The 72,089-nt window shown below is 34.7% G+C and overlaps 4 protein-coding genes, 1 long non-coding RNA gene and 1 pseudogene across 5 annotated transcripts; 4 read left to right on the top strand and 2 right to left on the bottom strand.

Moving 5' to 3' along the window:
* Nucleotides 1-14,480: 14,480 nt before the first annotated feature.
* On the bottom strand, nt 14,481-33,523 carry LOC120209890. Its single transcript, XR_005524449.1, has 3 exons — nt 33,378-33,523; nt 30,026-30,033; nt 14,481-14,490 (listed from the first exon to the last, which is right to left on the bottom strand). It is a non-coding gene; the product is annotated as an uncharacterized LOC120209890 (long non-coding RNA).
* Nucleotides 21,446-22,802, top strand: LOC120209889. The gene is made up of 3 exons (XM_039208773.1): nt 21,446-21,758; nt 22,246-22,315; nt 22,413-22,802. The coding sequence occupies exons 1-3, from the start codon at nt 21,609-21,611 to the stop codon at nt 22,763-22,765; spliced, it is 573 nt and encodes a 190-aa protein (XP_039064704.1). The 5' UTR covers nt 21,446-21,608; the 3' UTR covers nt 22,766-22,802.
* Nucleotides 23,464-36,924, top strand: LOC120209887 (annotated as a pseudogene).
* Nucleotides 36,925-43,377: 6,453 nt separating this feature from the next.
* LOC120209888 (NAC transcription factor 56-like) lies at nt 43,378-44,660 on the bottom strand. Its single transcript, XM_039208772.1, has 3 exons — nt 44,398-44,660; nt 44,015-44,322; nt 43,378-43,949 (listed from the first exon to the last, which is right to left on the bottom strand). Exons 1-3 carry the CDS (start codon nt 44,579-44,581, stop codon nt 43,425-43,427), a joined length of 1,017 nt encoding a protein of 338 aa, XP_039064703.1. The 5' UTR covers nt 44,582-44,660; the 3' UTR covers nt 43,378-43,424.
* Nucleotides 44,661-56,556: 11,896 nt separating this feature from the next.
* Nucleotides 56,557-58,141, top strand: LOC120209870 (COP1-interacting protein 7-like). Its single transcript, XM_039208757.1, has 4 exons — nt 56,557-56,732; nt 57,054-57,245; nt 57,329-57,974; nt 58,065-58,141. The coding sequence occupies exons 1-4, from the start codon at nt 56,557-56,559 to the stop codon at nt 58,110-58,112; spliced, it is 1,062 nt and encodes a 353-aa protein (XP_039064688.1). The 3' UTR covers nt 58,113-58,141.
* A 1,348-nt stretch (nt 58,142-59,489) lies between these two features.
* LOC120209869 (probable beta-1,3-galactosyltransferase 8) lies at nt 59,490-69,254 on the top strand. The gene is made up of 8 exons (XM_039208756.1): nt 59,490-59,690; nt 59,802-59,866; nt 59,952-60,162; nt 60,208-60,353; nt 60,850-61,041; nt 61,113-61,238; nt 61,324-61,433; nt 68,833-69,254. The coding sequence occupies exons 1-8, from the start codon at nt 59,541-59,543 to the stop codon at nt 69,252-69,254; spliced, it is 1,422 nt and encodes a 473-aa protein (XP_039064687.1). The 5' UTR covers nt 59,490-59,540.
* Nucleotides 69,255-72,089: the final 2,835 nt, after the last annotated feature.

Raw genomic sequence — 72,089 nt, 5'->3', positions numbered from 1 at the left:
AAAAAAAGTATCTAGGGTTTAATAAAATATTATAAAATCAAAACAATCCAAAAAGCAGTCCACAAGCCAGACTGTTATAGCCAAAAATCATCTTTATTCAAATTTTGCCAAAAATAGCAAAATCCCGAAAATCACTCTAAATTGAAATTCGAAATAAAATAAGCAATCTCCCAAAAATCCGGCCTAAATCGGATTTAAATTGACTTCCTAATTAACAATCGAAATATTACCATAAATAGTAAAAAATAACTAAATCTAGTGATCCGGAGGGGAAAACGGCAGAATTTGAGGTTGAAAAAAAGGTCACATGGAGCATAACTCAATGTGGAGAGCGTGCGCGTCGAAAAGAGCTTTCCGGATTGGGGTCTTATGCGTGATTCTGACACCTGTAGCCAAAGTTATGGCCAAAAGACTGAAACATACTCAAAACGACACCAATGAGGAACATGTCACAATCAATTCCCGCCTTTGCGCTGATCTGCCAACTCATGGTATCTCAGCGCCATCAACGTGCAATCTGATAGCTCAGCATCATCTGTCTCGGATCCCCCTGCATCAGAAAGGTAGGGATTGATTTAAGGATGCTAAACTTATCTCTCAGGTAGATTTAAGCTATCTAAACTTTACTTGCTCGACAGGGTTTGCCAAAAGTGTTCCCGCTATCTCTAGTCAAAGGAACCTAATAGAATAGAATGCCATGGGATCTTCTCTCACTCTATGATGTGGCAGTCTACACTATTGATAAAAATACCCTTTTTAGTCATTGAAATCCTATCCTAGTCTTTCTCGAGTACTAAGGGATTAGGATATAGTATTTCTAGGCCGGTTTAAAGCCTCTTGAAAACACTATGGCCCAATTGCTTATGAGGATCTTGTCTTGTGTTTCTCTCGAATGCCAAAAGTATTTTTAGCTTAGGTTTCTCTTGAACATCTAACCTTCATCTAAGAAATTGACACTCTTATGTCTCTTACAAGCCTAGATGATAAAGCATTCATAATCAAAGTAAACAAATACCCAAGATAAACATAAATGTACCATTAAAATAAAGTTTAAACAACCATTAAAATAACCACCACCAAATAAGGTTAGTTCATGGTGGGGTTCGAAATATCCATAGAACAAGCCATGAAAATATTTGTTCCAATAACCCAAAAATAAATAGACAAATAGCAGCAAAGAGAAGTGAGAAGAAGCCTTCAACGCGTGCCACCGGAGGTCTCCTCGGCCACCACGAAACACCTTAGCTCGCTAGCTTCTCACGGATGCCTAGCTCGCCACTCCTTGGAGCTTTAATGGAGGAACACCCAAGGAAGAAGAAAGGGAAAAAGAAAATAAAATAAAGCTGGAATTTTTCTGCTCTGCCCGTATGATAATACGTGTCTCCCTCTCCCTTATAAGGTGTTATATATAATAAAAATATCTAGGGGTAATGATCAGGTTGTTAGGTGATTGTTACGTGAAAAATACCCCTAGAATCACACCTTGTGCGTGAACCTTATCCTCCAGGTGGAAGTGGTCCTATGGCAGGCGGTTACAACCATCATTTCACTTGCAAAGTCAACTGTCCTCGTACAACTGTATCTTTTTGTCATTTTCTGTACCAGAAATGCCAAGGCATTTCAATCTGCTTCAGCAACGTGTGATGTCACGGAATTACTTATCAAAGAATCCTTTTTCTTGCTATTCCCTGCACACCACAAACAATTGTACATTTCTCTCATACAACACCCTTAAGAGATAAAATAACAATACCACCATAAATACAACTATATGCAACTACATGATACTAAAATGAGCTTTTAAACAAACAATAACATAAGTGAAAAAATCCTTAAAAGTAGCCTTTTTAGGAAGTTAACACCCGACCTTTGGAGGCACTGGTCAGCATAGTACCAGCCACAGAAGCCTAGCACAAGGTCATCTCAGTCTTGAATTTCTCGATCTATTTCTTTAGGTTCTTAACCTCGGTTTCGGAGCCCTGGTTTTTAAGTTCTTCAACCTTTCGTGTTAAGCACAAAATTTGGGCTTCTAATGCTTCATCTTGTTTGGAACTCTTCGCTTCTAATCCGTTGAGTACAACATGCACATCCTCTTGGATATTCTCCAAGGCTTCAAGCTTCTCAAGATTTAGGGAACTTAGCTTTTCTAGGTCGATGGATTCCAATTGATCCAACACCTCCTTAGTCTTCTTTACGGAGACTTCAAGTTTGGTGATCTTACCTTGGAGCGATGCGATCATGTCTTTCGATGTTCTTCGCTTCTTCTTTGTGTTACGAGTCTCGACCCCCTTGGGTGTTACTGTCTCACCACGTTGTGGAGCCATCTAGTCTAGTCATGAACATGGCTCTGATACCACTTGTTATGGGGCTAGACTATCTGCTAGTTGGTCCGTGTGACCCTTAAATGCCTTGCTCGGTCACTCAACTTCTAAGTCAGCGGTTAATGTTATTAATGCGATAAGTATAATGGGAAAACATTGAAAAATGTAAGTAAACGTATATAATGGAATTTTTTTGCTTGAATGCCTGAGTTTTTCACACACAAAACTCTTCATATCCAACTGAGGTGGGGATGTCTCCTTTTACAGTGAAATCCCCTTACATTTAATGACTACTCCTAGTTTAACTACAAGTAAGACTCTTACTTTAGTTAACACTCTAATATTTAAGTCCTATTCAACTAATGACTATGCTACTTGTCTTATTTGCCATGTAATGGTCGGCCTTACTAAATGGACAGGCCCTAAGTCGATGCTGGCCTCAACCCTTAGTGCACCCATAATCTACACGGGTCTCGACCCTGTATACCCCCGATATGCACTATCCTCGCCCTTAAGCGACCCCCTTTGTGCTCTCATCTCAGTTCTAGGTGCACACCAGTGTGCGTTGGCCCCAACCCCTAGTGTGTCCCATTGTGTACTGGCTAGAGCCCTTGGTAGACCTTATATGCATATGTCGTGCTTGTAGGTAGTTTGGACGCACGTATCTTGACCCTGTGTGTGCCTTGGTCCCAGCGTGGTCTTCGTGTACCGCCTAGGTTGCGTATGTCGCACCTTGATGGGTGTTGGTCTTGGCACTACGATGGGAGCAGCCTACCTTGAGCTGGTATCTGCTCCACGAGTAATCTGGTGTGGGCCTACCTTGCCCATATGTTCGCAGCCCGTGACACTATGATGAGACGTCGGAGTAATTATCTTACATTTTAACAGTGTGGAAATTAAGGTTTTCCCGCAGCTAGAGATGATGAAAGCTTCCTAGTAATTCGCACCCTAACCTATTGGAACATAGGCGACTCAAAAGAAAAAGAATGGGCAGCCTGAGTCTTGTGCCCTGTCAAACATGATTTCACCAAAGTCCTTTTCATTAGAGATGCTCGCAGCCAGTCACCTCATGTCGTGCGGCTTGAGGACCCCTCACTAGACATTGTAGAGTCACATGCCAGTTCAATATGACCCAAAATTCCACAAGTATAACAAAAGTTGGGAAGTTTTTCATAGTGAACCATTACTTTAAGAACATGACCATCAGGGGTACGGTAGGTAAGGAACCAAAGCAGTGGCTGGGTAACTGCTAATTCAATACGGATTCAAAGATATTGCTCCAACCAATTCCAAGAAGAGCATCATCCACTACCAGAAGTGTCCCTAGTCTTGCCCCAATCGATTAAGCAAAAGCACAATTGCAACAATTCAGTGAAACGCCATAGACTCGGACCCACACTTAAACAATACCAAACTTGTAGTCCGTTGGACGTAAATTGGTGTCAAACGCAGCAAATAACACCATATGTTTATCAAACGACCAAGGACCCCCTTCCATTACACAAGCACGTTTACGAGCGAATCAAAATTTGATAACGTAAAGGTTATCATCCAATGGAACAATAGAAATGAACTTTGTCAATTTCCAAATATTGGTAAGGGTATGGATCATATCATTCCGATTCACTGGACGAGGCGATAGGAGACGCATAACTAGCCATTATCTGGACTCGGACTGATTGGGAACATGACATGTCGAAACATCAAGAATCACTGCTTCCGCCTCTGTCAGGGATATATTATGCCACTCTTCCACAATATCATCAGCCATTGTCAGCCCAAACCAACAAAAATTAGCACAAACAAACCCAGACACTAGAGGATAAACTTGCACTCAGATATATAGGCAAAACCAAGGGGAGGGGAAGGGGACTATTGGCCTCCACCAATTATATTTTTAATTATTAATTAATATAGAAAAATATATTTTTTTAAAAAAATAAAGAAAATTTTATCAAGCCCCCTTAATTAAAAAAATTGTATATATAGAAAATAAAAAAATTATTTTAATCCGGCTATAATAAATTCCTTGTTCCGCCCTATTAAGATGCAAGAGAGAACTTCCATAGGAACCGTCGGAAACTGATAGGAAGATTTCTTATTATATTGTCTTAGTTGTGATTTTTTTTATATCATTTTGGGTATTTTCAATTTTTTTAATCGATAGTGTAATAACTATAAAAATGTATTTATTTAACATTTTAAAAATATAAGTAATATTCCTTTTAAAGTTTAAACAAACAAAATAAGGAAGTGTGTTGCAACAACCATATTGGGGTCGAAAGTCAGAAGGGTACTTAGTTATAACTTGCTCCTCCTTTGTTTTATCTTCTTTTATTTAAAAAAAATTAACATGAATTAAGTGATCTATGTGAAAAAAAAATTATTATTTTTTGAAAATTTAAGTTCGAGAACTATAGATGTCATCAGGGATGTGAGCATTTAACTTAAAAGGTTGAAAATTGTTTTTGAATAGATTTTACCATGTAATTACCCTAAATTAATATAAAAAAACAAGTAAAATAGTGAATGTTCCTACATCAAAAACTAAACCAATATAAAACAAAAGTAAATTGTTTAGATTACTATTAGAAAAGAGCGCAATGTTTTCAACATGCTACGGATGAAGTTTCTTACTAGACTTTAAAATTTTTATTTTAATTCTTTAGTTGGAAATCTGGGGAGATTTTCCTTCTCAAAATGAAAAATATTCCTTAGAGGATGATGTGGCATGCGTATATGGTTGCTTTTAAATGAGAATCTTGGCGAATTTTTCAAAAAAATCACTCTTATAATCATTATTTTTCTGTCACACACTGTTATAAGCACCATATTTTATTCATCACCAAGCCCATGCCTCCCACATGTTGTTGTCACCCACCAAGCAAAACCATACTCGTACCATAGTTTTCCACCATCGAGCTGCCCATGTGAAGCACTACAACACCCACGTGAAGCACTACAACGCCCACGTGAAAACATGGATCAGCTGCCCATGCCTTTCTAGTATCCTGAGCAAGACTGGCTCCACAGAATACCCATACTCTGGCACCACAAGGCGTGAAGGGGAACACATCTTTTACTATTTTATATTCCTGTAAATGGGATATAAATGAGGGGGAACCGATCAGCAAAAGTGAGAGCATTAACATGATGTAAAAGAGTTTTTTTTCTCTCCCATTCGAAACAATGTAATAGAGGGGTTTCTCCTTCGGATTTACTAAGAAAGTAATACAAAGCACGAAAAAAGATTCTAGTTTTCAATTCTTTACATTTCCAATAACTCATTTCTGATATTTCGAAGAAAATACAAAACTAAAATAAAAGAAAAGGTCATTCGAATTTACCTAAGCCATTGGAGTCTCCTCATCGAGGATCATCACTGGAGTTGAGCGCCGAGGATAGGAGAAGCCAAAGGGTGAGTTTCTTAAGGCCTTTACATATTTGCATGTGGGTTTTGATGTGGGGTTGGGTTTAGAGCCGTTTGGTTTGTATTTATTCAATGTTTAGGGGACGATTTAATGAGCTTTAACCTTGGGTTTATGGTCTAGAGAGAAAACTGAGGCGTGAAGGTTAATTTAGGTTTGGTTTTGGATTCTCTGGCCACCGTTGAACGGTGGCGATGACAGCTTTCCACAGTGGCTGTTTGCTTTGGAGAGGGGCGTCGTTCATGGAGAAGAAGATTTTGGGTGCATGAAACTGCTCTTTTTAAAGTTTTGATTTCCATCATCAAACTCTACGCGCATTATAATTTAGTCCTAGAATCGAGTCTTGTATATTTTCAATCTGGTCTCTTTATTTTTTGCACATTTAAATTTATGTCGTTTACTTTTCGTTATTTAATTTCAGTCCATACCTTTTATGTGTTTTAAGTTTATGATCTTGTATTTTTACCCTTCATTTTTTCAGTACTTTAATTTTAGTCATTTTTACATATTTTAATTACTTTTAATATTATCATTCTTTATTCTTTTAATTTAATCCTTGATAGATCATTTTTCAGATTTAGTCCATAACCTTTTAATTATTTGAATCTTAAAATTAATTTAGGCTAATAATATAGCCTTCGTTTTAGCTTAGATTTCAAATAGTCTTTTAATTTAGGGGGTAATTCGAGTAGGCCCTCGCGTAAACGTCCGAGGGACCTTCTCGATTATTCGATTCAATAATTAATTAAAATTAAATAGGATTAATATTAGAGCCTGCGTTTTAGGCTTGAGCCCCTAGGTTCTTTAATTTTCATAATTTAACACTTTAATCTAGAAAAAGTCTTAATTTATTTTTAGTATAATTAGGAATAAATAAAATTTTGCTTGATTGCATTGTTTTTAAAATGTAAGGCATTGTTCACTTATTAAGGAGTTAATAGTATATCCTCCGCGATCGTGACTACTGGTAATTCCCTAAATAAGTCGACATCCTTTTCAAAACCACATCATGTTTTCTAAAAATGAGGCAATGTTCGGTTATTAAACACAATAGTTGATCTCCCGCATTTACTCTCGGGGGCGAATGTTATCGGTCTCAATAAACGAATATCCTTTTCAACTTTGAATCCGTAACGATTTTTAAATTAAATAAAGATTAAACTCAAAATTTCCAATTTTAAATATAGGGTAATCAACTAGGTACCAATTTTTGGGTGCTAATCCTTTCACACGCGTAACTGACTTCCGAACCTAGTTTCTAGATTTTCACAGACCCCAAAACTCGAAATTTTATTAAAATAAAATGTTTTATTAAAAACACCCAGTTTTTATGGTGTTCCAATCTCACCTTAAATGATTGGTGGCGACTCCTCACATTTTGAAAATATTTTCAAAGAGAAAACCCCCGAGTCGGTATCGGTCTTCCCTCGCCCGGGTAAAAAACGGTGTCGACAACTTGACAACTCCGCTGAAGACTTTTGTTTTTAAAACAATTTGAGAGTCGAGCCACGAGTTGGTTACCCTATATTTATTATTTTGGAAATTATGAGTTCGATCTTATTTAATTTATAGTTCATTATGTTATTTCAAAAAAGAAAAAAACAGATTTCTTTATGGTTAATGCTTACATTTTTTTGAATATTTAGGATTGTTGCGTATCATACCTTTGAACCCGAGCTCTAACCCGATTTACCTAAGTAGAGAGAAACGCCACACCTCACGAGGAGCATTGGGTTTCCTTGTGTGGGTCTGACAAAATATCTCTGGAAAGCACCCTAAGTTGCCTATCCGGATATTGAATCTGAGGTACGCTTTTACTGGTGTGATCCCCTGAGCCAAACTTGATTCACAAGTCTGTAATGGGCTAGAATCGGGGGCAACCTTAGCAGGTTATAAAATGGCTTGGGAACCCTTTGCTAGAACCCAACCTCATATAGAGAATTTAGTAAGCCTACCTCGCTATAGCCATGTGAATAGCCTAGGAGAACTAGAACGCATGCGGTTAGGATTATTAATTTTCTTTGTATGCCTTTTTTCAGTCTCAACTTTGAGTCATATTTATTTATTTTTGCTAAGACTACATTTCTGGACTAATCTTTTCAACTAACTTGATTCTTGTTGTTTTGTTTCTACTAACATTGATTTCTTTTTGTCTGCTCTTATTGCATTTTTGCATGAACATGACATATCATTCAAAGGTATTGATCCTTAAATAACTGATCATTTAGAAGGTTCTTAAAAAACAATACCACAACAATGCCTTTCTTTGGGATCGATAGGATTTTGAAGATGCTTCTTGTAGATCGAGTAGCTAGAAGGAGTCTACCTATCAAGAAGACAAGCCAGACACTTGCCGGTTGAGGTAACAATTTGGACTCGAGACGATTCGATGTTGAAGCTAACAATTGAAGATCGCAAACTAGCTCGAAAGATTTCTGAAAGTAGGAGATGAAGTAGAAATTTTGAAGACGATACAGAACCATGATGCTCGCAGGAGCTAGGCGACTTACAGATGGACCAGATCTTCACTTTCCCAGTGTACTGAGATATTGTCAGTTTTTCGAGAATTGTTCTAGGAACAGTTATTTTGGGATCAATTCCTTGTTTCATTTGCATCTCGTATTTTTGCACTCCTATTTTTACATTTTTGCAATTGCATGTATATATTTGTATCTTTTGCATTAGTATATACATATTGTGCATTACATGGTATATATTGCATCTCAACATTTGCATTAATCATAGATCTCGAGAGTAATTTGCAGAGAATCTTGGGATAAAGGTTTTGAGGTGAGATGAAGTCACCCCATTTAAACCAAAAGAGGGTTTGAGAGCTATGGATGTGACACTATCACCATCTAAAGATCAAGGCACCTCATTAAGAATGGTGGGGCGTTGAAGTGCAAGGTTCAGAATTTAATCAATTTAAGGGCATGGGAATTCGATGAATGATGGGGAATTCTGATGTAAACCGAGAAAAATCATTGCAGCCACTAGAAACTTTTGATGCACTCGCATATTGTCTTGTTTGAATTTCTTTTCTTTCTCTTTTCGTTAAAAAGTTTGTAAGTTACTTGACAATCAAATATTTTAAGTAAAACACTACCTTCTGAGGTTATGAGCAATGAATAATTTTCAGACTTGAAATTCTTTAAATATCCACTAGATTAAAAGCTCTTTTAAGAATCGAGGTTATAGATCTTTGACAAATTGACAATATTGAAAACTGATAAAACAAGGACCCTTGACCTTACCACAGATGATACACTCAAACCCAATACCTTTCTCTTGTAGGGACCACTATAAGCCTTCTCTTCTCATGTGGAAACGACTAAAGGCTTGTCATTCAGGTATGAATAGGAGTGGACTACATGGGGTATCTCTTGTGTATGACATTGCAAAACTGCCAAGACTACACTTCTCTTGAAGACGTTCGGTAATGATACTAATCTTCGCAAATGGAATGGTAGAGTAGATGAATTTAGTTTAGGTCAGTTGTTTGGAAACTGAGCTCTAAATGTGGAATTTCCTGATTATCAAAGACACCTAGACTATAACAGGTTCTTCTCGATGAGCTTAAGAAATTCTAAATCTGAATGCTCGAAAGGCTAATAAATTATTACTATATATTATACAATAAAGCTGAGCTATTCCGCTAAAGTAATTGGTTATAGATGAACCTCAAAAGCTCTAGCTTTATGAATAGATTACATTCGAACCATGACATTATTCGGATACTCGACAATTCAGTGTTTGATCCACTGTAATTGTCAAGTCAAAGATCTTGTGATGAGACAAACCCTTCAGCTAACCCAATGAGGGCGATTATAAGGTATATACAATAAAGCTTAATTCAACTAGCCGACAATGGCAAATTAAATCAAATTGATCTAATAATGAGTTTCGATGAAAATAGACTAAGGGAATCAAGGAACACTTGTTATAGTCAACCTCATACAAGCACGCATAAATTTTATGTTTAGATTGATGTCCCTACACTACCTTTGTTAAAGGAAGCCTATGAAGCTTGAACAAATGAAAGATTTCAGAGAATTGAAACATAAGGGTTCTAGAAAGTCTAGTGATTGATTATGCTGGTTGTGTCATTTTGTCCGCATCTGATTAAAATGTCAAGCCAAAGAAGAAGGGCATGTCGTAAGGTTCACAGGGACCGAAAGAGAAATAACATTTCGATGACTGAAACCTTATAAACTTTAAGGAGCTAACCTGAAACCAACCTATCAATTTTGACACTTGTCAAATAGGTATAACTTTGAAAGATTAAAAGAGTTGTTGATCCTCTTGATATTTACCAAACTCATGTTATGTGATTTGTTTCAATTGTGAGCATAAAGGAATGACGTTTTCTTAAATGAACTTTCCACATTTTCAAAATAAAAAGAACGAAAATATTTTTAAACAGGATAATCTCTCTGGAGAATTTAGCTTAGAAATTGACTGAGGTCCCTCAGACCTAGAACCTCAGAATCAGAAATTGGGGCAAGAATATGAATGTTAGGGAGTCAGGAAAGTAGATTTTTGCAAAGAAATGCGATGGTACACCTTGGTGTAAGAGAAAAATGAAGACGAACAGATCAAGAAGAGAACCAAGATTTCTTGAGCACCTTTTCACTGTTATTAATCAAGAAAAACATGCATTACACACACATAATTTGTATCTTTGCATCAAACATCCATCATCAGGATAGTTGAATTTAGCTAAATTTTACAGATATTTCAAGAAAAAATGAGAGTAAAAGACAACAAGACATCCTCTGCAAGAGGGAGCAATCATCTTCAGATTCAACATTTCCAAATAAATTTTGTCTCACTAGAGATAGTCTCACTGAATACGAAGGATTTATTTCACTTGTGATTGTTTTTTTTAAAACAAACTTTGTCTCACTATAAAGAAGATAGTTCATTTAACTCAAGATTTGTCTCGTTTGAGACAGTTTTTACAAGACTTTTCATTTTACTCAAGATTCTTTTTAAAGAATATTTTATCTCACTTGAGATGGTTTCTCTCGAAACGGAAGATTTTATCTCGCTTGAGATAATTTCACTTAAAACAAGAGTTGTTTCGCTTGAAACATAAGATTTTGTCTCGTTTGAGATAGTTTCCCTTGAAACATAAGATTTTGTCTCGCTTGAGATAGTTTTTACTCGAAACAAGAAGATTTATTTCACTCAAGATTATTTTTCTTAAAACAAGATTTGTCTCGCTTAAGACGATTTTTACTCGAAAGAAGACATTTCATTTGACTTAAGATTGTTTTTCTTAAAATAAGATTTGTCTCGCTTGAGACGATTTTTACTCGAAAGAAAACATTTCATTTCACTCAAGATTATTTTTAAAGAAGATTTTATCTAGCTTGAGATAGTTTCAATCGAAACAGAAGATTTTATCTCGCTTGAGATAGTTTCACTCGAAACAGAAGATTTTATCTCGCTTGAGATAGTTTCACTTGAAACAGAAGATTTTATCTCGCTTGAGGTAGTTTCCCTTGAAACAGAAGATTTTATCTCGCTTGAGGTAGTTTCCCTTGAAACAGAAGATTTTATCTCGCTTGAGATAGTTTCCCTTGAAACAAATTTTGTCTCTCTTGAGGTTGTTTCCCTTTAAACAAATTTTGTCTCTCTTGAGACAGTTTCCCTTGAAACAAATTTTGTCTCTATCGAGATAGTTTCCCTTGAAACAAATTTTATCTCTATCGAGACAGTTTCACTTGAAACAACTTTTGTCTCTCTTGAGACAGTTTCCCTTGAAACAAATTTTATCTCTCTTGAGACAGTTTCCCTTGAAACAAATTTTGTCTCTCTTGAGACAGTTTCCCTTGAAACAAATTTTATCTCTCTTGAGACAGTTTCCCTTGAAACAAATTTTGTCTTTCTTGATACAGTTTCCCTTGAAACAAATTTTGTCTCTCTTGAGACTGTTTCCCTTGAAACAAAATCTTTGAATCTGTTTCCCTTGAAAAAATATTATCTCTCTTGAGATAGTTTCCCTTGAAACAAGTTTTGTCTCCCTTTAGACAGTTTCTCTTGAAACACAAACCTTTGAGATCGTTTCCCTTGAAACGAATTTTGTCTCTCTTGAGACAGTTTCCCTTGAAACAAAATCTATCTCACTTGAGATGGTTTTTTTAAAAAACCAACTTCGTTTAGCTTGAGACATTTTCCCTCGAAACAAGAAAAATTATCTCACTCAAGAGAGCTTATCTTAAAACAGGTTTCTTATTCATTTTCATCCAGATGGTTAATATTTGATAGGAATTCCAAAGTTAGCAGATGTTTCATTTCACAATTCCATGTTGAAGAAGAAGATTTCAGCAAAGAATCAATTCACATCTTCATTGTTGGAAGAAGTGGATCTCAACAAAGATTCGAGGACCTTTGGATCAATACATTCAGATACTTCAAACACAATTATTACTGACACATGATAATCTTTTGCAGGTTGAAAACTTCAAAGAGAAGATAAACCGATCAACATTTCCAATGGAGAGTTCATAATGAGAAGAACTCATCCGACAGAGGGAGAAAAAGTTTATAATGAGAAGAGCTTGTTTGACCTATCACTTGATTCACGACATTTCGAATCAGTGATGCCTAGCTTGAGGGATTGAAATTTCAAATGGAGAGTTCATAATGAGAAGAACTCATCCAACGAGGGAGAAGAAGTTATAATGAGAAGAACTTGTTCAACCTTGGCTCAGCATTTCCAGTGGAGAGTTCATAATGAGAAGAACTCATCCAATGAGGGAGAAGAAGTTCGTAAAGAGAAGAACTTGTTCAACCTTAGCTCATCATTTCTAACGGAGAGTTCATAATGATAAGAACACATCCAACAAGGGAGAAGAAATTCATAATGAGAAGAACTTGTTCAACCTTAGTTCAAGATTTCTAGTGGAGAGTTCATAATGAGAAGAACTCATCCAACAAGGGAGAAGAAGTTCATAATGAGAAGAACTTTTTCAACCTTAGTTCAAGATTTCCAGTGGAGAGTTCATAATGAGAAGAACTCATCCAACGAGGGAGAAAAAGTTCATAATGAGAAGAACTTGTTCAACCTTGCATCAACATTTCCAGCAGGGAGTTCATAGTGAGAAGAACTCGTTCAACTTTGGTGATTCCATCATAGAAGGAGATGGATCGACATTTTTATTTTCGCTCAAATCCATCACAGATGGAGTTGGATTAGCATCGTCAACATTGTCATTCTTTCTCGATTCATCACATATGGAGTTGAATCAGCAACACTTCTCTTGAGGGATCAACATTTCTGGAAGAAAGATTACGATGTGAAAAACCAACGACTTGAAGAAAAAAGATTGAGTCAAAGATGGCGCTCTTTTATCTTTGCTTCATTCCCGTTTCACAGCAATGAGAAAGAGGGGCAGCTGTGAGCACCAAATTTTATTCATCACCAAGCCCATGTCTCCCACATGTTGTTGTCACCCACCAAGCAAGACCATACTCGTACCATAGTTTTCCACCATCGAGCTACCCATGTGAAGCACTACAACGCCCACGTGAAGCACTATAACGCCCACGTGAAAACATGGATCTGCTGCCCATGCCTTTCCAATATCCTTAGCAAGACTAGCTCCACAGAATACCCATACTCTGGCACCACAAGACGTGAAGGGGAACCCATCTTTTACTATTTTATATTCCTGTAAATGGGATATAAATGAGGGGGAACCGATCAGCAATAGTGAGAGCATCAACAGGGTGTAAAAGAGTTTTTTTTCTCTCATATTCGAAACAATGTAATAGAGGGTTTCTCCTTCGGATTTACTAAGAAAGCAATACAAAGCACGAAAAAAGATTCCAGTTTTCAATTCTTTACATTTCCAATAACTCATTTCTGATATTTCGAAGCAAATACAAAACTAAAATAAAAGAAAAGGTCATTCGAATTTACCTAAGCCATTGGAGTCTCTTCATCGAGGATCATCACCGGAGTTGAGCGTCGAGGATAGGAGAAGCCGAAGGGTGAGTTTATTTAGGCCTTTATATATTTGCATGTGGGTTTTGATGTGGGGTTGGGTTTAGAGCCGTTTGGTTCGTATTTATTCGATGTTTAGGGGACGATTTAATGAGTTTTAACCTCGGGTTTGTGGTCTAGAGGGAAAACTGAGGCGTGAAGGTTAGTTTAGGTTTGGTTTTGGATTCTCTAGCCACCGTTAAACGGTGGCGATGACAGCTTTCCACGGTGGTTTTTTGCTTTGGAGAGGGGCGTCGTTCGTGGAGAAGAAGAAGGAGAGAGAGGCTGAAGAAGTTTGGTTTGAGTGTTAGGCTTAGGTTATAACTAGGGTTTTGTTTTTAGCCTAAGAGATTTTAAACTGAAGCCTTAAATGAAGACGTTTTGGGTGCATGAAACTGCTCTTTTTAAAGTTTCGATTTCCATCATCAAACTCTACACGCTTTACAATTTAGTCCTAGAACCGAGTCTTGTATATTTTTAATCTGGTCTCTTTATTTTTTGCACATTTAAATTTATGTCATTTACTTTTCGTTATTTAATTTCAGTCCTTACCTTTTATGTGTTTTAAGTTTATGATCTTGTATATTTACCCTTCATTTTTTCAGTACTTTAATTGTAGTCATTTTTACATATTTTAATTACCTTTAAAAATTTTCATTCTTTATTCTTTTAATTTAATCCTTGATAGATCATTTTTCAGATTTAGTCTATAACCTTTTAATTATTTGAATCTTAAAATTAATTTAGGCTAATAATAGAGCCTCCGTTTTAGCTTAGATTTCAACTAGTCTTTTAATTTAGGGGGTAATTCGAGTCGGCCCTCACGTAAACGCCCGAGGGACCTTCTCGATTATTCGATTCAATAATTAATTAAAATTAAATAGGATTAATATTAGAGCCTACGTTTTAAGCTTGATCCCCTAGGTTCTTTAATTTTCATAATTTAACACTTTAAGCTAGAAAAAGCCTTAATTTCTTTTTAGTATAATTAGGAATAAATAAAATTTTGCTTGATTGCATTGTTTTTAAAACGTAAGACACTGTTCACTTATTAAGGAGTTAATAATATATCCTCCGCGATCGTGCACAGGGGGTGACTACTGGTAATTCCCTAAGTAAGTCGACATCCTTTTCAAAACCACATCATGTTTTCTAAAAACGAGGCAATGTTCGATTATTAGACACAATAGTTGATCTCCCGCATTTACTCTCGGGGGCGAATGCTATCGGTTTCAATAAACGAATATCTTTTTCAACTTTGCATCCATAATGATTTTCAAATTAAATAAAGATTAAACTCAAAATTTACAATTTTAAATATAGGGTAATCAACTAGGTACCAATTTTTGGGCGCTTGTGGGGTGCTAATCCTTCCCCAAGCGTAACTGACTTCCGAACCTAATTTTTGGATTTTTGTAGACCCCAAAACTCGATATTTTATTAAAATAAAATATTTTATTAAAATCACTCAGTTTTTACGGTGTTCCAATCTCACCTTAAATGATTGGTGGCGACTCCTCACATTTCGAAAATATTTTCAAAGAAAAAACCCCCGAGTCAGTATCGGTCTTCTCCCGCCCGGGCGAAAAATAGTGTCGACAACTGTTTCCACTTTATTTTCCGATCTAACACCCTTTGCAGGAAGGCGCGGCCCATGCACCGCGCCTTACTCCACGTGGCAGAAGGCGCAGCCCATGCGTCGCGCCTTACAAAAGGTGTAAAAAAAGGGTGCTAATTTTGCAACTATTTTTAAAATGGTATCTAATATGTAATTAATTTATGTTAGTGTGTTATTTGTGTAAAAACGCCTACTTTATTTATTTATTTTTTGTGTCATATTATTTTTTTAACAAAATTAATTATTTAAAATATAAAAATATTAAAATAAACTTTTAATTACAATTGATGGATTAAATGAATTATTATTCACTTTTTTTAAAAATCAATAAAAATGCAATAAAAAGAATTGAAAGTGAATAAAATTCAATAAAAAAATAATGTAAACCTACAAATATTAAAATTCAATAAAAAAAGAATGTAAAGCTAAAGAATATCACCTCTTTATTTAAAATATTATTTCTAATATTAATTTTAAAAAACATAAAATAAATATTAAATTATAATTTTATTAAAAATGAATAAATATTATTAATTGTTGTTAAAAAATAATAATTAATGAATAATAATTTATTTGATCACTCAATTGTAATTAAAAGTTTATTTTAATATTTTTTATATTTTTAAACAATTAATTTTAAAAGTCAATAAATTTTTCAAAAATATATGAAATTTATAATTTTTAAAATTATAAAATATTTATCATCATCATCATTTTGTGAAATAAATACTAGTTATAAAAATTTTACAAAATTATTAATATTTTAAAATACTTACCCTCAAAGTTTTCATATACTAGATTATACGTATTGTGTAATTTCATGCAAAAATCAAAATAATTTTATTAAAAATGAACAAACATTATTAACTATTGTTAAAAAATAATAATTAATGAATAATACTTTATTTGATCCCTCAAATGTAATTAAAAGTTAATTTTAATATTTTTTATATTTTTAAACACTTTTATAAAATTATTCATATTTTAAAATACTTACTCTCAAAGTTTTTCTATATTAGATTATATGTATTGTGTAATTTCATGCAAAAATCAAAATTTGTCGAGTTATAAAATAATTTGCAAAAGAAAATTTAAAGATTTTAACGTAGAAATTTTTTTCACAAAAAATAAAAAAATAAAGTTGACAATTTTACATAAATATCATCTTAATGGAAATTAATTACATATTAGGTACTATATTAAAAATATTTACAAAAATAACACCCATATTTTTTACATCTTTTGCAAGGCGTGTTTCAGGGGGGGCGCCTTATCTCACATGACGTCACATCACCTACAAATTGTTATGAAACGGAAGCCAAAGGCACAGTGAACAGAGAGTTAGTTGACGATTTAGTTTGGTTGCTTGATTGCTTATTTCTTTTAATATTTTAATGTTTTTGTACATTTAGGTGGTGTTTGTTTTTGTAGAGGTAAAATGTATGCAGTCTGCGGACCACATTTGCAGGCATCTGCAGTAGAAGAGGTGAACCAAAAGTCTACAGTCTGCAAGAAAAAGACTGCTTATTTTTTAACGTCTACATACTGCTAAAATAAACTGAAATATAAATAAACTGATTTTTTAAAGATAAAATAACTTCAGTGACCGAAAATATATTATAATATACGATTTTAACTAACTTTTTTTGGATTTACGAAAATGACCAACAAATTCGCAACGCGAACTCCAATTTCGCAACACATGTTCCAAAATCGCAACGCGAATAGGTAAATCGCAAAGCGGATATGTAAATCGAAACGATAATATATAAATCGCAACGCTAATTACCGATATAGGTCAACAGTGTTATTGTAACGTGATTTTCTAAATTCGCAACGCGATTTTCCAAATTCGCAACGCTAATTACCGATATAGGTTAATAGTACTATCGCAACACGATTTACAAATTCGCAACACTAATTACCGATATAGGTAAACAGTGTTATCGCAACCCGATTTTCCAAATTCGCAACGCGAATAGTGTTATCGCAACGCGATTTTCAAATTCGCAAGCTAATTACCAACATAGGTAAACATTGTTATCGCAACGCGATATTCCAAATTCGCAACGCGAATAGTGTTATCGCAACACGATTTTCCAAATTCGCAAAGAGATTTTCAAATTCGCAACGCTAATTACCGATATAGGTAAACAGTACAACCGCAAAGCGATTTTCAAATTCGCATCATGAATTATCGATGTAGGTAAACAGTACTATCGCAACGCAATTTTGGAAACTGTGTTGTGATTTACAAATTCGCGTTGCGATTTTGGAAACTGTGTTGCGATTTACATATTCGCGTTGCATATTTGGAAACTGTGTTGCGAAATTGGAATTCGCGTTGCGAATTTGTTGGTCATTTTCACAAATCCAAAAAAAGTTAGTTAAAATCGTATATTATAAGGTATTTTCGGTCACTGAAGTTATTTTCTCTTTTTTAAACTATACTCAAATAACCATTTTTGCTATTAATTTTTTAAAAATTATAAAATGTCATTAAATTTAATGAATTATTACAAAATAGTCACTATAATGTTGTAATAAATTATAAAAGTTCGATAATATAATAATTATTTTATAGTATTTAGATAAATTTATTAATAATTTTATAATATTTTAATAAATTTAATAAGTATTTTATAATTTTTTAAACTTTATTGACGAAAATGATCATTTGTATATAACTCAACGATATCTAATATACTTTATTTGAAAAAAATATTAAATAAATATTATAAGAATTTTATTATTATAAATTATTACATCTACGGACTATTAGATTTTGGTTTTAATATTATATATCATTTTAAAAATTATTATTAAATCAATCGATAATGAAATCAATTTGATTTTAATTCAATTTGTTTGTTTCGGTTTAAGTAATTGTTAAAAAAAATTATATTTTAATTATCAATTATTATCGATTCACAAATATATCAATACTCGATTTTATAATATCATTTAAATCATCTTAATTTATTCGAGTGGTACAATCCGATTCTAGTAACATCAAAAAATATATATAATATATACTCCATATAATATACATCAATTATTATTTTTCTATTTAGAAAACATATATTATTTGTTTTTTATTTATTTATTCTATATAAAGGGACTTTCGTACTTTACCAGAATTAAATGATAAGAATCAGATTTTTCAATAGTGTGAATAATTTTTTATTAAAACATTTATTTTATCTTTTAATGCTAATAATTGTATGTCCCCGTGATTTTCTAAGTTTTTATATATAAAAAAATTTACTAAGTTTAATTGTATAATATTTTTTACTAAGTTTAATATATTTTTTCAAATAAAGTATATTAGATATCGTTGAGTTATATACAAATAATCATTTTCGTCAATAAAGTTTAAAAAATTTAAATTACTTATTAAATTTATTAAAAGATTATAAAATTATTAATAAATTTATCTAAATACTATAAAATAATTATTATATTATCAAACTTTTATAATTTATTACAACATTATAGCGACTATTTTGTAATAATTTATTAAATTTAATGACATTTTATAATTTTTAAAATATTAATAGCAAAAATGGTTCTTTGAAGAGGTTAGAAGAACTTTGAAGACATAAGTTCACGTCTGCGTCAAGAAGAGAACGTACAGACGTTAGAAGAGCTTCTGTCTTCTAAAAAATAAACGATCTGAAAAACTCAATGTCTACGCGTGGTCTGCGCAGCGCAGACATAAGAGCTTTGAAGACCTTAAAAAGTGAAAACAAACACTACCTTAATAGTAGGAAATGATGGTCGGATCAGACACGCAAAGATTCATGCAGGTCGTTTGCCTGTTTTAGTGTTTTTTGGTCCCCTCTCTAGCTCGTCGGAATCAGAATCTTAACTTTAATTGTGTGTAATGGGCTCATTTTTCTTTTGAAACAATTACTTCTGATTTATTATTAAATTTTTTTATTTTATCAATTATGATATTGAATTTTAATTTTATATTCAATTATATTACTATATTGTTAAGTTAAAAATAAAACAATGACATAATTAATGGTTACTCTCCAGATACACTCAATTATCATTGGAAGTTTCCTCCTCATTTTCCTCGAAAGTCACTCTCTTTCGGTGGCGCGTGCATGGGGCTCCATTTTTTATGATGAAAGTTTTTTTTTTTTGCTATCGATTTGCGTCAATTACTTGCGTAATTCCATATTAAGCAACAATAGAACAATAGTTACATTACTCTCACCTTGATTTTTTTTTCATGTGTTTGTTCCAAACCCATTCATATTGCAAATTTAGTGGGTAATTTTTGTATCAGTCTTTATAACATTTATAGATCATAGATGCAATTTAATTTTATTAATTTCAATTTTTATATTTTAATTTTAGTTCAATTTTAGTTCAAACAATGTATATAGGATGTAACTAAATTACAGTTATCATTATTGATCAGATTGAAGAATATAAATTAAATATATAATTTACATATAGTACATGAACTAATAACATTATTTGATTCAATAAATCAAGATAAAACAATTTTTGGTCACCAATTTTTAATTTAAAATTTTCTATTAAAAAATAAAATTGATGGTTATAACTTGAGTCACTATTAATCTTTTTAAATAGAAAGTAATGAAACTAAAATATAATAATTGAATTTATAATTTACACATAATATTAAAACAAATACAAAATTTAACCGATTTAACAAATTAACAGAAAATAAAATTACTCTCCAGAATTCTAACCCCTATAAAACGCAAATGATTATCTGCGTTGGGTAATTCATGTCTTCCTAAAAAATAAAATTTTAAATATATACTTAATTATTTGTCGTTTATCTGTCTTGGACATGTACTTCAACATATATTTATTTATATATACAACTTTTTTTATACAAAAAATTGAGTGTATTCATTTATATTTATTTTCAAATTCAAATAACCCATCATTTCGTATGCAGGGGTGTTCATAATTCGGTTAAAATCGAAATAACATATCAAATTAAGATTTTGGTCGGTTGATTTTGAGTTTGATCAATTAACAGTTAATGTTTTTTCAGACTCTGGTTATCGGTTAATTCGGTTCAAAATCGATTAATTAATCGAATAATTAAATTAACTGAAATTATTAAATATTTAGTATATTATAAATATTATTTAAATTTAAGGTGTTTAAACTTCGGTTTTAACCGAATAAACATAAAATATTTTATATATATATATATATATATATATCATTTATAAATTTCGGTTAATTCGGTTAATCGGCCAATTAATCAAACCTAGTTCGGATCGATTAATTTTAAAAAAAAAATTCAAATTGATTAACTATTAAAGAAAATATTTTAATTAATGAATTTTGCTATTGTTATGGAAAAAAGAGAAAGAAATTCAATATCTTGATTTATCCCAAAAAAAAAAGTTATGAACACATATGTTAATTTGAAACACAAAACGCATACTAAGTTTTTATGATAATGTAAATGTATACGTATTAAAAATTATTTATTGATTATCCTCAAAATAATAAAGGGAGAGTCGAATCTTTAAACACATTTTTATTCGTAACAAATGATTAATAAATAAGTCTCAAATATATTAATTAATAAATAATGAAGAAAGTTCAAGAAAAAGACCCGCTATATCAGTTACTTATCGTAAGAATATTATATGACAAAAATATTATATAGAATTTAATTTTCAGTTATTTATCGTTGTGCATCTACATGCAGAGCAAAAATCAGGAAACTCGCGTGTTATTTGCACCTACTCACTGAACTCGGCCACCGTCCTAGTCTTTTGAAAGAAAGCCAAACCCCAAAACCGAATGTGAAAACTACAAGACAGCGTAAAATGTAATGGCCGAAGTTTTTCACTTTCCCTCCCCGCTTATTCAACCCAAGGGACTGACTACATTTTAAAGACATTGAAAAAATCGTTATATTTCCTTAATAAAAACAACGGAAATTCATATGCCGAAAAGTCATTTTACAAAACCAATCCCTATTTAAAGTTTTTTTTTAAAGAAGTTTTTAACACCGAAAGGCCCGAGGGCTACCACATTCTTCACGACTCTCTTCTCATCTTTGTTTTTATCATTTTGATTTTCTTCTGAATTTCTATCTGTTATCTTCGTTTTAGTGATGCCATTCAGATCCATGACTTTTTTATTTCCGGTGAATTGACCGGGATTTACGATAACTTTTGGCTAGGGTTGCACAGAACAATTTGAGGTTTTTGGTCGTTGTTCCTTTTTGTCTGATGTTGATGATGGGGGAGGGGAATAGCTATAATGATAGCCCCGGTTACTTGACAACTGGGGATCCCTCGGCCGATTTCGACTTTGATGCTCTAAGCATCGATCTCGATGAAATCAATCGCATCCTTGAAGAGAATTCTGGTTCTTTGCAGGTAGTTGTTTTCTCGTGGTTAATTTCAGTGCCAATTTAGGGTTTCAAACGTCGAGATTCTGGCGGACTTCTACTCTCAAGCATGCAATTGTTTTCACGGAGTTTGTTGTATAAATCACGTAATTCTAGTATCCGCACCTAGCAAATTGACTTACCTCAATATCTTTTGTTATAAGCAACGAGTTCGTGACAACTTAATTTTAGCCATCTTATGAAGCTGATGATTTTTATAGCTAGATTGAGATCGAATGGAATTTATTTTATTTACCATGGAAGTTGTCTTGTGAATTCGTGATCCTGAAGTTTAAAATAGTGGCATTTAAGTTACTGTAATTGCAACTGGATTTGCCGTACTTTCAGTCTTAAACTTATGCTAGATTGAGCTGATTTTCTGGAACGTTTTCTTATATATTTTATATGTATTGCCTTGTTAGTATTGTTTTCTTTTCCATTCCTTAGTATATCAACGTATCTTTTCCAAATCGCAGAGCAAGGCAGAAGACCCATCATTTAGAACTCAAGGGGGCTCAGCCCTTGAATCCAACCAGTTTCAGAGTGGTAAAATTTTTATCCACAAACTTCTTTTACATATATTTACATAATGATTTTTTTCTTAACTTGCTTTCATTGGGGTTTGCTTTTGGAGATCTTGTAGGGTATTCTTCCGAGACTTCAGGTGCTAGGGCAGGGTCTGTTGGTGGTTCATTTGATTATCAACGGAAATTGGAACCTCATTCCCATGATTGTTCTGTGGTCCAGACATCCTCTGCAAGTTTTGAAGACTGGTTTTCAATCGCTCAACTGACAACCTATACAGAGAGGGTTAACATGTCTCTGCCTGAGATGCCTAGCTGTAGTACAGCATCTAGTTTTGTGGAGATAGATAACAACCATGTGCTAGATTGTGGAGATAATTTAAATTTTGATCTTGTGGATAACAGAAATGGTACAGAACCCAAAGATACTGCAGCAGACTTCCACAAAGAAAGTATGTTAGTTATTCCCTAATAAACCTCAACAATGTTGCTCAGTATGCATTTTGAAATTTTTGTATATGATTGCTTGAATGTCATGTGATGTGCTGAAAATATTTAGTGGAAATGCTGATTCAGTATTACTGAATACTGCAGATTCTTCGCTCGGCCCTGCCATTGAGAATATAAACTTAGTATTTGATCAATGTGGTGGTATTCTAACTAATACCTTGGAAACCCCAGAAGCTCCTGAAAATGAGGTACCTATGCCTATGGAGTATTCCACCGTTGACGCTAATACGACTGCACATAAAACCATTTCTAATGAGTCTACCTTCTGTCACGGTTCTGATATTGTTAGTGGTGTTAGTGATATTTCTTCAGTTGTACCTAATTGCATGAATGGAGATGATGGATGTTTTACTGATTCCCCAATGCAATACTTGTATAATTCCCCAAGTTTTATGTTTAAAGAAAGAAAGGAGGGTGAAGCAATTGAGGATCCAACTGAGAGTGCATGTTCTAGTATTAGGATGATTTTTCATGATCAGGGAAGGATGGATAATAGGCCTGTGACACAACTCTCAACAACTGATTTCGTAGATGTAAAGAAACATCAATTTGAAGTCGAAGGGAATGGACATAATTTACCAGCATTTAGAAAGTTGTCATATATTACAAATGATGGGCATTCTGATGACAAAGGATCCTTGCAACCAGTTGATCGCTTTGCTGTTTGCATAGACAATGAACATGAAAAAATTGGTTACACCGGACAACATTTTCTGTCAGTCTGCTGGATGGAGAAAGTCTATTAACCGGGTCGATTCACTTGATGAATACTCTAAGCAGTTCTTTTATGATGTTTCACCTTTTTTATCAAAGCAGCTATTTGTGGTTAATGGCAAGGATGTTCATCATTATCATCAAGATATAAATCTAACTGTTAGTAGTCAAAGTTCCCTTGGAGGTGGATATTCGGAGCAATGTTTTCCCAGCGCTCATCCAATTATTTCATCCATGGTGCATTTTGGTTGTTATGGGGATGAAAAACAGAGCACATTGTTGCCTTCCAGTAGTATCGATCTTTCAAAAGTTAGCCCTGAATCTATTCACAGCAATTCATCATACTGCAGATCTCATGTTGATGATGACCCTGATATATGTATTCTTGAAGACATTAGTCAGCCTGCCCGCTCAAATCAGTCTATTGTGCTTGTAAAGAAGACTCCTAGTTTGCCAAATGCTGCATTTAGTAATCCGCATCATTATTCTGGAACGGGGAGTATCAGGTTCAAGGGAAATGATGAACGGCAAATTTTTCGGGTTGCATTGCAGGTTGTGCTATTTATTTCAGTTTGCATTGTTTCTTACTTTTAGCATTTATAGATTGTAAATATTTTGGTATTATTGCTTATGTATTCATCTCAAATTTCTTTAAAATTTAGAATGATGTTTGATCTTGAGAACCTTTAAGTTTTATATACAGAGAACATATTTAAATTAAAAATTGATCTCATGGAAAAATTTCAGCAACCTGATTCTGTTGAATTAATAGAATTTGGATGAATTCCAGGGGATTTTTTGCATTAGAGTGCACCTATGGTTTAAGTGGCTAGAAAGAAACAATCTTCCACTCCCTTTTAATCCATGTTTATTTTATCATGCATATATATATCTTTAGGGAGTGGTTGAATGAAATTTTGTCCCTCAATGCACTAATCTCTTTGAAAGATCTCTATTTAAAAGTTGATAGTTTATATTTTTTTTGATAAAAGATAGTCCTCATTAAAACCCCCCTTCATATCCTTCATGTTATATTAGTAACATGAAGGACATAGGAAGGAGGAAAAGAGCACCTCTGAATGTTATTACTCTTAATCATAACATACAACCAATACCTAGTCATAGACTGCTTGACATAAGACTTAAAATCATAAAGTATACTGCAGCAGTAAAACCAAAACCTAAAAAACTGACTAAGCACACCAACTTAATAACCTCAACACAATACCACTCAATTAACCAATACCAACCTTTGCTAATTCATCCGCTTCCCAATTGGCAGCTCTCATAATATGTCTTGAAATGATGCCCTGTCCTTCCACATTATTAGCTACACCTCTAACCAATGTCTGAAATAAAGGGGTACATAGATCAGGATTTTTAATCCACTTCAGAGTTGTGATGGAGTCTGTTTCCAAAATAACCCCCTTTCTTAGAGAATAACCTACTTCTTCGATGAGAGTCAAACCTCTTTTGATCGCCATTAACTCCACAAGAATAGGAGGTCCACCTCCAATTTTTTCTGAGAATGAACCAAGTAACAAACCCCTATCATCCCTAATCAAACCACCTATACCACCTTTGCCCCATCCCTTAGCCGTTGTCCCATCAACATTAAGTTTAAGGAAACCTTCTGGAGGAGGTACCCACCTAGTAGGAGGAGAAGACACTGTTTTCTGTCTACCATACGAATATGCCAGTTTTCGATCCCCAACTAGGGAATCGAAAGGGACTTTAACATCCTTAAATCTCACCCCAAACCAAGTAGCAGTTCTGTACCTAGCAAGAAAGAACAACATAGCAGAATCCACCTTCTTTTTCTGGAAAATAATCTCGTTTCTACATTTCCAAACCGACCACAGCACCGCCCTTGGGAAGAATTTTGAAATAATTGATCTCGGAACTAAATAATCCCACGAAATTAAAAAGTCAGTCATCTTCTTAGGAACCACAAAAGAAACATTCCATTCTCTAAAAAATATAGACCACAGGAACCAAACCACCTCACAATGCAAAAAAAGATGTGAAATTGACTCCTCACACTTCCCACACATCGGACATAAAGGATGATCAATCCCAGTGACACCTCTCTTCAGCAGCTTCTCCTTAACTGCTACTATTTGATGTGCAACTTGCCAAACAAAAGCTTCTACAAGAGGAGGTGCAACCCTTGCCCAAACATGCCTATCCCAAATACCCTCTTCTCCTTTATTGCTCTGCTGATCATAAAATTTAGTGATGCACGATTTCGCTGAAAAACAACCCTCTCCATTGCCTAGCCAAATCCAACAATCTTCCTCCATTAATGAAAGATTTAAGCTGTTCAACAAGGAAATAAGCTGCAACCATTGCTCAACCTCTCAATCCACGAAATTCCTTCTCATTTGTATATCCCAAACCCAACCGTAGTTGATGTGCATCCTGAATTCTGCCACCTTGCCCCTTTTATTATTCGATAAAGCAAAATGTCTCGGGAACATCTCCTTCAGTGAAACCCTACCCAACCATATATCGTTCCAAAACTCCACTGATTCCCCATTTCCAGCTCTTAAACACATGTTATTTCTTAAACAATCCCCAAAATCATCAGAAGAAAAGAAATTATTTACCACACCTCTCCATATCCAAGAAGCTCTAGCTGAGCAATTGTTCTCAATCATCATAGAGTTCAGATCCAAATTATTCACACTGCACAAGACTTGCTTCCACCATGATCTCTTCTCCGATGCAAATTTCCAAACCCATTTCCCCAATAAAGCCCTATTCAAAAGCATCAAATTTGGAATCCCTAAACCTCCTAATTTCTTCGGCTTACACACCAGCTTCCAATTCAACCAACGAATATTCTTATTTCCTGCCGAGTTTTCCCATAGAAAAGCTGCCATAATCGAGTTTAACTTGTTGAAAACGCTTATTGGAATTCGGAAAATAGATAGGAAATATATGGGGAGAGAGCACAAAACAAATTTCACTGAAACAACTCTTCCAGCCAACAATAGGGATTTAGCCTTCCATCCAGCTAATGCACTGTAGAAATTCTGCACAACAGTAACCCTAGGTACACTGAAGGAAAAGAACCCTTGGAACATCCAATTTCTTTTTCCCAAGCATTAAGAGCCTCCTCCACATTAACTCCAAAAATTCTGCTCTTTGTTAAGTTTAACTTCAACCCCACCAATAATTCAAAAATCAGCAAAACCCTTCTAACATTCAACAAATCACGAATTGTCGCCTTGCTGAAAATAATCAGATCATCCGCAAATTGTAAATGAGATAACTTGAATGAGCGATCATGAGAACCTAGCTCGAAACCCGAAAAAAGCCCCTTGTCCACTGCTTTTGCCAACATCAAATGTAACAATTCCCCTCCCAAATTAAACAACAATGGAGATAACGAACAACCCTGCCTTAATCCTCTTAAGGGCTTAATTTTCTCCGTTGGATTCTCGTTTACTAGAACCGAAATGGAGGCCGTTGGCACACATTTATAAATCCAAGAGCACCATCTAACTCCAAACCCCATTTTGCTCATTAATTTCATCAAAATCTCCCAATCCACCGAATCATAAGCTCTCTTAAAATCCACCTTAAATACAACTCCATTCAATCCTTTCTTCCTCCAAAAGTCAATGCCTTCGTTTGCAATAAAAGAGCAATCCATAATTTGCCTCGGGATAAAAGCAAATTGAGACGGACTTATAACTTCGTTAATGCATAGGCTCAACCTTTTTGCTAAAACCTTTGATAGGATCTTGTAAAATCCCCTAACAAGGCTAATCGGCCTAAAATCCTCTAATCCCTCCGGATTCACCTTTTTTGGAATAAGGGAAATGTAAGAGTGATTAATCTCCTCATCCCATTCCTTCCCCTCGAAAAAATCCTTAAAAACAACAACATTACTTGTTTCAAACTAGGCCAGAGTTTCTTAAAAAACCCTAAATTTAGCCCATCAGGTCCAGGCGCTTTGCTGTTGTCCGAATTGGCAATTACATCCCATATTTCCTCTTCAGAAAATGGCTTTTCAAGAGCCATACTTTGCTCACTCGATAGTTTTAGAAATTCCAAGTCCAGCTCTTCGGCCTCCAGTGTATTTTTTTGCATGAACAGTTCCTTATAGAAATCCACCACTGCTGCTTTTATCCTACTAGGATCTGAGGTGACTTTATTCCCCACTTTTAGGGACTTTATACAATTCCTCCTGCCTCTTCCTCCAGCACATTGATGAAAATACCTTGTATTCTTGTCCCCTTCCAAACTCCACTTCACTCTCGATTTTTGTAACCAGATGGACTCTTCAATTTTATAAAGGTCCCACAATTCTTTTTTGCCTTTACTAGTTGCTTCATAGACACCACAGGAAAGCCTTGCTGCAATTTGATCTCTAACTTCTGAATTTCTTTTTCCAAACTACTAATTTTTTCAGGAATTTCTAAGTAACCCTTATTAGACCAACTCTTCACAACTTTCTCTACCCCTTTTAGCACATTGGAAATTGGAATTTTCCTTTCTACTTTACACAACTCTAATAATTCAGCCTCCATCATTTGACCAAATCCTTCTTCCTCCATGACATAGTTGAACAGCTTGAAAGGTTTAGGACCCCAATTCCAACCCCTATTTTCCAGCAAAATCAAATTATGATCCGAAATAGACCTTGGTTGAAGAGTTTGGGTTACCAATGGAAAGAATGGCAAAAATTCCTGATCCAGAAGAAATCGATCCAATCTCACATAGGTTGGGACATCCCTGTTATTACACCATGTAAATCTTCCTCCAGCCAAAGGTAAATCAACCAAATTAGCACCGCTCACGAAGTGTCTAAAGACATTCATTGAAGCCAAATTAACTTCACCACCAGCCTTCTCCTCCCGTGACAGAATAGAATTAAAATCCCCTCCAAGACACACTAGGCAGTCTGCATTTTCCATAAAAGAAAGCAACTCCCCAAAAAAAGCTCTTTTTCAGAATCCACATTCGGCCCATACACATTTATAAACCAACAAGACCTAGAGACCCCTTCAATAATTCCTCTTACTGCCAAGAATCTGCTGTGAATAACCTCTTCCTTAACAACACATTCATGTTCATTCCACAAGGTAATTAAGCCTCCAATAGAACCTTCAGCTGAAGATACTGTCGAACCAGTCAGAAAATTCCCTCCTATTTTTCTCAATAATGAAGGACTCACTACCTCCAATTTTGATTCTTGGATAAATAATATTTTAGGCTTCTTCCCTTCGACACACCTTTTAACCGCTCTAGCTTTAACCCTCATCCAAGACAAAATTTTCCAATTTGACATCTATATCTAACTATATAACCTTTCATCCCAATACCCCTTAATTACTCCCATTTCTTTCCCTCTCCTTAACCAATGAAACTGATCTTTCCATAAAATTTTGTTTTCCCCCTCTAAATTCGACCCCCAACAGTTTACTAACTTTCCAGCACTCAAGTGCCTCTGCCCCTCCAGCAAACTCCCTTGAATATATATAATCTGAACTTATATCTACGCAGCTCTTGGCTCCCCCCTCGTAGACCTCGAATAAACACTGTTACATGAGCCTCTTCTCACTTTACTTCCAACCTCTCTTTCCATTAATTATTTGCTGAGAAACCGATAACGGCCCACACTGAAAAGTAGCCCTCGACTGCTCCACAATATTTTCTGCTGTGGGAATATGACCCCCACTGTCTATTCTGCCATTCTCTTGATCCAGCCCTGCCAACACTTGTCTTGCCCGGCCATTCTGAAACCCACTTTCCCAGCCCACTATATCATGCCCAACTGGAACATCCCCCATGTGCTCCCCATCTTCTCTCTCTTCATTGTAACTTTTTGAATTTTCCTGCAGCATTCGCACGCTTGCACAAATCAGCCAAAACAGTTTTATTTGAATTTAAGCAAAAATTCAAACCTCTCTCGGTTTCTGTGTTTTTACCTTGTTGGGAGCCTTGAACCCATTCCTCTACCCTATTTTGGGAATCTGACACCTCCTGAGAACCCATGTGATCTTCCTGTTGCACCTGAACATCCCCTTTGCTCCAGTCCAAGGAGCTCTCCTCCCATGGATCCTCTGAAACATCATTTTCAACCATTTCTGATAACTCAGGAAAAAAATCTTCAGCACATTCAACCTTAATTTTAATCAAGAACTTCCTCCCATACGTATTGATGATAATATGTTCAGGAATATCAAATGGATTGGCCACTCTGAGAAGCATCTGTGCCACTCTGCAGTCCACTCTATGGACAGTTTCATCTTGAATCTTCACTAACTTACCCCATATGGATGCCAAACTATTAAAGAAAGGAACCGACCAGCAATTTAATGGAACTCCTAGCATTGAAATCGCACAATAAGGTAGGGGAATACCTTCCTCATCCAAAACAGGTTCCAATCTTTCAAACCAGAATGACAAAGCTTCCCATTTTTCTTCCATCGCCATCCTTCTCTCCTCCACCGTTTGGAAAACTACCAAACAAGCATTCTTTGCAAAGTCCCACTTTACCACCTTTGCATTGATGCCATCATTCCTTAGAGCTTTCTGCAAAAACTCCACTTCAAAAATTTCTTTACAGATACCATTAAGGGATGATTTCAAGCAGGCCCTTTCCTCCATCAGAATAAAGACTTCCATAGGATTTTCCAGCTCCTTTTTTCTATGTCTACCCTCTTGAACACCCACAGGATCTTTGCTCACCCCAACCACCGTATCTTTATAGGTCCTTCCATCATGGAACCTATCCAACATCTCGATCTTCCTTACCCCATCAGCAGAAGAAGGCAATCTTCCAGGCTTAACCCCTCCTTTGTCAACGCTATTTGAGCCCTCAACTCTACCTTCTTTCTGCCTCCTCGCCCCGGAAAGTTTCTCATATTTCGCTACTGTCACAAAAATCCTCTTTCCATCAATCGTGACGTTGTTCATCTTTTCCACTGCATTACACAAATCCTCCTTGCTTGCGAAATGGACAAACGCAAACGTAGTAGCCTTATATTTCGGTCTGTTGTTGATAAATGGAATGAACACCCTACTAACTTTTCCATAATGACTAAAACGAACCCATAAATCACTACAATGCACTCTCCTACTAAGATTATCAACAAACGCAGACCAAGAATCTCCTCCAATGCATTTTGAGAACTCTCTCTCTCTCTCTATCTCTAACTCTCTCCATTCTCTTGATAGTTTATTTTAATGTCTCTTACCACCAAAAAATGTCAATTATAATCCTTATTCTGTGGTTAAATAGGAGTGCCTGTAATGATTTACCCATCTCTTTGATGCAACTCTGAATGTTGAAACTTGAAAACATTTTAATGTTTTGTTCGATATGGTGTGCTTTGATTGAAGGCAAAGTAACACTTTAGAAGAGCACAGGAAAGTTAAGGCTAGGTAAAAGATGATTGTCATGAGGCTTTGAGTGAACCACTTTGGCACTTTCTTATGGAGGATTTTGTCTGAAAAATATTATTTTAAAGAACTTTCCTAGTTTTGGCTTCTTTTATTAAACTCTCTTTGCTTCCCAATCATTCAAATAGCCCTATGGCATTGCTGTTGTCTGGAAGAGCTTTGACTTGGAAAAACACTGCTGCATAACTTGTTCTGTTGCAACAGAAAGGTTTCAACAAAATAATTAAGAGTTTAGACTCGTGCAAAATACTATTTAGGTTAATTTGGTTGCGTAATAATGGGTTTTAGAATATACTATTTCCAGTTGAAAGTGTTTCGCACGATGCATGTATAGGCTCCTTTGATATTGCCTTGGTTATGAGTGCAATTGGTGCTACATTGCTGCTGGAATAAATCTTATATGCTATATTATGATTATTTATTGACGTGATTATTGTGACTGGTGTATGCTTTGCAGGGTCTTTCTCAGCCAAAGTCTGAAGCTAGTCCACCAGATGGCGTTTTGACAATACCTCTTCTACGGCATCAGGTTTGAAAATTTTCATGTTGTACTCTTTCTGTTTTATTTCAGTTTGTGAATGTTGAGGTTTTATGAAGTTTTTTTTTGTGAGACTGGGAAATGATATTTTAATTAAGGTGGAACTGGCTATACATGGTGATTGCTTTGAATGGTGCAATGTAATATTTTGAGTCTTTGGCTCTTTCTAAAGAGAAGTTGGATATTTCCTTTCTAACTGTGGATGCAGTCAAGATCAAAACTTGTACAAAGAGATTATGTTATTCTTTTGTAGTTCATTTAAGTTACTATGACATTTATTGAGATGTAACCGATGATTTTGATGTTGAAAATTGCTTTGTCCATTTACCTTTCTCATTTATCTACGTTTTCATATTGAATACCAAGGTTCTATTGCGTGTTCATTTCTGAGCAGGAATGTTTCTTTCCAATTCCTTTCTAATATTAATCCATGGCCAGAGAATCGCTTTGTCATGGATGACCCAGAAAGAGAAAGCTGACTCGTGCTGTATGGGAGGAATTCTTGCAGATGATCAGGTCAGTTGCCACATTCTGAGATTGTCTTATATTAATTACACCATTAATGAATTATGTTTATGTGTATATACTGCAGGGATTAGGAAAAACTGTATCAACAATTGCACTTATTCTTAATGAAAGGCCTCCATCTTCTAGAGCATCTTCTCAAGATATAACGAAGGTTGAGATGGAAACGTTAAATCTGGATGATGATTATGATAGTGATGTTGTGGGTAATGATGAAGGGATGAAGCAAGAATCTGAAAGCAGTCAAGTCATGTGAAATGGTGCTTCGAAGAAAAGATCTTTTCCATCAGGGCAAGCAAAGGGAAGGCCAGCTGCTGGAACTCTCATTGTATGTCCCACTAGTGTATTGCGGCAATGGGCAGAGGAGTTGCATAATAAGGTGTCGAGCAAAGCTAATCTCTCCGTTCTAGTATACCATGGAAGCAACAGAACAAAGGATCCTTTTGAGTTAGCAACGTATGATGTTGTCCTCACTACATATTCTATTGTTAGCATGGAGGTCCCAAAGCAGCCTCCTGTTCATGGAGAAGATGATGAGAAAGGGAAGTGGGAAAGTGATCATGCATCATCATCTATGGATTGTCCACCAAGCAGGAAAAGAAAATGCCCATCTAGTGTTAATAAAAAAGGAGTGAAGCATAAGAAGGGAGTGGATGAATTGCTTCTTGATTCTGTTTCTCGACCTCTTGCAAAAGTTGGATGGTTTAGAATTGTCCTGGATGAGGCCCAAAGCATAAAAAACCATCGAACTCAAGTTGCTAGGGCCTGCTGGGGCCTACGTGCTAAACGTAGATGGTGCTTGTCTGGTACTCCAATTCAAAATGCCATTGATGATCTTTATAGCTACTTCAGATTTCTGAGATATGAACCTTATGCTGTTTACAAGTCATTCTGTTCTTCCATAAAGATCCCAATTTCTAAAAGTCCAGCAAAAGGGTATACAAAATTGCAAGCTATCTTACAGACAATAATGTTACGTCGCACCAAAGGTACTATACATGTAATTTTTAATTAGGTTTAGTTGGCCTTGCAGTGAAATGTGGTTCTTCTGTAATCTTCCCAGTCCTATTTATATATTTACTGGATGTAGAATTTCCTCCAGGATGTAATTTGCTTACAACTAAGTGCGATCTCTTATGATCACCTCTCTTTTTTTCTTGTGCAGGTACTCTTCTTGATGGGAAACCGATTATTAACTTGCCACCTAAAGTGGTAGAATTGAAAAAGGTGGAATTCACAAAGGAGGAACGTGATTTATACTCCAGACTGGAGAGTGATTCACGTGCTCAGTTTAAAGTATGGTTTTAACATAACTCAATATAGATTCACACAGATTTTTTACATTTCTTGTAGCTTTACAGTATACACCTAATGGTACTAAACCAGTAATAGTTTATGCGTTCATATTATTTTTCTACGGTACATCTATTTTTCTCTGCTAATTTTGAATTATTTTTCAGGAGTATGCAGCTGCAGGAACTGTCAAACAAAATTATGTGAATATCTTGTTGATGCTTTTGCGCCTTCACCAAGCCTGTGATCATCCTCTTCTGGTCATGGATTTTGACTCAAACTCTTCACGGAAATTGTCAATCGAGACTGCAAAGAAGTTTCCTCAAGAGAAGCTGACATTTCTTCTGAGTTGTTTATCTTCTTTGTCATTGTCTGGCATCTGCAATGTATGTGGTTGTTTCGGCTCTTTTTTTGTTGGTTTCCATACACTTCTAAAATGGATTCTCTTTATACTGCTTCTGATGATTTACACTTGCCTATGTAGGCTTCTGTCTTCATATGCTTTTTAATGGATTTGAATGATCAAATAATGACTAATGAATGTGCTTAGATAAAACACCTGTTTGTGCATGTTTAGATGCTTTAGCTTAGGGTATGTAAAAGGATCATATTGTTCTGTTAGGAAGGGATGTTTTGGCCCAGTAGAGCTCATTAATGAGGAAAATTTCTTGGATGACCCCAGAATGTGGAAATAAATTTTATGCTAGCCATGTGCATCTTTATTCATCTGAGAAAGGGTTCTAATCTATGTTTTCTTGGTCTTCCTTTTCAAGCCTTTCTTAGTTGTTATTTTTGCTGATAGTGTAATTGTGTATATAATAGTTATGGTTAGTACTAAACGACTTTGACAATTTTCCCCCATTAGATTCATTTCCCTTGATCTCTATATGATCATGAATATTCCTGAGAACTTTGCTTGCTCTTTTATAACGCAATTGCAGCCTTATCTGTTTATGTTTGTAACAGCTATGATGAGTTGCCTCATTTGGAAAAATTATTCTTTTATTCCTTTAATTATCCTTGACATTTTTAAGTCTCAATTTTCGGTTTTGGTATTCGTGCTTTTATGTTCTCTAGGATCCATCAGAAGATGCTGTTGTTGCTGTATGTGGTCATGTTTTCTGCAACCAATGTATCTCTGAACATCTTACTGGTGATGACTACCAGTGTCCCACCAGAAATTGCAAAGTTCGACTCAGTGCATCTTCTGTATTTTCGAATGCCACTTTAAACAGTTCTCTCTCTGAGCAGCCTGGTCAGGATAGTTCCCTTGATTTTTCTGGTTCTAAAATTGTTGAGGTATTTGGGCCTTGTTCCGAGGATAGTTTGTATGGTTCTTCCAAAATTAAGGCTGCCCTTGATGTCCTGAAGTCGGTAGCTAAGCCTCAAGATGATGGACTAAAGGCTAGTGGCTGTCCAGAAGATTCATCCAGTCTGCCTTCTGGGGATTCACCAAGTGGTTTTCCTGATGAAACAAGTCTGGTTACAGGTGAAAGTTTAAATGATTCCTCTAAGGTATGTGGAGAGAAAGCCATTGTGTTTTCTCAATGGACAAGGATGTTGGATTTATTTGAAGCCTGCCTTAAAAGTTCTTCCATCCAATATAGAAGACTTGATGGAACTATGTCAGTTGCTGCAAGAGACAAAGCAGTGAAAGATTTTAACACCCTACCGGAGGTTTCCATACCATCTATTCTTTGACCTCTATTATTTTGTATGCTATCAGGAGGTAGTTTGAGATTTAGGGTGTTTATGATTCAACTTATCGACTTGTGAAATTAATTCCTTTGCCTGTAGGTATCTGTTATGATTATGTCCTTGAAAGCTGCTAACCTTGGGCTGAACATGGTTGCAGCTTGCCATGTTCTTCTGCTGGATCTTTGGTGGAACCCTACAACTGAGGACCTGGCAATTGATAGAGCACATCGAATTGGACAGACTCGCCCTGTAACTGTCTTACGATTGACTGTGAAAGATACAGTTGAAGATCGTATTTTAGCTCTTCAGGTGAGCTTTCCTCCCATCTATATTTGTCTTTCATGGTTAATATCATAACTAATATCGATGTGAAGATCATATGTGCCGATTTCTATGGCGGGTAGCTGCCCTGAGCAACTTGGATACATTTTATATTGTAACTGGTCTGACGAATTGGCAATCAGTGTTGTAATTGATAATTCAAAACTAATTTGAATCTGTTTTAAACTTGTCTCATAAGCTCAGGCCTATGAGCAGGTTCTCTCTTCAAAGCCCTAGCCTGAATATGGTCCAGCCTGTTGAATATTAATTTGTCAGGAATTTTAATTTGTGCTTGTTAATATATGCCCCTGGATAAAGCAAACAAATGTTTGGTTCTCTTTAGGGCTGTTCATGGACGGTTAACCGTACCGTTTAGCCTAAACGGTCGGTTAACCGTTATAACAGTTATGAGATTTTTTTTAATCGTAATCTAACCATTAAGAAACTGTTAACCGCTAATGGTTAACAGTTATAACGGTTCGGTTATAGATTAAAGTAGGTTAACCTATTACAATTATTTGTCAATTTTTTTTCATAATGTATACTAAAATAAAATGTAGCACTTAACACATACTTACACTGGTGTAAGTGAATAAAATAAAGAAGTGTAGCACTTAACACATACTTACACTGCTTACACTGGTGTAAGTTAATAAAATAAAGAAGTGTAGCACTTAACACATACTTACATTGGTGTAAGTGAATAAAGCAAAAAAGTGTAACACTTAATACATACTTGCACTGAATCTCTCAATATCTTAGTACCTAACAATAAACATATAAATATATATATAAATTATAAATAATAAATAATAAAAACTTATATTAAGTTATTTATGTGAAAATTTAATAAATTAGAATTAGAATTATTAATTTAATTTATTAACGGTTAGCCGTTTATCAAAATTCGTAATAGTAACCTTAACCGTTAACCATCTTTTTTAGCGGTTCGGTTAACTAAAACCGTTTAGTATTAACGGTTCAGTTAATTAATCTATTAAATATAACGGTTATACCGGTTAACGGTTTTAGGTTTTTTTTAACAGCCCTAGTTCTCTTTATATTTGTAATTAATGTTTCTTTGTAAATGAACAGCTTAAGAAGAGAGAGATGGTTGCATCAGCATTTGGGGAAGATGAAACTGGTGTTCGTCAGACTCGCCTCACAGTAGAAGACTTGGAATACTTGTTCATGGCATGATAATTTACCTTTAAAACAACAGTGATAATTTGCATTACTAAATAGGACTGGATGATCCCAGCTTCTTCTTCGTTTTGAACCATTTTCTGACCCATCTTCTCAGCCTACCATACGGCATTTCAATAACCCAAATACCATTTTACAGCTTCTTTTGGACCTGACCTGGAAGAGTTAAAGCTCTTCTGACACTCTGAATAGTCCTAAAAGAATCCTCACGATATGGTCTTAATCAAGAAAGTAGAGTTCATTTTTTCCCCGTTTGCGATTCAAAGTTTTACCCTTTCATAGCTGCAGTTGAGAGTTTCTTTTTAGGGTGATTCTTTTAGTCATAGTTGTAAACAACAGGCAAAACTTTTTCTTTTCTTTTACAAAATAGAAAGTTTGTAGCTTCATTGGATATTTTGACCGTAATACTATTTCCGTTGTTTATATTCATCAACTTTTGTGGCACCTATCTGGGCGGATGTATAGATTGCTATTCCTATTTCTTGATATTGATTTTCATCCAAAATTGGCATATGCAGTTGCCCTCAACTGTACTCCATCTCGGATTTCCTCTGTATTTCAAAGTTTCTTGTTTACTACAATAATATTTTCTTCTGCATGGTCTGCTGTTACACTTGGCAAAGTGAGCAAGAAAGTGACGAATTGAGGCAGTTGTTGCCTAGGTCATAAACTTGTTTCGTATAATAATCCAAAACAGCTCCTTGAATTCACTTCCATTTGGATCAGCAAAATGAAGCAAGGAAGAACCCCAAGTGGTTCTCCATAAAGATAGCCCATCAAAGTTGGGATCTCATTGCAAACAAAATCAACATTCGGGACATAACATTTCAGGCCATGAAATCTACCCTAGGCAAAATTGGCCCATTACAGCACCTAACTCCTAAAACAAAAAATAAGGGTTTTAAGTAGGGATGGCAATGGATATTGGACCCGACCCGAATTCATAGATTCAGATCCGTTTTATAGGGTTTAGATACTAAAATTTTGGACCCGACGAATATGGATCCTCTTATTAAAGTACGAATTTGGGTCTAGATTTAACAATAAGATATCAGGTCAGAACTCATTTATCTGTTTATAAAAAAACCCACCTTTGATTTTAATATATGACATAATGGTTTTTAAAAAAATATATAGATATTTTATAGAGGGAGATGTCTGAGTTCTTATAGGGTTTAAACTCGGTTTATGACAATATAATGTTTCATGATCCAAATTATTTAATATTTGTGTTATTCAAAAGACATTTGTGTAATTCTGTGGAATTTTTCTTGAGACTTTAGTTTATCGTTTTTTATTTTGTTATTAGTTATATTGAAATTAATCTTCCCTCCATTGGAGATATGATGTGACATTAGTCAATGACAGTTTTATTACATTAAAAAATAGGTCGAATGTTTTTTTAACAGACTCGTTTTGGACCCATTTAAGACTCGGATTTGTGAGATCCGTTGGATTTGAATCTGGGTCTCGATTTTCTAGACGCGCAGAGCCGGAGTGGGTTTGGATCCAAGATGTGAAAATGGATTTGTATCTAGGTCTAGTTGAATCCAGTTCTAATTCGGCCCGTTGCCATCCTTAGTTTTAAGGCACATTGATTTTTAATTAGGGATCTACGACATTACTATAGTTCGAGGAATAAATCACCTCGAGGTGACGAGTTTCATGGGATATTATTATTTTTTATTATGTGCATATTATTTTATTTTAAAAAAAACTCATCAACTGTGATGAGTTCCGTTGAAATATTATTATTTTTCTTGGTAATATACTTAAAATCAGAATTAAAAAAAAAAGACGTTGGAACTCATTACCTCGAGGTGATGAGTTCCAACGTCTTTTTTTTCAATTCTAATTTTAAGTAGAGGTGATGAGTTCGATTGGATTTGAATATATAGTCATTTTATAGCCGTTGGAACTTGTCTTGTGTTCTTGACGAGTTCCAACGGTTATTTTGAGAATATTTTATCTATAAATAAGAGTTGAGTTAGTTGATAGAGTTATATGGGAACCGAATCAAACAGTTGTGGGAAGAATATTTCAGACAATTTCCAAAAGATCATTTTGCATCTGATTACTATGATATTGATGATTCAGATTCAAGCTTGTCTTCAGATAAAGAGTGGGTTAAAGAGTCAATAAAGTCGATTCTTTATCAACATAAGGAGATGATGATGATGATGATGATGAAGAAGAACAAGAACAAGAGCAAGAACAAGAACAAGAAGAACAAGAACAAGAAGAATGAAGACTAAGAAAATCGAAGTAGCAAACGACTTATCGAGAGGAAGAAGAAGAGGAAAATTGTTTATTTTGTTGAAAAAATGTTTTAAATATATGTATGAATTTGATTTAAGTTAAATATATGTAAGAATTTGAGTTTAGTTAAATATATGGTTATTGATATTGATAATTTATCCAAAACATGTACAACAGAAAACATTTGAAGCAATACAAATACGAAGGTTTATCAGCCCGATCGATATTTTGGAAGATGTGAACATTTCTTCCTGGTGTGGCATTCACCTCTGTGGTTGCCACAAATTTGGTAGACTTTACTCTTGTTGTGGATCATCTATATCAATATGAATTTGACTAGATTTAGGACGACCCTTTAAATTTCTTAGTAATTGTTGATTGGGCAACCATTACTCAAAAATAGTTGGATGCCAATATGCAGCGTTTGGGAGATACTTAAATTCAAAACTATATATGTTGTACATAGTAAACAAGCTATAACAATCATCAACGTATGAGTATGGATCTACATTGACATGCATACATGCATCAACAGATATGGAAGCTCATTGTACGACTGATCCCAATCACCATATAATAGTGTAAAAGCTTTATTTTTCACCATCCACGACTTGTAGTAAGACAGAATATAACCAAATGTATTCCAAATTGATACCACTATCATTGAAACTAGAATACTTGCATTTTTTTCCACCAAAAGCTTAACGTATGCACATATAATATTAGAATCTAAGTGTTTGTGGTCTTGTGTCAAGGACATTAACGTACAACTGTGTTGGTTGTGGAACCTTGCGACTTCCCACAACATCTTTTGCTGTAGGTATGACATATGTATCATCCACTTACATCCGATATTGTTGTTTATACACTTGATAAGGTATGTCTTCTGACCAGACTCAACAACAATGAATTCTATATGAGCTTTTAGACAAAATTCCTTAACTGCTAGTTAGGCATCATTTTTAATTTTAAATTGAGACCCAGCTGTCAACTCTGTTGATTCTTCTTCCGATGTACCCCAGTGGGCTGCATATATCACTATATATAAGGAATCTTAGGATTCTTCATGGCATCATCACTTATATCATGCATTGCACTAGATGATGATTGTGAGGTATTTGGGGTTGTGACATCTCAGATTGACTCACTGAGGATTCGAGTATGCATAACCACGATAAATCGCTGCCTCTCAGATATCACCCTCTATATCAAAACCTTGGCCCTCTGAAGTAGCCTCAGCGATATCAGAATCATCAATTATTGGTGTTTCATCGTCTAGCATCAGTGGAACAAAAGTTTCATCATCCTTGCTAAAATCAACAAGGGTTTCACCAAATCACTCGACAAGGTTATCTAGGTCATTTGATGGTCTTGCTTCTTCGGGTGTAGTAGTTGAAAATATAGGAAAATATGCAGTTTCAACGTATAACTCAACTAGTTGATTATTTAAAGATTAATGCAGGCTAACCGTAACAGCTACATCGTTATCGTCGCCAAGCTGGATTGCTCCATATTTGACTGGATTCTCTGAAATTAGGTGTCGATAACTCAAACATGAGATAGAAGCTTCAAGTTTGCTCTCAATTTTTTTCTTCATTTGTCGATGTGATACATCTACAGGGAACATCATGTTTACAGGCCTCTGTGACAAACACAACACCATCATCATTTTTAGTGACTTGGCCATTTGAGTGAACGACAGTGAAAATTTTGTTAGCCATAGCTTCAAAAAGGTTTTTGGAGAAAGGTTTTTGCTGAAGATTTACATGAAGTAAGCCAATTTAATAAGCTTCAGTAACTTTTCATTGAAATGTCATCTCTAATAATACACCATGCCTGAAAATGTCAAAACGGGCCATTAATAATCTTCAGAAAATGCCACTAATAATGCACCATGCCAGAAAATGCAAACAACTTTTCAATGCCCCATCAATCATCTTCAGCAACTTTTTAGTAATATATCAACTTATTTCTGAGAATTTTCAATACTGATATATCACTTCATATCAATTACAAACTGCATTTCAACAGCTATCTCAAATAATGCACCATGCCATAAAATTTCCAGTTCACAAACTTTTTTTCCTATAAATACGTGTTAGGTGAAACATATTTTACCGGTCTAGAACAATTTTAGTTTTTCACTTCCAAAATCTTGAGTTTTTTCAAACATGACAACTATTCATGCAACTATTCTTTATGATTGCAAATCTTTAACCATGTGTTTCAAAAAATTATTCAACTATAAAAGTTGAAGTTCAATATACAAAGAAGGGTTCAACTAAGAAGCAATAGAATAATATATTTTTTATATTATAGAATTCCACTATCATGCACGAGGTTTCATCTAAGCGATGATAGTGACCTTGCTGGTATGATTGAGACATACTTCTATCATTCTTTGTCTAATGTCGATCTGTTTGTAGAGTTCGATGATCTCGACCTTGCTTATACGTTTGAGGATGCTGCTTCCATCTCGAACATCCCAACAACTCAGACAAATGACGAAGCAACAAACATAGATGATGGAGACTCATAAGCATGATTCCAATTTGTACGTGAACGGCAACAAGAAAAAGCACGGAGAATTGAAGAAATTAATATTACTTCTAACGAGTCTATTGATTTCGAAGAGTATAACATCATAACGAATAATGCAACATATGTTTATGAATTTTATGATTTGATTCATTGTTTAGTGTGTGTAAGGTTTGTCCTATTTACTTCTTAATGTGCATTTCTCATGGTTCATTGTTTTTCTCCATATATCAGAATGATCGTTCGAACTCCTCACATTAAAAAGATAAAAAAAACAACTGAATATGGCCACTTAAATCACGTAACCTCAGCATTACGACTTTATTATTTAATTATAATATTAAACAAAAAACAACCATGAAAAAAACTTTAGAAAATTAAAGTAATTTTTAATAACTTCAACGAACTTGTCACCTCTAGTTGACGAGTTCCAACGCTTTTTTTCAATTCTAATTTTAAGTCTATTACTGGAAAAAAAATATAATAGTACTTCTTAAAAAATTAAAATAATACGTAAGTAACAAAAAATAATATCTCATGAAACTCGTCACCTCATCTTGTACTGTAACAAATGTAGTAGATCTTTAATTAAAAGTCAATGTGCATTAAAACCCTAATTTTTAATTTTAGTTGCGGTAATGGGCAAAAACGCCATCTCCCCTAGCATTGAAGTTCACGGCCCAAACAAGAGAACGTTTTTGAGCAAGGAAGTTAAAAGATGGTTGTGGAGTGTAAGATCACCTCTCATGTCATTGTCTTAGACGTACGGAGCATTCGATAATCCAGTCAAGCTAAAATAATTTAGAGCTGACGAGTCATATTTTATAGCTCGAACTTAATTTAAAATTTTTGTAGTCAAGTTAAGTTTAAAAAATTCAAGTTTCTATACTAATTTTATTATAATTATTTATAAAATTATGACAAGGATTTGTTCCAATTTTTTTACTTTCTCTAACCATATAATATATATATATATATAATATTCATTTCACGTTATAATGTTATTTAATATATAAAATACAATCTAAAATTATAAAATATATTCATAATATTATATTTTGAATTGATGAGTATAAATGAGTAAGAAGCTGATGAGAAGAAAAAATTTACAAACAATTGTAGTTAAAAGATCAAATTGAATAAAATGCAAAGCTATGGGACTAAATAAAAAAGAGTCAATTTTTAGTAAAAAATGTAAGAAATTAAAGTTTCATAGGTATTCTATTGTGGTATATGAGCATGTGGTTTAAATTTGGTAAAAAATGGTCGTAAAATAAATGATGAATTGAAGAAATAAAGAAATTATAAAAAACTAAGAGACTAAATTGAAAAATAAAAAAATATTATAAAAAATGAATTGAAAATATATATATATTTTACGATGGTTTAGGAGCACGTGGTTCAAATTTGATAATAAAATGGACTTAACAGGAAGGAGAAATTGAATGAATAATGAAATCAAAGACTAAATCGTAAACCTATCAAATACTTAGTCAGGTTTTCGAATAACTCGAAATTTTAAAACCGAATTGGTGATTCAAATTGACTCAAATAATTTGAAATTGAAAAAATAATTTTTCGGAGTTGAATTTTGTTTGCGCCAACGTACGCACATACCTTGGGATCTCGAAGATTTTCGTAATGGTGCTCACACGTATAAGAGAAGAGGTATTCAACTATGCACGTGCCAAATTAAGAAACGTTATTGGTGAGTGTTCTGGCGTTTTAAAAGCTCGTTTTCCAATTTTGAAGAGGATGGCGCCAAATCCCTTTGTACTGCAGAGAAGCTTTGCTATTGCTTGCGTACCTCTGCATAACTGTATCAGAAGATTAGCCACGCCTTCTTGGAACATGCTGATAATGAAGGTGAAGATAATCCGGAAATGCATTAAAATAATGATGAAAATTGACCTCAAATAGGAGGGCGAGGTTCACACATTATATGATTCATTTAAGAGAACAAATGGCTAATCAACCGTGGAGGAAAGCATAAACTGTTGTATCTATTATATAATGCCTAAATAGTTCCAAAATAATAATACATTTTGTTACACCTCATTTCACACATTTAAATAAGTAGGCAGAAGTATTTAATTAATTAAAGGTATATCTACTTGTAGTCATCCGCGGAAGTAGGAAGTATAAAGTGTTGAAGGGAAACCCCATCGCCAAGGATGGTGCCTGGGTAAAACGGAGTGTTTTGAGGAAGCTGGTTGAGCAAAGAAACGAAGGAATTGGTATCATCTCTGCTATTACCATTTACATCATCTTGCTGGAATCTTTTCCCGGATTCTGAACCTGTTGAATCCGGTTCATTCCAGTACTGTGGAGGAAGTGCTGGTTTAACGCTAAACGCCATGGGGAAATTTGGCTTTGAGCCTGACGATACTGGTAGTTGTGAAATGTTGGAACTGCCTCGCATCCCCTGATCTGATAATATCCCATCAAAGAAATTATCTTCATGTTGTAGCAATGAACCGTAAGTGGTAGCTTTTGATGTTAGAGCGCTTGGATTTTGATTGTTAGGAGTTGGCAGTGTCGCAGTACGCATCCCCGTTCCCTCCATGGTGTCCCTTTCCATGGGTCGTTGGGCATTATTCTTCTTGTAAATCCGGCATAAAACCCAATCATCAAGCTGAAAACACAATGGCTTTGGTAAAATGATATGAATCTTAGTTTTACGGGGACTGTAACACATACCCGTAAAGAAGCTTTCCTGTTGGGTAGATCAGTAATTTGAGGCTTTGAAGTAGAAATATTGTCGATGAGGCGATATTCATGCATGATCCAATTGGTTTTGATCCCTTTGGGAGGCTTACCTCTGTAGAACACCAGAGCTTTTTTAACACCAACCTTTTGGTTTCCATTGGAAGTTACAATGGGCTTATCGGTCCCGGTGGCTTTCCAGTAACCAGAAGTTGCGGCTCTATTAGGCCTTGCTCCATTCGGATATTTCCTGTCTCTAGGACTGAAAAAATACCACTCTTGCTCTCCGAAAGTTGCCTTACCTACAGATTAATTACACGGTTTAGTTGCTCAATGAAAACATGGTCAAATATAAATTTTTGTGTACGTATGTATACTTGGCAGCTCCCATGGATCAAACTTGTAAAGATCAACTTCGGCTATGATTGTAACAGGCAGAGGAGCAGATGCGACCTTCTTTTTCAGGTAGTGAACCACTAGCTCTTCGTCGGTCGGGTGGAATCGGAACCCTGGTGGTAGCTGCGGGTGCGGCGAAACCGACGATGAATCTGTACTCTCCATTTATTTGCTTTGCTTCAAACTTTTGTAACTAGTTTTCATGAAAAAGAACGGAGTTACAATAAAAGCTTGAAGGCAGATGAATACAAATGGAGAAGTTAAAAATATACGTTGATGACTTCATGTTATAAGGGGGAAGGGAGAGGCAGGTTGTTAAGGTTGCTATGGAGCCAAGTGGAGAACGGTGATCGGATGACATGTGGCAGGGTGATTGAAGGGAGTGCTGATACGTGGTGGGGACCACAGAAAGCGGGCAAAATGCAAGAAAATTGGCAGGTTTGTAGGGTCGCATGCTTGGAACTAACTGCCTGTCATGCTTTTCTTATGTGGTGGTCTCGCTTCTGTCCCACAAACTAATTTCAAGAGATAAAGGAAGAGTGTAAAGTGTGCAAGCATGTCTGTTTTTGGAATTTTATTTTATTTCTACCAATGAAATTATGTAAAAATCGAATCCAACAAGTTCGTACTAAGATTTTTTTTTTATATTACGCATGTAAATTATTTGGAATAATAATATGCCAAGGAAAAAAACCATCTGCTGAGCTTGGAGAATAGGCATAAATCCATGGGGAAAAGGTGACCCGGAAGCTTTGTAATTTTCCTCGTAACTAGAATGTATGTAGCTTTGTTCTTTTCCATTTTATTACTGACTAGTTATAGTATATCTTCCCCAATACTTTGATGATATCTAAATAAACATAAAGTGATGAATTATTAATTTTTAATTTTTCTACTTAATCGGACATAATTTTTAAAATCGACAGGAATTAACTTTTAAAGCAATTATTTTGATTAATCATTGAAACCAGTTTTTATAATGTTATCATATACAGTGTTTAGATTAAGATTTTTTCAAATCTTTAAATCAAAGAATAATGTCTAAATCATGATTATAAATGTTAATTGAGTTTGTTTTGTTGAAATATTCCATTAATTTCTAATCCATTAGTTTTTTCTATTATTTTTCAATGCATTAATTACTATCATATTTTTTTTTTGAATAGAACTATTATCATATATATGTATGAGATCAATTTATAATTGTATAAACCATACTTATAAATATCAATAAATGTTTACTAAACTTATATAGGATAATCCTTTTTTCCCTAAAAAAAACTTGTATAGGATAATAAGAAATATGACTTTAACGTCAATAATCTTTAGAGAAAAAGTTAGTTGACTTTAACCCCTAAATATTTGAGATTTTTATCAGTCTCAACATGTACCCCACTCGTTCTTTATTTGATTGATTAGTATTTTTGCAGAAATAGTGAGTAGATGCTTGAGACCACCACGGCACTCTACACTTGCTTCCATTTTCTTTATATTTGACTTTGAATTTTCTTACGGTGAAACCTTTTTAATAGGGATGGAGCCAAAATTTTAGTTAATGAGACAGTATAATTAATAATAAAAAATAAGAGGTAAAATCAAAATAAATCAAAATTTAAAGGTCTAAATTAATAATTATTCTTATTTTTAATGGTAATTTTTTTTTGGGGGGCCTACATGGCTCCGTCCCTTCCTTTTAAGCTGCAGTCTTCTGGTGTTTATATTATTTAGAGTAATTAAATACTTTTGACTTCAGTTCATGTCAAGCTCTCATTTACTGTTTTTAATTTATTATGATCATCATTATTCATAGACACGATTTATATACCCTATAGATGAATTCATAATAACCATCAATGCATTAGAAAGTAATCAACAGAAAATAATGAATTAGATTTTATTCTAGTATTTAATAGGTCAATGCTAATTGTTTTACAAGAGGTTAATGTTAATTTTGATACTCTGTTAGTGGTTGATGGTCAACAAAGTATATGCTACTCTGTTAATGGTGGAAGGTGACGCACTCTCCATTGTAAAACGCATCAACTCTGAAGGTCCCGATTTTTCAGAAATGAGGTCCCTTATCACCGATATAAAAGAAGAGAAAATAAAATTCTTTGAGGTTTGTCGTTTTCAATTCATCCCTAAACAACCTAACCAGGACGCTCATGTTTTAGCCACAAGGGGTTTAGAAGATTCTACTGACGGTCATTCTCGAGTTAGCGGCGGCCGACCGTCGATACCTGGATCCACCCTGAAGCTGAAGTTCTTCTGGTCTTTTTCGCAGAGGAGGACTTTTCTGGATCTGTTGTGCCCCTCCTCATTTTTCTTCTTCTTGTTTTAAGCTCAAATGAGTTTCCTTCCCATGGAGCAAAAGTTTCATCGTCGTGCTTTTTCTCTCTTTTCGTGTTTTCTCAACTATGTCTCTCTGCTTTCTTTAGTTTTCTGGTGTTTCTAGTCACTTTATTTTGTTTAGTTTTTTCACCTTCTTTTTGGGCAATCTGTTTAATGCCCAGTTTCTTTGTTTTTCCTTTTATATTTCTAATAATATCACCCAACGACAGATTTTCTAAAAAAAAATGATAAAATTGTCAACAAAGATCAGCCTCGGATAATCGATACAATTTCATTTTTGAAAAATAGCTTTTCCAGTTAAATCATAAAAGGAAGAGTAAAAAAAACCCATTGGAGAGGTCCGGAAATCCCTTTATCAACAACGAACCCAAGAGTTCACATAATGTCCATTGCTGATATGACCTAGCCACCGTGCGGTCGATTCTTAGGTTAATTTGTTCCAGGGAAAATAAATTTTGAAAAATAAATTATATTTTTTAAAAATATTTTTTAAAAATATTTTTTAAAATTTATTTTGTGGTGTTTGGATGATATTGTGATTTATTTTTCACTGATTTATATATATTTTAATTTTTATTATAAATATCAAATACAATAAATAATATTATTTATTAACACAATAATATTTAATTTAAAAGATTAGACTAATTTATTTAATTTTACTTTTATCCATATTATTATTAAAATATTAAGATTATTATATCTTATTAAAATAAAATTGCTATATATTATAATAATTATTTATTAAAATAAGAATAATATATTATTAATTATATTGTTTTTTTATTCAAATAATAATATTAAAATAAAAATAGTATATTATATTTTAAGGAGTATGTTTTAAATATTCAATAATTTTATAATATTATTTTAATGAAATTAATAAATAATATTAATCTATTAATAATTTATTATATATTATTAAAATAAAAGTATAATATTATTATTATAATAATGTAATAATAATAATAATAAAAATATTATATTTTATTATTAAAATTATCAATAAATATAATTTAATAATTAATATTTTTATGAAAATGATACTAAAATAATATATTAATATTAAATATATAAGATAATAATGTTTTGAGTGCGTGTGATTTGAAGTGAAAAGTTCATAAAATCACTTACGGAAAATCAAATCGTAAGTCATTTTCCAGAAAATACAAATGAAATTCAGTTGACCAAGAAAATGAATTACATTGACCATCTATTTTTTGCCAATCAAACTCCAGGAAATAAGAAAAATATTTTTCAAAGAACTAATTACATGAAAACAAACAAACCCTTAGACTGAGAAGTGCAACAAAAACAAAATACTAACCAGGAAAATGAGAAGAAGTCCTTTAACATGTACGAAATGTTCACCTTATTATTTTTTGTAGAGAATTTGAATTTGAATAATTATTCGTAGGACACCTCTGTATTATTAAACAAAAAGTATAATTAAATATTCTTATATAATCGTATCATTTTTAAAAATTTAAAATACCTTCCGTAATTATAGGTAATGTGATCGTTGTTATCCAAAAATCACCCTAATTCCTAATATCCTCGGTCAGACACCCTTTGTCCAAATATTCCCGATCTAACACCCTTTTGAGATAAGGTACGTTTGGTGAAATGCACCAATGTCGAGTCAGGTCTAAAGCACATTAGGTGTAATGCGCCTTTTCCCAGTTACACGCCACGTGGAAGGCGTATCCACCGGGGCGCACTTTACCCGGGTTCTGGAAGGCGCATCCCCTAGGACGCGCCTTTCCCTTCCATCGTGTACCACCCATTTCCCTCCCCTCCCCTATATTAAGAACCCTACTTCAATTAATTGACTGAAAAAATAAATAAAAAAATCAGACAAAAAAGGAATGACTAATTGTAGGGGAAACACTTTCTCCATTGTTCAGAGAATATATGTCATGTCATTATCTCATCCCATCAAATATATAGTGTTGATGGGGACAATTCCTTGACTGTTGACATATAAAAAATCTCAGTTCACATAATTTTCTGAGAGGCTCATTCAAGGGAAAGTGTTTTCCCTTTTTTTCAGAGAGTCTCTGCCATGTTATAGTGTCTCACCTCATCAAACATAATTGAAGAAAATAGTTCGACGACTCTCAATCTCCTTAAATTCTCAAACTTTCAGACTCTCAAATTTTCAAAATGAATCTTATCTAAGCTATTGTTTATTATGATGAAGAAATTTAGGAAGATGAATTTGGGGTTGTTTTTCGATCAGATCATTATATTCTCATTACATTCAAGAGAAACATCACTATTGAGGAATTAATAAAAAAATCTCAAGGAATGCTCATGTTGGAAATACTAAAAGATTGTCTAAACTTCAGTACAACTTTTCGGTTGAAATTTTTCCTTTAACATATACAACATTCGATATCTCCACTGATGAAGATGTTGCTATGATGGTTGATACTTCCAATCAAAATTCAAACTTTATTACAAAAATGTATGTCACGTTTGTTGATGTTCATACAGTTCGTGGTATGTCATTATTCTCCCACTATGGGTTACCTCAACCAATTCATCAAGTTGACAATCCAACTCAAACAATCTGTAATGATTTCACATCATTGATGGAAAATCCACCTCCTGATACCATTCCATCAAGTTCAATAGGGAGACATTCATCTGTCAAGTTTTTTGACCTCAACATGGAGATGTCTTCCAGTTTCAGGGGGTGACATTCATTTTCCAGCTTCTTTGACCTCAATATGGAGATACATTTGACACAACACTCAGTTCATAACCCACATGATGACATCCCTTCAAGTTCCAGAGTAAGGCATTCATTTACGAACATGTTCGACCTAAACATCAAACTCACAGAGGAACCCTCATCTCCACCAGAAAAACCTCTTCGTGAGCCAGGATCAGATGGTGCTAAGACTGGATTATTCGTTGAACCCAGATCACATCAATTCAACATGGACTCCGATAATGATGCGTAAGAAGTTCTCATAAATACATTTTAATATGAACCTCCAACACACATGTCTGAAGCTGACTATGACGTAATATACAAGCCATAATTTCTGGTTATGACTAATGTTAGATACTATGAGAGGAATTTATCAGTCAACAATGATTATTTATATCGTGGAATGGAGTTTACATATAAATATGAAGCAACGATGACAATAAAGAATTACAATATTTGTAATTCAGTTCACTCTAGAGTTGATCGATCTGCCACTGAAAAGTATATATGTTATATCGAATATGATAACGACTGCAACTAGATGGTTCATGTTTCAAAGAGGAAGAGAAAGAACGACATATGGGAACTAACAAAATACAGCGGTCCTCATACATGTTGTTCACGAGGGATCAACTAATACTATCAAAACTTGGACTCCAATGTGATTTGCCAAGCCATCATGCCCATGGTCAAAGCAAGCTATCACATAGCTATTGTAATGTTGATTTCTACAATGCAATCTCAATATGGGTACATCATCTCCTACAAAAAAAAGCATGGAAGGTAAAACAGAACGCCATTATAAAACTACACGGCAAGTGGGATGTATCTTACAACGAACTACCCAGCTAGTTTAACCTGCTGCGAAGACTGAATCCTAGGACAGTAGTTGAGTTCGAAACTCGCCATGCCTACGAGAATGATTGAGTGCTTCGAGATCGATGTCAATTATACTGTGTTTTCAAGACTTACCCACAATGCATTAATGATGTGAAATACTGTAAACCCATAGTCCAAATTGATGGTATATTCTTGTATGGAAAATACAAGAAAGTTTTATTATTGGCAGTTGTCCAAGATAGTAATTAAAACATTCTTCCCGTTTCCCTTTCCCTTGTTAAATGAGAAGATATCGAGTCTTGGGCTTCTTTATTGAGAAATCTATGGTTACATGTTATCATGAAGGAATGCATTTGTGTCATTTCAGAACAAGGAGTTGGGATCAAAGCAACAATGGACTTTTTGGGTCTAATGTAAGAACTCCCACATGTCCAACATCATCTTTGTATCCGAAATATTACTGCAAATTACCACGAAAAATACAAGAAGAATGATGAACACCAATTAATTATACGTATGGGCATATTACATTTTCCAATTTTGTTTCTCAATCATTTTCATCTTATCTATTTCTATATCACACTGACTATTACATATGGCGGCTTAGGTTATGAACTCTCACCTCAAAGGTTCGAGGATATGCTTCAAGAATTGCGAGGAAAAAATGAGTATATATACAATTACAAAGTGAAATCAATAAAGAAAAGTGGACAAATTCATATGATGTTGGATATCGATAAGAACATATGACAAATAACTTCGTCAAGGCTATCAATTCAACCTTAAAGGGGGAACGTCATTTACCAGTAACTGCTTTGGCTAAAACGAGATATTTCGTTTGGGTCAGATTTTTGCAAAGCTCGAGGGTCATGCTCTTACTTGGATGCAAAATGGTCATGTTTATCACCCAAAATTAATAGCAGATCGACAACAAAAAGTTATAGCATCAAAAAGAATATCGGTGATAAGCTTTTCTCACACCCAAGAATTATTTCATGTCACAGAATTGTCACAATCTCTTCAAGGGAGTGAATCTAACTCTTTCAGAGTTAATCTATGAGAGAGGTCGTGTGACCGTGGGTTTTTTCAAGCTCTGAAGTATCCATGCTCCCATTTCATAGTAGCTTACTCAAATTCTCGTCAAGACCATAAGTTTTATGTTGATCCCGTATACCAACTTTTAGAAGTATTCAAGGTATATGAATATGAGTTTTCCCTTATAGGTAATGAAAAAGACCCAAATGAGGTTCAGATTTAGCTTCCAATTATACCAGATCCAGACTTATTAAGGGATCCAGGTCGTCCAAAATCTCTCGAATTCATCGTAATATGGATATTTGAGAGACATCAAAAGAACACAAAAGATGTGGGCATCGCAGGAACCTATGCCACAATAGGAAAAATTATCTATCTCTTTTATCATCACGTAATCAATGACCACTACTCATGTAATTCTATTTTCTAATGTTTCAATTTATGTTATTTCTGTAACACCCATAGCCTATAAACATCTATGAATACGAGCTATAGATGTCACATCAAACTGACTAACGATTACTATTCACAGTTGCTTGAAATTTTATTTCCTTTAAAACATTCGTAATTTCAACTTGTAAAACTAGCCCGTTTTACACTTTCAAGATGTCCAAAACACATGGAATACTTCTAATATCATTTCTAATCCATAGGAAAATTTTCATCATTTTTCCCCAATTTTCTTCCCTATGGTTGAATGCTTTATAACATCTAAGGAAACTTTTAGTTAAATTGTCAAGCATGAATTCAACCTCCTATAATTAAATTCATGCATTTTCAATCATCATAACCTCAAATTAAATCAAAGTCACATAATTCTCCATAAACCCTAACATTACCAAACCTTATATATGCATGCACAATCAATTCTAACCATTATACATGCTTTAGAAATAATCACTAACATCAAAAACATAAAAATCTTTCAACAACTCTTTAAAATTACTAAACTCTTTGAAATTCTAATCATCAAATCTCATCACACAATCATCTTCACCATGAAATATTTTTATCAATTGATAGAGAATTTTATGTAGATTAATTCTCTATCTAATAGCTTAATCCAAAAACTAATCATATAACTTGAAAAACTAAAGTGAATATCTTACCTATTTTTGTTTGGGAAGTTCGGCCTTGGTGAAGAAAGAAGCTGAAAATGGCTTAATTTTCATGATTATTATAGTATTTAAAAGATAAAACACATTACATTTTCTAATTAATTGAATTTAATAATCAATTAATGAAAAATCTCAAAAATACCCTTAATAAATCTTGAAAATTACCAAATGCCATTGTATTATCTTCCATTAAAATATTCATTGATTAAAGATGAATCAACTTGGCTTTGACTTTTTAATTTGACCATGAAATTTTCAAAAATTGCATTTTAGTCACTAAAATTCCACTATTCGGTCAAATCTGAAAAATTACACTGTTCTGAGCGAAAATTCTCTGATCTAAAATATGAAAATAATATTTCCAACCATTTTCTAACATCCGTCAAATTTTCATAAAATTACGGTTCATTCCGATTATCCGATTTCAATACCGAACTTTACCGCTTTATAGCTTTTAACACAAATCTCGTACCAAAAATATGATTCCCACTAAAATATTTGTTTTAATCCAAATTGTTCATTTACATGCTAAAACACGACAGTGGTTGGTTCTCCTCGACGCATATTCAAGCGTCGATTCGCGACGAACGGTGATGACTTTCGCCAAATTGATGGTTGGGCCTTGATCGTTGGATGATAGGGAGCCGATTGGTGGGAACGGTACATGTTATGGTAGCCAAACGGTAGAGAATCAGGGCGATAAAAGGGGTTGATGGGGCTAGGGTTTAGGAAAATTAGGAATTAGGGATTTTTGATAAAATTGGGGAAGTTAATCGGGTTTTAACTTACCATGATAAATTGGGAAAATTAAGGGCTAAGTCCCTGAACTTCCCACATATTCTAAAATTAAACTGCAACTTTTATAAATTTTACAATTTGATCCTCAACTTTTCCCTAGTTATGACTTTAATTTAATACTTTAAATTAATTAAATTTAGCCCCTAAATTAGGGTGTGACAATTCTCCCCTCATTAAAAGAATTTTTGTCAACGAAATTTACTCAAGTCATGGAAATGTAGAAACTGAGCTTTCAACAATTCTTCAATATCTTCAGATAGCTTTTACGGAAGTACGGGTCCTCTACTAATCATTAACCAACTGAGTATATATTCTCGTCAGAACTCCCCCTCATCCTAATAAAAAGAATCTGAACAAAATTATCCTTGTGGAAACAATATGACCTTAGCTATGAGGTTAGGTTCATAGAGCGATAATATATCTCAATTTCATTTATGGAGTCAGGTCAGAATTTCTCGGATAAGTAACTTTCACATTATTCGTGAGGCACTTTACAAAATTTTGACAAACGTTACTGGTATTCCTTTATACATAGGTCGAGCCCTAGCGAATAGAAAGCTTAGGTTAGCTCATTACAGAGAATAGCTCAACTTTGGAGTTCCGGCTTAGAGAAGTACGGTTATAGTCTAGGGGCACGTACTGACCAAACATCCTATGACAGTCGACCGGCCGGTCTACCCAAGAAAACACGACTCAACCTAAGCTCTGATACCACTAAATGTAATACCCACAGACCGATATAGGTGACCCGATTTGATCTGAGGTGTCACATTAGGACCACTGGAGTGACCCACAGTAAAAAATCCCAAAAAAAATTATTTTTTTATTAAAATGTGTAAAATCATAAAACAAGTTATAATTAAAATACAAGTTTAAAAAACATTCATATACTATAAATAGAATTAAAATCATTCACGTTTCAGACTCAGATATAAAAACAGAACACAACCTACATCCCCTAATCACATGCACCGTACTCCGCAAGAACGCCATTAGAACTCCAATACTGACGTCGATAGTTGTACAAGTTTGATTCTTTTAACCTGAAATAATGAGTAACAGAGTGAGCTTTGGGAAACTCAGTAATACATAACTACCAAGTGATGCTGAAGGACATGATGTTAATAGGCAAACAAAATTTTCCTTATTGATTCATACATCTACAGATTTTTGTGTTGAGCCGAAGTCCCAATGGCATTTCAAGTAGTAAAAGATATGAAGCTTACAGTTTAGAGAGAACGTTCAGAGAACCAGCTTCAGAAGATTAGAATAGGATGTATAGTGTGTTCCCATAAAACCAGTGAAAATGTACAGATCTTTTTAAAACAATAACAGTTTAAAATGTATTTTTAAAACCATGGCAAAACATTCCAACCGTGCACCAATATGCAATTTCCTAGAACTGCATCCATAAGGACTTACCCTATGCCTTTTTGGACTTAGGTGCCAATCTAAGGGAACACCTTGGGTCCATAAGGTCATACCCTAGCAGAAGCGTAGGTGCCCACCTGAGGGTAGTGCCCTCAGGACTATAAGGACTTACCCAAAGCACATAGCAGAGGTGCAACCATAAGAGAGTTCCTTAGGCTCCATAAGGTCTTATCACTAGGCTCATTAGGCCTAGGAGCCCACCCAAGGGTCACCTTAGATCCGTAAGGAATTACCATATCGATCGGTTTGAACCTATATAAGGAATTACCAATTTAACTGAGTTGAACCTGCCGTAAGGAATTACCAGTTCGATCGGTCTAAACCAATATAAGGAATTACCAGCTTGATCGAGCTGAACCTGCAGAGAATTCATACCATATCCTAGAGTACTCCGAAGAAAAATATTTTTTCAGACAGTAATTAGTGGTAGCAGGAAATTAGAGTTCAGACATATCAATTCAGTAGAAAGAGTACCCAGAGATCATGAATCAAACAAGCAAACTTAAAACCTCAGTAACTCAGAAATCTCGGTTAAACACATTTCAAAATAGATAAAACAACCATATAACACATAGGGAACACACTAGAGGATCCAATTATTTTCCGAAGGTACTGGTATTTATCAGGTAGGGAGAAATGAAACTTTTGTAAACTGATTAAATTTAAAAATGAGATCCCTATAAAAGAGTTTGATAGTTGACAGATTCATCAGTTATTTGGGATGTAATTTATCAAGATCATAAAGTATTCAGATATTTTTCGGAGGCACTATGTAATCAGAAAGTTATTTGGGATCTCTTGCATCAGAGTTACTTGTGATTTTATATATAACAGGAGTGATTCCAATATTCAGGAAATCAGGGGCATTTTGGACATTAAGTTCTTGGAGAATTCTTAGTAATTTGATGTAATAAGGGAGAAATGATGATTCATGGTATTTAACATTCATGCCAATTTATCAGGATATTGAGTTAACTCGATTTAACAAATCACAACACTGTGATACCTGTCAATCGGTCAAATCAATGCACTTCAAAGTTATTCCCACTTTAATACTGACAACTCTAGTCAAATTGATCATCTTCAAAATCATCGATGAATGGATCTTAAGGAGACGAACATGTATTCTAATGGTATTTGTTTCATTTCTGTATTGCAACGATATCAGGAAATGTTGATATGCTTGATTCGTGGTTCATAACCCTTATGGACGATACATATATAAGATCATCAGCGTTTCCAGACTTATCCAAGTTATTCTTTTAATTCTAGGTCTTTGAGGGTACTTAGGTCATTTAGTAGTCAAGTTATCTCGGACAGTTCGGAGTTTCCAGAGTAATTCAATTGTTTCCATAATTCAGAAACCTATAATACTTCCATTTAGTTCAACTTGCTCATATAATATAGTCATTTTACACTTCAAGGGTGTTTTTGTTATTTTATACTTCAGAGGCAATTATGTAATTTCATAATCAGGTAATTTCGATATTAAAGTTTTTAACGAGGATAAATAAAATTTAGAGATTATGAGATTATTTGTTTTTCCAGATAATCACTGAACTTGAAATCATTTGTTATCAGTCTTCTTGTGTCTATGCAAGTAGTCTGAGCCTTATTCAGTTTAATTTATTTTATTACGCAATCGGATTGAATTTAGAAATTTATTAATCACACACATGTAAGCAAACTTATTTATCTGTGCAACAACCAATGCCAACATGTTCCATAAAGCATACTTAAGGTAGTAATGTATTACCTCGATTTTTGTGCTCCACCGATCGAATATTTAAACTCCATTCGATTACTCTCAAACTTGGGTTCTTAAGGACACGGGGATCTCAACCATGGTGGCGGTGAGGCAAGCCGACGACGGATTCGACCGGAATCTCAAAAAAAACACGGCGGTGGTTGGTTCTCGACTTACACTCAAGCGTCGATCCGCGATGAACGGAAATAACTTTAGCCGAATTGACAGTTGGGCCTTGATCGCTGGACGATGGAGAGTTGAGCGATGGGAACGGTATGTGTTATGGTGGCCAAACGGTGGAGAATCAGGGCGACAAAGTGGCCCAACGGGGCTAAGTTTGGGGCACACAAGCGTCGATCCGCGATGAACGACAATAACTTTAGCAGAATTGACGATTGGGCCTTGATCGCTGGACGATGGGAACGGTACGTGCTATGGTGGCCAAACGGTGGAGAATCAGGGCGACAAAGGGGCCCAATGGGGCTAAGTTTGGGGTTTGGGGAAATTGGGAATTGGAGATTTTTGGGAAAATTGGGGGAGTTAACATGTGTTCTTTATTTTCTTTACTGTTCGTTTATTTCCTGTGTTACTTAGCCTAATTTCTCAACATACTCCTTTGAACTTCAAATCTCAAAAAGTTCCAATTAAACGGACAGGTTTGATTGATTCTTTTGTGGTGACTGGGAGGGATGAGAGTAATGAAACTAGGGTGAATTTGGATGATTTTGTTAATGGAAAGAATTATAATCCAATCATGGAGAAAGGGGACTGTGTAGAAGTGGATTTGTTACCTCCAGTGAGATAGGCTGAATCGGGAAAGAAGCCTGGTAATCCCTATCTGCTTCTGCAAATAAGTCGGCAATAATCAGGTCTGGAAAGGAAGACGATTGGTTTGTTGGAAAATATCCCATGAACCCCGGAGACCACCATTCATCCAATAATCAGATGCTTTTTAATGCCTCTCATATTTTATCAGTTGAGAGTGATCCCGTATATTCTCAGAAGAGTAGGAAAGATGTTGTTGTCGACGATTCTTTCATGGTAGCAGCTCGGCTTGCAGGTGATGATCAGAATGATTCCCAATGGAAAACAGATATAAGTATGGTTGCAGATCTAACTTCACCTAACAAACCAGATGGCACAAAAGATGTTTCGCAAGACGAGCATAAGATACCTGATGCCGAGCCAATTGACCTTTGCATGATGCTTGAACGAAACCCTGGATACGAATCCTCCAGAGACTCCTGGACAGTGGATTATCAAATTGATTTATCATTTATTGAAACAAATAAAAGTGAAGCTAGTAAATGTGATGATGATAAGAAAGCTTCTGCCAATCATAAGAACACCATTGCCAAGCGTAATGAAGTCCAGGGAACAAAAAAGGCAGCCAAAGAAGCAAGGTCTAGAGTTCTAAATGGACCCACAGGGAGGAGCAAAGCTGAAAATGTGTCCAAGAGCAAGAAACCATCTCTTGTTAGTAGGCCCATTACTCAGAAGAGCAAGTTGGAGAAGGTAATGTTAATATATATTCCAAGTACCAACCAAATATAAACCATTTTCCCTTAAATTAATTTCTTTATAGATTCTAATGCTAATCACCAGGAAGAAGAGATGAGGAGGAAGATGGAAGAACAACTGATTGAACGGTAGAAAAGAATTGCGGAGAGAACTGCGGCTTCCGCTGTATCCAAGAAATCACAATTGGCAAAAGGTTCCATAAAGAACAAAAATGTGTCCACTGCTCAAGCAACCAACAGGGTGAATTCAATCAAACTCAGAGGAACTTAAGAAAGAAGCCTCAATAGATCCTTGATCTTATGAACGGCTGAGATATGGCTCCGATCCTTCACATTTTGAGGAGGATCTGAAATCTCTCGAGCCAAGTGAATTTGCTTGGAACATGCACTGCACATCATGTCATCGACAATTTAGATCCTCATGCACCTCTCACCCTATGCATTGTCAATACTTGTAAGTTACACTTGCAATTCATTCCACCATTGTTTGTTTTAATTAAGTTATAGATAAACTCAATTCGTACTCCCCATATGTTTCTGTTGTGAATGCCAGTCCTTTTTGTGTTGTAAAACACAGTTTCTTTCGTATGTAATTTGTACTCCCCATATTTATACTTAAAACACTAAAAATGTTCGAACTAAATCCATTTTTTTAACACAATTAAAGATAAATCTTAACATTGGTGAAATGATATTAACTTTAAATTTATATATTAAATTTTGATTTAATATTTGCACAAACAACTAATACTCTCATTGATTTGATATCATTAAATATAAATATTTTTTTTATAAAAGCGGTGTGAGAACATACACAGGGGAGATGCCAGTGCCTCCTTAAAAATTCCCTAGTCGGTGGAAAACAGTACAATTGGTACCTCTAAAGAAACAGGAAAACAATAACAAGCGACTTAAAAAAATAAAGGAATAACATCAGCAAAACCAACTCATCATCCAGCCGATACATCTTTTCAGAGCAGGGATTGAACTTCAAGGGGAGGAAGGATTCAATATTGGACAGAAAGATCAGCAGCAGGTGCCAATCTGGAGAGCATGTCAGCCTCACAGTTTCCAGTTTTAACAACATGATCGAATTGTACATTCCAGTTTCGATTTGGCATAAGCAAACAAATACCCATAACGTGTGACAATATATGTAATTTTGCTTTTATTTTTTTGGAACATTTGATCCTTCAACGTTTCATTTTAAGTCAAAAAACAACCAATCAGATGTTGTCATGTGACACATAGATTTTTTATGAAATTAGGAAAGGAAGGATTAAACCTCTACAAAATTTTGTAACCCACGAGGTTTGAATCTGTTTCTAAGGGATGAAAGACTTGACGCCTAACCTCCAGGCCAAATCACTTGATTGTTATTGAATGGCTAATAACATCATTTAAGGTATATTGTTGTCATCAAAACCACCACTAACATGATGATAATAATAAAACTGATTAATTGCAGCATCTGTCTGTATTGTGGAAACATCTGAGTTCACCATTAACTACCGTCGTGGCGTGGATCGATACGGACAGCTTGAGAATCGAGTTGAAGAAAATGCGAGGAAAGGCGGTTACCGGGAAAGTGATTATATTTATGGTATTATGTCTTGCTAGCTTTCTTGCAGGATCCCTGATCACTAGCCGAACCTGGAGTACTTCTCATAACAAGCTGGGAGAGTTAGCCCCTGACTATGATCACAAACGTGTATATATGTTACTTTCAACTCCATTTTATTTCTAAAATTTACTCATGACTACAGTCAATTTCATTATATATTCACAGACATGTTTGCATTTTTTTCCTGTTCGCAATCAGAGGTTCGTTGAAGGAAAGGCCGAACACATCATGGGAGAAGTCTCCAAAACTCACAAGGCTATCCAGTGAGCTTAATTGTTTCTTTTTTGGTCATTTCTTCTCGGTTCTAACTATGTTTTATTTGACAATAATTATACCACTGTACGTAAGGTCCCTGGAGAAAACAATTTCCATCTTGGAAATGGAATTAACAGCGTCTCGTATGAGCAAGAGTGGTGTTGGAGGAGTTTACCTGCAAAAACCACAGTCCTCGAATCACACATTGCAGAAGGTTTTTGCGGTTATAGGAATCAACACAGCGTTCAGCAGCAGGAAACGAAGGGATTCCGTTAAGGCTACGTGGATGCCTACAGGATTACTTGTTTGTTACTGTAAGTTGAAGAGTTTGTTACTTGCAGGATTAAAGCTGAGGAAATTGGAGAGAGAGAAAGGGATAGTGATGAGATTTGTTATAGGGCACAGTGCCACAGCCGGTGGGGTACTAGATAAAGCTCTGGACAAAGAAGAGGCGGAGTACAATGATTTTCTGAGGCTTAACCATGTGGAAGGATACCACCAACCAGGGATTCAAAAAATTATCGTATAATAGTATAACGGCCGTTATATCGCGGAATCTCCGTTCAGTTCAAGGAAGTTAGCTTCGTGAACGAATAAAAACAACTTTCCTCTTTGGTTCCCCTTTTTCTATTTGGATATGCCCTAAACATAATAAAACTCTCCTCATGTTTTTAACTTTTTTAAACCGTTGGATTATCACAAGATGTTTTGGAAAAGAAAGATCCAACGGTGGGTAAGTCTGTTCTATCAGAATGAAACATGCAAGGCTAGAAACTGCAACCTCATCATTTTCATTAATAAAAGTCTAAGTGTTATAAAATACTCTAAAAATCATTAAAAGTGATTTTTTATAATTATAATTATTATATTTTATAATAAGTTGTGTGAATTTAAAAAACTTTACGTCCACGATACCCAGGCCGTGATAGCATCCGTCACGTCCGCGACCGCGATAAACGCAACGCAACTGCGACCGCAATTTGAATCCCCGCCACCAACTGTCCACCAAGACCAGACTCTATTTCTCCACCGCTGTTTCCATTTGGGATGCTGATTTCTACGTGAAGGTGGATGACGATGTCCATGTCAACTTGGGTATGCTAGCCACCACGGTTGCGCAGTACCGAGCAAAGCCGAGAGTGTACATAGGGTGCATGAAGTTTGGACCTGTTCGTATGCTGAAGTTGTTAGTGTTTTGATTACTGAAGAAATTGTTCAAAAATATAAATATGAATGGCAATGGCATGCATGCAGAGGGGAGAAATATCATGAACCGGAATATTGGAAATTTGGAGAGGATGGAAACAAGTATTTCAGGCATGTCACTGGACAAATATATGGCATTTCCAAGAATCTCGCTGCTTATATTTCCATCAACTCGTGAGTGCCTGCAACCATCACATTATGTTGTACATATAGTAATTTTGGTAATGGAGATAATTGAAATGGAACATTTGCATGGCAGCTCCATTTTGCATAGATTCGCCAATGAGGAGTTGTCCTTGGGATCATGGATGATTGGGTTAGAAGTTGAACACGTGGACGACCTTTCCAGGTGTTGTGGTACACCTCCAGGTACGCCTTCTGCCGTTGGTTCAGCCTTCATCAGTGTTTTATTATTATAATCATGTTAGTGGTGATTTTGATGGTAACAATATATTTTAAATGATGTTATTAAACATTTAAAAATAATCAAGTGATTTGGCTTGTGGTTGGGCGTCAAACTTTTCATCCCTTAGACCCAATTTCAAATCCGTTGTAAAATTTTGTGGAGGTTTAATCCCACCTTTCACAATTTAATAAAAATTTCATGTGTCACGTGATAACATCTGAATGGTTGCTATAAATTTAGTAAAAAATAATTATTTATTATTAATTAATTTTTTTTTTTAAAAATGTTGATGTGGCAGCACACGTGGACATACCAAGCCAACATTTAGTCTACGTGGATCTGCTATGTCATCGTCTACTATGATATGGACATGCCACGTCAGTATTTCCCTCCACATGTTCTTGCTGAGTCAGCTTCAGGCGTTGACCGTCAGTTGACTAACGACTTTCATCCAACGAGGGTGATTTTTGACCCAAAATGAAACGTTGAGGGTCAAATGTTCTAAAAAACAATAGGGGCAAAAATGCATATATTGTTGTCGCAACCGTCTTTCGAGTGGGCCCGGAATTGGGCTTCGACTTAAATAAAACATGTTAGAGTCACCACCGATCATTTTAAAAACAATATTTAGGTTGATCGGACACAATCTTACCTGATTTGCGTTTTACCAGAAATATATCGGATTCGGGAGTCGGTTACAGTCAAGAAATGATTAGCACTCTTGAACTGTCATTTCGGTACCATTTAATTTACCAGTTGTCTTAATTACGAAACTTTAAATTTAAATCGAAATTTAAAAAATTAATTCAAATTGCTTACCTTTGATCGATTGAAATTACTATTGAAAAAATCAAAAAGGTGTTATATGGTAAAATAAAATATGAAATGAAAGGAAAAAAACAAAAGGGAAAAATAAAAAAAATTAAGAAAGAAAAAAAATATTTTAAAGGAAATAAATAAATAACTAAAAAAATAAATAAATGTTAATTTTTTTTAAAAAAAGAAAAAAAGTTAAATTTTGGGAGTAAATAAAAATAGAATAAAAAGAAAAAGTATATAAATTTAAAGGACTAAATTCGAATAAATTGAAATTCATGGATCCAATTGATGTTAAAAAAAATAAGCTGCAAGTTAAATTGCAAAAAAAATGTAAATTATAGATAAGGACCAAATCAAATAAATTAAAGATTCAAAGGCCAAATTGAACACAATGACCTGAATGATTTACATTTCAAAGTTGCAGGGACGACAGAAAGGATTTAAAAATCTATTAATTACACAATAGTCCTCGATATATAAATGTGCAAACCCCCATCTCCTCTCTTTCTCTCATTTCCTCAAAAACCATTCTCTCTCATCCTCAACAATTCTCTCAACCCTTCTCCAGAAATCCTCTCCAGCCAACGGCCGACCGCTCACCAGCCACAACCACCCCGTGCCGACCTCGAAACACCCGAAACGCTCTTCTCACCCTCGAGATCCCAAATTCGAACCCCAAAACATCAAAATCAAACTGCCTTAACATAGATCTAAAAAAACCCCTTCGATTTTTACCTTTTTCGACGAGCTTTTCGACTTCCAATGGCTCTTCCCACTCGAACCGAGACCAACTCTTCTTTTAGTATTGTGATGCTTGGCTTCGATGCTTTGATGCTCTAGTGGCAGGGTTGTTTTTGTGTTTATGTGTTGCTATATCTTTTTCTGTTCGGTTTCTTTTGGTATTTTTTATGGCTACTGTGGTTCGTATTTGTGGTTTTCTTTTATATTTTGGTATGCTTGTGGTTTGTATTTTTTTGTTTCAACGATACTTGGTTGCCTCTTCGATCGTTAGTTATATCTTCCGTTTGACAGATTTGGTGGGGTATTTATACCCCTCCATCGGTGTTCGTTGCTTCCACCCTCAATGGGTTGTTCCCGTTATTATCGGGACGTTCGATCGTTCGTGTGGTTGTGGGTTGACCGAAAACCCCGGGATGGTGCAACCCGGGTTCTTCTGCCGGTTGGTAACCTTGCTAGCGCGTGGCTTCCAAGCGTGCGACCTAATCTCCTCATACGGCGCCTCTGTCATATTACGGTCAGGCCATTTTGACTCCCTTGGACTGGATTTAGACCCTTATTCAGACCCTGAAAAAAGGAAAAATAATAATAAAAAGAATAGGAAAAATAAATAAATAAAAATTAATATAAATAATATAATAATTTTCAAAAATCATTTTTTGAAAAAGAAACTATATATTATACGTTTTAAAAAAAAGTATTTTCAAAACTATATAATATATATTTTCAAAAAATTGTTTTCAAAACTATATAATATATATATTTTCAAAAATCCTTTTCAAAACTATATATATATTTTCAAAAACCGATTTTAAAAAACAACTATATATTATATTTTCAAAAATATTTTTGAAAACTATACTATATTAAAATATATATACTAAATAGGCCCTGGACGAAAATGGGTGTCTACAATTGTCAAACCTTAGGGGTATTTGTTTGCATTATGTCTTCCGATTTCGCAGGTTCAGAATATGTGTGTACGCAACAATTTTCATGCCCAAAGAAAAATATATTACATAAGTTAATACATGTTACCAACACCCAGCTGGCCCAACCCGAGGTCCAGCTGAAGCCCAACCCGGATCCGACCCGGGCCCCTAGGGGTATGATTTGCTATGGCCACCGCCTGCTCCTCTGCTTTCATGCCCCTACGCCTGCAACACAGTCATCACCATCATTAACCCTATATTGAGTCCATCATCATCCACCAACAATAAATTTTTTTATATATGTAATGGGTTATAAAACCCCAAAAATCAGTGTAAAAACGGGAGGAAGAAACTAATTTATCTACTGTAAAAAGGGTGGGTTTTTTTTAATCTCCCCGAAAAACATTTCGAAGCAATGCAAGCGGTAATTTTTTTTACTTCATTTCTTTCCATTTTTTTCAAGCAATATGTTACATGCATAGGGAAGATTTTCGATCTAAAAAAAATAAAGGAAGAGAAGAGTGCTTACCTTCCTTGTTGGGGCTCCTCGTCGGAATATAGTTGGGTGAGGGCTGGGTTTTTGGTTTGGTTTCGTTCGGGTTAGAGATCGATCACCGATGAAGGTGGTCGGAGTAAGCAGCGGCCGGTTGGAGAGGTGAGGAAGAAGAAAAAAATGAAAAGGGAGATGGGTTTTTGCTTTCAACGTTTCTGGAGATGATATCAAAAGGGGATAAGTTTTCACATTAGGATTTTGAGTAAATCATGCATCAAGTCCTCCTTGTTTATTATGTTTTACGTTTTAGTTATTAGTTAAGGGTAAATCACGCATAAAGTCCTCTCTGTTTAGTATATTTCACGTTTTAGTTACTAGTTAAGGGTAAATTGCAAACAAGGTCATCATAGTTTCAGCGTGTTTAAGCTTTGGTCACTATCAGGGTAAAATCACCTTTAGTTTCCTGTATCTTTCCCTTGTTTTAGTGTTTTGGTCACCCAGTACCTCATTTTTTTATTTTTATAAATTTGACATTATGGTTCATTTTTGTTATAGTTTAGTCATTAATTGCTTGGTTATTTCCTTAAACTTGGCTACTGTTTTTATTTATTTCTTTTTTTCTTTGTATATTTATGGTTTTATTACGATTATTGTGCTCTTGTTACATGATTTTTTTTCTTTCATGCCTAGATGTTTTTTTATTTATATTTATGATCTCAAATTTACTTTACACTTATTTTGTCACTATGTTACAAAGGAATGCATATGAATATTGTTTTATGTTGTACCATTATGTATGTTTTATGTATTACTTATTTATTTTATGTATATTATTATGTATTTATTTTACGTATATTATTATATATATTACTTTATTATATATATTTATATAATACTACATGTATTGTATTGTGTGTATGAATATTATAATTTACATCTTAGTACATTTATAATAAATATTATGTTCTATGTTAAATATCATGTTTGAAAATATATGTATAGACTTTATTAAGTAAAATAAAGTTAAAAATAACCTTAAAATTGTTTTTTTAGTCCATATGTGTATTTATATTTTTTTCTTTAAATGCTTCAATGTACCATTTTTATTTCGTCTAAAAGCCTCATTAGCATAACTCAACCGATTACATAATTGGTTTAAGGGTAATATTTATTTATTTTAAAATATTAAGGAGGGATAGTCTTAAAATAATTAGATGTCTTTTTCCGATATTGTAAAATAAATAAATATCCCAGTAGAAAGACCTAAAAAATTGATTGCATTAAAATTAATTAAGTTTGAAGAGAAAAGGAAATATTCACTTATATAAACTTATCGAAACAATTCACCTAATTTTATTAGAGATTAAGTTTCGATATTTTTAAACAATTGAATGTCTTTTATCTTTTATAATGATATAATTCGGATATATTGGCTTATTTTCTTTCTTTGATAGAATAAAAATTATTTTAATCTTGAATTCTTAGGAAAAATATTATATTCTTTTTATTTCAGTTAGAAAGAGAAATATTCGTCCTAAAATATTTTAGGGATTATTTTCTCTTCGATTGGAAATATTATAATATTTTTCATTTCTCCTTAGAACTTTCCATTAATTAAAATTGTTTGGTTGAATCTGAAATAATAGGATCGTAACTTAAATTTATATTTGAATTCTTAGATTTCCACTATTAGAGACAATTTATAATCGATGAGGTACCAATTTTGGGTGTTGTGGGGGTGTTATTCCTTCCCTACACGTAATCGTTCCCGAACCCTTTTTTTATTTCAAAAAGAATGAATCTCATGTTACACGCAGATTGGTTTATCTTTTAAAATGATGTTTTCTTAAAAACTCTTTTAAAAGGTATTTTTAGGTATTCGACCTACCTAGCTTAAAAGGTTGATGGCGACTTCAAAACATTTCAAAATCTTTTCAAAAGAAAACCCCCAAGTCGTACTAAGTTTTCTCCGCCCGGGCGAAAAACGATGTCAATAGCTTGGCGACTCCGCTGGGGATGTAGAGGGTCAAGCCTTAAATCGATTATATATTGTCTCCATAGTTAGAAATTGAGAATTCTGGTTTTATTTAATTTATGATTTCTTTGATTCCTTTTAATCATTATTTAATTTTATATTTTTGTATACTAATGTGTGCATTTGATTGATTTTCAGATATTAAAGTCTTGGATTCGCTTTAGTTCATTTTTGTGTGGTTGTTTGTCAAAGGTTTGATAATTTCTCCTCACACATGACACTTGCATTGCATAACATAAGCTCTATACACGAGTTATTCCTTTTAAGTGGGAGTGAAAGCGATGTCTTCGTGAGAATTTATTCTCCGTGTCAGACCTAACAATTAGCTTCCGGGGTTCATATGTCCTATGTATTCTTGAGGATTTATTTTCCGTGTCAGGCATAGGGAAATGTGCCCCCTTGAATTGAACTCGATTCGCTTAATCCTATAATGGGTGAGGATTGAGGGTCTAGCCCGCCCAAGGGGGCACCGACAAGGACAATTTGAGTACCTTTACTCTTATAACCGAAACTCTGCATATAATAAACCGTAGAAACCCACCCGATCTAAAATCATGTTGAAACTCTATCCATATGTACCCAAATAAGTGTACACAAAGGAGAAATGAACTCTAACCTTTGTCTTTTAATAGATTATTTATTTTTGTATTTTTATTTTTATAATTGCAAGTGAACTAAAAATTATGTGGTAGGGTTTTAATTTCCTCTATGTGTTTTATTCATTGTATTTTATGGATCTTTTACTAGTTGCATTTGATCTTTTAATACTTCATTTCATCTATTTGATTATTATTTGTTTCTAACATATTTTCCTTGTCTTGTTGCTTTATTTGTGTATAAACATATTGTTAATTACCTTGAAATTAATACATGTTTCATACATATCATGTCAAAGAAGGTATTGATTCCCGAGTTAATGGTTGTATTAGAAGGCTTTCAATAGGAGAATGTAACTTGAAGAGGCATAATAGAAATGCAAAAACACATCAATGGCACAAAAATGTACTCAATGAAACAACTGAAGAGTTACGTCAAGATGGAATACATGAAGCTCAAATGATGCAGTAAAACAAGTTTTTCAAAGGTGCTACGATGATGTTGATATAACTAGTCGAAAAGAAATAATACATTTGAATTCATCAAGCAAAAATGATAGCCAACACGAGACAGTGGATGATGACAGTTGTATAGGGTCGCTCAACAAAAGCATTTTTGGAAAAGAAGTCAAAGCATTGGAATCTTCCATCAAGCCAAGGATAAAAGAATATTGTTTCCTTGCATTTTCGATCAAAATTGAAAAAGTCGAGCAGTGTGATGTGATTTGTAGTTTCTATCTGCCTCGGTGTATGGAGACATTGTGTGTTCTTTGGAAGTTGTTTTATGAAGATTACTTTGGAATCAACACCTTCGTTGTATCTGCATCTTCGCATTTGCATTTACACCAAACCTATTGTTATATGTCCTAACTTGGTTTTTTCTGTTTTCTTTTTCTTGCACAATATGGTCATGACATACGCAAAAAGGTATTGATTCTGAGTGATCATCAATTAAAAGGTTTTCACAATGGACAAGGGGTTTCATGATCAGGTAGGCCACGATACAACTAGGAAATGGCATCTGAAAGAAGTTCCGAGAAAAGTAGAGAGTCTTACGTCCAAAGATCGCATATATAACGAAGAACAAAGTGAACTACAACAAATCAGAGAGAAAATGTCCAAAATGATGGATAAAATAGTTGTGCTGGCCAAAGGAAAAGAGGTTTCTACACAAAGGGAGAAAAAACTTGACAAGAATAATTCTGTAATACAAGAGGCTACTTTTGAACAAGGTAATCCAAGTGAACTTAAGGAGCCACGCGCAATCATTGTCCACATTAATAAGTTGTCAGGAAGTACAAAGGAAACAATGACAATGATAAAATTGCAAGTAAAGATAGATGAAAAGAAGGCACATGATCATTTTAAACTGGGTCAATTCGCGTTCACTAAAAATCCAGACGCCACCAAAATACCCGTGAATATGAAAATAAAGGATAATAAGAATCCAACGGTTCAATGTTTGAAGCCAACTTCAAAAACTAACGTTCGCTCAATGGAGACTCGCCTCATTGATGACTGAAAGATAGGAGGTAGTGATCTTGACTTTGATCTTGATCCTATCTCATATGAATATTTATATAATAAGTTGTTAGAAGCACGGGAAGTGGCCCCACAGTATGTGAAGCCTTTGCAACCTCCATATCTGGAGTGGTGTTAAATAATAGAAAAGAAATTGTAAAATGCACGAAGAAAGAGCTAAGATGTGCTCTCGTGATCTGCAGATTGCAGAAAATGAATGAAAAATAGCCTTAAAAGAGTTGGGGATATGGCAAACAAAGAATGAAATGTTGAGAACAGTCCTTACAGACACAGAAGCCTCGTTTCAAAACTACAACCGTAAGAAAAATACTGAACAAGAAACAAGTAGAGCCAACAATAAAACAATGACAGAGTTGGTACATGATTATAGAAATCTTGCACAAGAACTTCATGACCGCATCGAGTCTCTTACGAGAGAGAATGGTCAATATTGCCTACAGCTTCAAAGGTTGAAACTTAAGATGGAGAAAAAAGACAACGTGATGAATGAGACGGTTACTCAAGCAAGCAATGTGGCTCATAAGTTGGTCGAATTAGCTGTCTTTGTAAGAGATTTGAAGCAGATTGATGGCTTATCACCAGATCATGCTTGGAAGATAACCTGGCTCATGATCGAGATAAAAAGCTAGGAGCCAAAACTATTTATTATTTGTAGTTTGGTTATTTGATGTATTGAAACCATTTGTGTTCAATGAAAATCATTTAAGATGGTTACTCTGGATTAACATTTTTTATGCATGCATCGCATTTGTTTTGATTAATTTTCAAATCATGCATTAAAACATTCATTCATTCAAATACATAAATAATAAGATAAGGTTTCGATCGCAGTGATTCAGGTTCACTCTATAGCAAGAACGCTTATCATCTGCACAATGATAGAAAATGCCTAAAGAAATAGAGGATAAGTTAGCCAGAATTGAGAGAGAATAGAAAGAATTACAAGAAGAAATGAGGAGAAAGTTAACGCAATTGGAAGCTAATATCGCAAACTCGCAGCTCGATTTGCTGAATAAGATGAAAGAAATGTTTAGGAGGCATGTGACCTCTGGAAAGAGTCATGCTGAAGACCCCACACATCCTCCATGTTTTACACCTGTCCACATTCCTGAGCACACCTCTGGGCATCAGAAAATTCGATTACCAACCTGTTGTATTGCTAAGAACCCACAATATCATACTGGAGCTCCATTCCCCATTGATTATCATGCTGCATCTGGGTTAAAACCAGGCGATTTTTGTGCTGATAATGAGGTCCCTGACTTGAATGATTTAGATGAGAAGAAAAAATTGACCCAACGATTAAAAAGAGTAGAAGAGGTGATAAAATCAAGGGAGATGGTCGGGTCAGTCTATGGGTTGGATGCGAAAGAGCTAAGTTTTGTCCCCGACCTGGTTCTCCCACCAAAGTTTAAGATTTCGGATTTCGAGAAGTATAATGGGACCACATGCCCTTCATCCCACATCACCATGTGTTATCGTCGGATGATTATCGTCGGATGACTGGCTATGTGGAGAATGAGAAGTTGTTGATCCACTCTTTTCAAGATATTTTATCTAGACCGACTTCCAAATGGTATAACCGGCTAAAGCGTACTCAAATCCGTTCTTGGAAAGACATAGCTCAAGCCTTTTTGGATCGATACAAGCATATGACGGATCTGACCCCTGATCGAATCACGTTGTAAAACATGGAGATGAGACACACCGAGAGCTTCCAACAATATTCGCAACAATGGAGGGACATTACTTCTCAAGTGCAGCCACCAGTGACCGAAAAAGAGGTCGCTACTATGTTCATCAATACATTAAAACCTCCCTATATTGATCATATGATAAGAACTGCCACCAAGAATTTCTCTGACATTGTCATGTGTGGGGAAATGATCGAAACAACTATCAAGAATAGCAAGATAAGAGGCTCTGACAGTGTTGACATCAAGAAAGGAGTCGAGGTCAATACTGTGATGTCTTATTCAGCTAATCATGGGGCCAAACCTTATAAAGTGACCCGAGACAATACCCTATTGGTAAAATTTCAGTGACATATGAAGAGCTGCTCCCAGTCCTAATTGAGAGGAATCTCGTGACTCCTGTTCAGTCTAAACCGAAAGAACCCCCATTTTCTGAGGGGAATGATGCTAATGCAGTATGTAGCTACCACATGGGAAGCTCAGGGCATACAACTGAGAATTGTGGGGCATTGAAGCGCAAGGTTCAGTATTTAATTGATTCAGGGGCATGGACATTTGATGAATGACAAGGCATTCTGATGCAAAACGAGAAAAATCATTGCAACCACTAGAAACTTTTGATGCACTCGCAAATTGTCTTGTTTGAACTTGTTTTTTTCTACATTCAAATGTTTGCAAGTCACTTGACATTCGAATATTTTAAATAAAATGCTTCCTTCTTAAGAAATGAACAATGAGCAAATTTTAATCTTGAAATTCCTTGAATATCATATTAATTAAAAGTTTATTTTATAACTGAGGTTGTAAATATATGACAAATGACAAGATTAAACCCCAACAAAACAAAGACCCCTCAATCATACTCCAGATACACCATAATTCATACCCTTCTCTTGAATGGACCAATTTAGTTTTCTCCTTACATGCAGAGTCAATCAAGGGTTTGTCATTCATATATGTGTTACGAGCTGATAAAATGGGGCAACTTACATATGAGATTGCTAAGGTAATCAGTTTCTACTTCTGTTAATGACGTTCAATGGTTGAGTAGGTGAATCTAGTCTAGGTCAGTTGCTTGGGAATAGAACTCTAACGATGAGATTCTCTGACCTTCGAAAATACCGGGACTATAACAGGTTCTTCTTGACAAGCTTAAGAAATGGAATACGTATACCCATAATATATGTATATATATATGTGTGTGTGTGTGTATACAATGAAGCTGAGCTATTCCGCTAAAGCCATTGGTTATAGAGGAAAATCGAAAGCCCTGGCTTTATAAATAGATTACATTCAAATCATGACATTGATCGGGTACTTGGAAATTCAGTGTTTGGTCTACTGTGATTGTCAGGTCAAAGACTCTGTGACGACATGAATCCTTCATCTAGCCAAGCCAAGGCAATTATAATATATAAATACAATAAAGCTGATTTCAGGTAGCCAAACAATGGAAAATTAAGTCGAATTTACTAAATACGAGTTTCGGTGAATATGGACTAAGGGAGTTGAGAAACGCTTGTTATAGTCGAACTCACACGAGCGCTCATAAATCACAGTTTAGACTAATATTTTTGTACTACCTTTGCTATAGGAGCTTACGAAGCTTGAACAAACAGAAGATTTCAAAGAACTGAAACAAAAGTGTTCTAAAAAGTCTAGCAATTGACTATGTTAGTTGTGATATTTTGTCCGCCTCCGATCAAAATGTCAAACTAAGAAAGAAGGGCATGTCCTAATTTTCACAAGGACCGAGAAAAGGAAAAAAAG

This window comes from Hibiscus syriacus, unplaced genomic scaffold (genome assembly GCF_006381635.1).
Source record: "Hibiscus syriacus cultivar Baekdansim isolate YM2019G1 unplaced genomic scaffold, ASM638163v2 tig00020682_pilon, whole genome shotgun sequence".
Classification (NCBI taxonomy): domain Eukaryota; kingdom Viridiplantae; phylum Streptophyta; class Magnoliopsida; order Malvales; family Malvaceae; genus Hibiscus; species Hibiscus syriacus.
The sequence above is the reverse complement of the archived record's forward strand: the minus strand, read 5'-3'. Positions and strand labels throughout refer to the sequence as shown.

What these genes read in the sequence shown, in the direction of transcription:
- LOC120209889 (XM_039208773.1), top strand. Translation starts at nt 21,609, where the DNA reads ATGTTGATGATGGGGGAGGGGAATAGCTATAATGATAGCCCCGGTTAC. An exon ending in AGAATTCTGGTTCTTTGCAG is followed by an intron (nt 21,759 to 22,245) that starts GTAGTTGTTTTC and finishes TCCAAATCGCAG; the next exon opens with AGCAAGGCAGAAGACCCATC. An exon ending in ATCCAACCAGTTTCAGAGTG is followed by an intron (nt 22,316 to 22,412) that starts GTAAAATTTTTA and finishes GAGATCTTGTAG; the next exon opens with GGTATTCTTCCGAGACTTCA.
- LOC120209888 (XM_039208772.1), bottom strand. Translation starts at nt 44,581, where the DNA reads ATGGAGAGTACAGATTCATCGTCGGTTTCGCCGCACCCGCAGCTACCA. An exon ending in TGATCCATGGGAGCTGCCAA is followed by an intron (nt 44,323 to 44,397) that starts GTATACATACGT and finishes ATTAATCTGTAG; the next exon opens with GTAAGGCAACTTTCGGAGAG. An exon ending in ACAGGAAAGCTTCTTTACGG is followed by an intron (nt 43,950 to 44,014) that starts GTATGTGTTACA and finishes TTGTGTTTTCAG; the next exon opens with CTTGATGATTGGGTTTTATG.
- LOC120209870 (XM_039208757.1), top strand. Translation starts at nt 56,557, where the DNA reads ATGGTGGCGGTGAGGCAAGCCGACGACGGATTCGACCGGAATCTCAAA. An exon ending in GACTGTGTAGAAGTGGATTT is followed by an intron (nt 57,246 to 57,328) that starts GTTACCTCCAGT and finishes GGCAATAATCAG; the next exon opens with GTCTGGAAAGGAAGACGATT. An exon ending in AGAAGAGCAAGTTGGAGAAG is followed by an intron (nt 57,975 to 58,064) that starts GTAATGTTAATA and finishes GCTAATCACCAG; the next exon opens with GAAGAAGAGATGAGGAGGAA.
- LOC120209869 (XM_039208756.1), top strand. Translation starts at nt 59,541, where the DNA reads ATGCGAGGAAAGGCGGTTACCGGGAAAGTGATTATATTTATGGTATTA. An exon ending in CTTAACCATGTGGAAGGATA is followed by an intron (nt 60,354 to 60,849) that starts CCACCAACCAGG and finishes TTTGAATCCCCG; the next exon opens with CCACCAACTGTCCACCAAGA. An exon ending in GTGTTGTGGTACACCTCCAG is followed by an intron (nt 61,434 to 68,832) that starts GTACGCCTTCTG and finishes AATGAAAAATAG; the next exon opens with CCTTAAAAGAGTTGGGGATA.